The sequence below is a fragment of the Varroa destructor genome, unplaced genomic scaffold, assembly GCF_002443255.2.
Source record: "Varroa destructor unplaced genomic scaffold, Vdes_3.0 BEIS01000001.1, whole genome shotgun sequence".
NCBI classification, from domain to species: domain Eukaryota; kingdom Metazoa; phylum Arthropoda; class Arachnida; order Mesostigmata; family Varroidae; genus Varroa; species Varroa destructor.
The window spans coordinates 28,153,428-28,225,516 of record NW_019211454.1 but is presented as its reverse complement, the minus strand read 5'-3'; the positions used below and the strand labels follow the sequence as shown (position 1 = coordinate 28,225,516).

The 72,089-nt window shown below is 39.7% G+C and overlaps 3 protein-coding genes and 1 long non-coding RNA gene across 17 annotated transcripts in view; 2 read left to right on the top strand and 2 right to left on the bottom strand.

Moving 5' to 3' along the window:
* The window catches only part of Ccn (cellular communication network factor protein Ccn), a 14,638-nt gene extending 5,691 nt beyond the window's left edge, over nt 1–8,947 (top strand). The window contains exons 2-4 of one of the 2 annotated variants that reach the window (XM_022810087.2): nt 1,178–1,367; nt 5,228–5,416; nt 5,810–8,947. In XM_022810087.2, coding sequence (XP_022665822.1) covers nt 1,178–1,367; nt 5,228–5,416; nt 5,810–6,066 — 636 coding nt within the window. In that variant the 3' untranslated portion in view covers nt 6,067–8,947. The other variant, XM_086976634.1, reaches the window with a different exon arrangement.
* A 17,392-nt stretch (nt 8,948–26,339) lies between these two features.
* Nucleotides 26,340–51,087, bottom strand: LOC147758472 (uncharacterized). Of its 3 annotated transcripts, none has more exons than XR_015328375.1 (3): nt 31,225–51,087; nt 30,394–30,713; nt 26,340–26,597 (listed from the first exon to the last, which is right to left on the bottom strand). It is a non-coding gene; the product is annotated as an uncharacterized LOC147758472 (long non-coding RNA). The 3 variants fall into 3 exon arrangements; XR_015328374.1 differs by having other exon boundaries at nt 30,394–33,623; nt 33,727–51,087; XR_015328373.1 differs by having other exon boundaries at nt 30,394–35,186; nt 39,633–51,087.
* LOC111251033 (uncharacterized) lies at nt 35,051–63,318 on the top strand. Of its 2 annotated transcripts, none has more exons than XM_022807203.2 (8): nt 35,051–35,148; nt 56,618–56,693; nt 57,308–58,024; nt 59,404–59,871; nt 60,025–60,256; nt 61,358–62,260; nt 62,872–63,050; nt 63,183–63,318. In XM_022807203.2, exons 4-7 carry the CDS (start codon nt 59,513–59,515, stop codon nt 63,010–63,012), a joined length of 1,635 nt encoding a protein of 544 aa, XP_022662938.1. In that variant the 5' UTR covers nt 35,051–35,148; nt 56,618–56,693; nt 57,308–58,024; nt 59,404–59,512; the 3' UTR covers nt 63,013–63,050; nt 63,183–63,318. The 2 variants fall into 2 exon arrangements, with proteins under 2 accessions (XP_022662938.1, XP_086846234.1); XM_086990108.1 differs by having other exon boundaries at nt 35,052–35,148; nt 59,689–59,871.
* A 4,774-nt stretch (nt 63,319–68,092) lies between these two features.
* LOC111242948 (uncharacterized) overlaps nt 68,093–72,089 on the bottom strand; it is a 24,185-nt gene continuing 20,188 nt past the window's right edge. For 8 of the 10 annotated variants that reach the window (XM_086987456.1, XM_086987449.1, XM_086987425.1 and 5 more), the window contains one exon: nt 68,093–71,703. The gene's annotated coding sequence lies outside the window, so the exon portion shown is untranslated. The remainder of the gene's footprint in view (nt 71,704–72,089) is intronic. The other 2 variants (XM_086987441.1, XM_086987446.1) reach the window with 2 other exon arrangements.

The following is a 72,089-nucleotide window of genomic DNA, read 5'->3' as shown; positions in this document are numbered from 1 at the left end:
TAGCGAACTTATTATAGCGGGTGACAGTACGCCGTTTTTGTAATATGGGCAAAAACCAGCTATTATAAATCTCTTCTCGCTGGATAAACCCTCCACCAAGATCAAGACCGTAGTTTTTGGCCGTCTACGTCACTGTCGGCTTTTAAAAGGCTTCTTGTTCACGAGAAAAAATGTTCACGAGACAAGCCAGAAGACCTTTAGCAGGGTTTAAGAAGCTCGAAAATTTATCAGAATTATTTAAAAAGCCATTTTTAATATACTTGGATTTTTTCTACAAAAATTAACGTCCGTGTTGAAACACAAACAATAACTGCGAGACATAATGTCCCGATAAGCCATAACGTTTAGTCTTTTCAAAAGTTTTGGGCGCCTTTTAACCTTTTGGCCATTTCGACTACTTGCACTTTTTGAGTTTTTCCAACTGCTGCCAGTCCAGCCTTTAAATCTACGGGAGTTTTTTTTTTACATGTAGTGTACTCGAGCCTTTTCGCACGGGTTTATACTTACCAATATCGTTCAACGCACAATTACTCTTAAAAGTTTTTTGTGTATTTTAAGAATGACTATTGAGCGGTTTAGATTGTTGGAGCTGCAATTTCGGTCGATCGGGCGATACTGAATGAACATCAATGCTAGGCATGAAACAATAGTCAATAGTCGTCGGCCTCGGCCTTGACCTTCGTATAGACCTTGTTGCCGGACCAAAACGTGAACTGGCAAGTTATCAATTGCCCCTTCGGAAATTTTTCGTAAATTCAGTCGGCTTGCGATAGTTGTGGTTCAAGTCGACCATAGGCTGAAATCTAACAAACGCATCTCAGTTTTGATCGGTATTTACTAAATCTACGTTAGTTAAGTCTGTTTTTTGCCTACGTCTAATGAATCTATATAGACTTGCGACCAATCTCAACGGCATTTAGAATTCGACGTACAGGAAGATGCTGTTAAGCATTTTTCTGTAAGTCAGCATGCTAAGAGCGCCTGTATGCCTTGTAATGTTTGTTTGACTCGATAGTTCGAAGTAGGTAATAATAGGAGTAGGAATAATAGGAAATGGAATAATAGGAGTATAGTAGGAGATAGGTAAAAATATTATAATTGTAGAGCGTATTTGGAAGGGCATTCTTATACAATTTATTGATGCCGTTTATCCGTTCGTGTCATGTTTGTTTTACAGCGCCCTCCTGGTTGCCGCTACCCATGTAACTGTCCCGAACGGAGTGTTACGTGTCAGCATGGAGTTACCAAAGCCAAAGACGGCTGTCGTTGCTGCGATATGTGTACTCGTCAACACGGTGAACAATGCGATGACGTGTACGTTTGCGATCCTCGAAGAAAGCTCGTATGTGACCACGGTATATGTCGCGGTACGTACCTTAAGGAAACTGTCTGGTCCTAGAAACTTGCTCTTACTCTTGAGTGCGCAAAGTATCGAAATATTTCTGACCAACAATATTGAAATCTAATTTCTCCTGTTGTCCAAAATACGGCGTGCAACTCCCTGTGTGTAACTAAGTCTTTCCAGATGCAGTAAATTTCTGATCGGTGTGTGGCATACAATGGCGAAGCCGATGGGAAATAGGTAAAAGAATCCGGTGAGGAATTAGTCAGGCAGATAGAGCAGAATATAGAAAACAGGTAATTATTAACCTTGCTAGAGATCTAACTCAAGAATGCGAAAGAGTATTGGGCAGAGTAACGTCCATTAGAACGGTACAATTTTTTTGACTTTTTTTTTTTTTTTCCTGATCTTGTAATTACTTCGATAGTATAGTACCAAGTAGCCTGGAGCGATAGAGTAGGATTTTTAGTCTTTAAAGCCCGGCACTTAACCCCTTCAAACTCTCGGCGTCCATGAAGTTCAAGCCCAAATACGCAAGTCTTATATGATAATAGCAATACTGGTTACAATTTGTCTGGTTTGATAGTTATGCCATGCGCCACCGAAATTAGAGAAGCGATTCATTTAGTGGATGTTCGAAGCGATGTAAAGGAGACGCTGGGCGTTGCTAGCGACTGAGGTTGGATGCCATAGTTTAGGAAGCTCCAGCGTTGTTACTGTTTGCGTAGCCTTTTTCAAGATAAATAGTTAAAACACTAAACGTTGAGTTTATCGGTCTTTCCCTCATGTCGAATCTCGTATTTTATATTATATCTAACCTAATATATATATATATATATATATTAGTCGAAAAATGTTCATCGTTTTTTTTAACTATAAGGCTTCAGAGTCACATACAGGTAATATGAGTTGTATTGGGTCGGCATTAATATGATTTGAAAGCTCAGATTTGATCATAGAAGATGTACTGTTAGCATGTTTATATTCAGACCTATAGCGTCCTTAAGGTGAGTGAAATTTCAACGAAAATTCGCTGTATCTTACAACTTTGTTTCGATAAAAGCACAGATGTCGCCCCGGCCCACAAAAATGTGTTCTCTGTGGTCGAGATGTGTTACGGAAGAACGGTCCAAGGAAATCTCGTTGTGAGGCATACAACTTCCACAACCAATTACAAAAAAAAAAGTTAAAATCATTGCGAAAACTGAAGAAAGCATGTTGCATTGCCGAGGAAATAGACACCCACCACTAAGCGTTTAAACAAAGCTGGCTGCAAAAGGATGCTGTGTATTTGGATACGATACGGGTGACGCACAAGAATTTCTCAGGTCGTATTTCCATTTGCAACCCTACAGAAAATTAACAAAATCCAACCATTTCCTAAGCAGTTGCTCATGGGTGATAAAAAATTATATTTACTACAAGAATAATACGCAAGTAAGAAAAAATTTGTGTGTCTCACGATCTGCGGCAAAGCTAGATTGACACAAAGGAAAGAGAGGCTAGGGTAGTTGTCGGGAATAAAAGGGAATGGTGCGTTGAATTACTGTTGCAGGACAAAACGATTCCCTCGGACCTCTGCTGTCAGCAACTAAAAGGATTACTACAGGCCATTGACTAAAGGCGACTGAAACCAATGGATAGAAAAGGCGTCGTCTTCCACCATGACAACGCCAGACCACACTTCTGTCTACCTAGCAGACTTAGGTGGGAAATGCATCCGCCTTATAGCCCATATTTTCCACTATTTAATTATCACCTGCTTTGGTCTCTTCAAAACTCCCTAACACACATTCATTCGTGTCAGACGCGTTCATTTAGTTTAAATGGAGGGATGCAGAAATCGCTTGTTTCTTTCGTGCAGAAATGACAGAAATGCTACAATGATGAGGGATTACAATGCTAGTGGAAAATTAGCGGAAGGTCATCGATCAAAACGGCGCATGTTTAGTCTAGCAATATTTCTTTGCAATATAAAAAAAATACGTACTTTCATTTTGAGCTAAAGATAGTCAATATATTTTTCAAATATCGGGGTGCATTAGCAGATAGGCGAAAGAGATATGAAGAGGACAACAGGATTAAATAAGAAAATAGTCGGAATTGTGGTCGTTCGTTGGGTTAATTTGTAGTTGGCTTGCCTTATAGGATGAAGTTAGGCGGATGTATACCTGCGCTGATCTTGCATCAAAATAAATCTCCAAGTTATAGGCAACAGCTAAATCTCTTAACATATGTATATGTGATTATTTTTTTTTTCTAATTTAGTAGACGGAAGGTTATAACATATTGTGTTTACGGCAATGTCGAATTGGGCATAAAATCAAAATAGGCCTGCACTATTTTTTCGACTATAATGACCAAACTAACGGCACTGCATTTGAATCCCGATATTATGGACATAGACTTGCAGCTGCAAATAAATAGACTGCACATCTTCGTCAAGCAATTTCCACAAACGAGACAATGTTGTATTTCTCTTTGCTTTAGCTGAACCTTTTTTGCTGAAAATGTTTGCCCATGCCCCTATTGATAACTTGTACATTAATAAATACGTTTTTACCTTTATTTGGACCCTAGCTAGAAATGTATAGCGTTATAGGTTCCTTTCTATCGGAAACTGAGGTTTTTTCAAATGTGGGTTATATTTAATGTGTGCATGCCTAATAATTTTCTGATATCCAATTTACAGAAGTAGATTGGCAGTAATAGAACTGACTGGCTCAGAAAATACGGTATGAGGTATGCAATTATCAGCTTCATACATAATGATATAAATTGTAAGGTGCGCAACATCGTCTACGTTCAACTAGTAGTTGTCTAAAAATAGCACAGCTGCAGTGTGGATCTCATTTTATGTGCGTAGATTTATAATCAATCGACAAGCCATCTTGGTCATTTCGAACCTAGAACGATCGAATTAGCTATGGTAGCGTCAATCATCGCGTGCGTATTAAGCGTATCGGTCTTACGAGAACACATAAATATGCTAGAAGAAATGTATAGACTACCTGTGGATAGACTGAGCAAAATAATGAAAATTGTCAGAGGTTGTCCAGTGTTGTTGAAACGTTGACATTGAATATGTCCTAGACACATGTGAGTCAGTTGGCCATTTTTATCGTCGCGTAGATACAAACGAATCCCTGTATTCCTTAGTTCGTATGAAGACTCGCATGCACACTACGACCTGATGGACGAGACCGTGTTGCAGGCTACACGAAGATAGTAGCTTCGATACGAAGTGTACTATTATGAAGTTTATGCAGCGAACCATTATACCTCGAAGTATTAACACCCATATTCGGGCGGTATCATCCGTTCGAGAAGAATTTGTATTGCACAAAACACAACTGCGAATTACTACCGCCGACAGCGATGCGAAAGGCAAGCAATATTACAATTTCCGCTGTAAGTCGTGCACCGAATTTCGGTATTAAGAAAACTTTTTTGATAACACTTTTCGGCCTGGCCTAATTGATCATGTTGAGTGACATTGACGAGTGGCCATCTTTTCACTCTGATCGTATCTAGCCATGGGCAAAGTACGCATGCGCGCGAATACGTACCGTTGCCCAAGCATAGCGAAATGAGATTAACTTTGTAAGATAAAATTTCTATTAGATGATAACTGATAGAGACAAGAGTTTCTTTGTATGCATTTGTACTGCAAATCCATGAAGAGCGAAGCACTTGTTGATTGTCATTAATATCTGTCCACACATTAAATCGAACCATAGTTATATACAAATGTTCGATAATTTTTAGCAGTTAATTCCCGGTAGCGCCGCACCTATAGACTGTATAGCGATACTAATAACCAATTTCTTGGTAGAATAGTTGCTTTCGGCCAATCTGACGAGTTACGATTTACTACTGTTACAGCTGCACAACGTCGTTTAGGCTGTGTGGTACGTGGCCTGACCTTTGAAGACAATTCAGTTTTCAATCCTGACTGCAGGCATCAGTGCTCATGTCAAAACGGAACTATTGCATGTGCGAATCTCTGTGCTCGAGAGCTAACTAGACCTTCAGGGCAATGTCTTAATGCTCGACTTATCTTTCTTACGCCAGGTAAACATAAATATGTTCGATAATAATTCGACACCTGGGTCTTGCCTTTATCCTGCTCAGGTCATGCCTTAACATCGCTACATGTCTCCATGCAACCTATACTCAGTTAGACTATATGTATTTATATGAAACGTACTAACTAACGATGAAACTCGGTCTAGATCTAATAAACAAGATATTTCTGATGCAGCCCTTAATAATTATATAGAAGATAGATTCGTATAGATATTGTGGCATTAACATTTTGAATGATAATATTGTTTTTTGCGGTTCATTTCACAGTTATCACGCTTACCAGCCTTCTTATCTATATCTAGCTAAACGTTGCCTGCCTAATATGTCTACATAAACAGGGATATTCAGCTGAAGTATTTACTCGTTGGTTTCCACTAGGTGACTGTTGTCGCGAGTGGATATGCGATAACCCCAACCTGAAGATGATTGGTATTCCGGGTTGCGTCCGTCAGGCCACTGAATGGACCGAATGTTCGTCTCCATGTGGGCAGGGTGTATCGTGGCGGATGTCTAACCACAACGCACAATGTGTTATGCGAAACGAGACGCGGCTGTGTATTGTAAAAACGTGCAAATCCTTCCATACAGGAACTGCCGACAGCGGTGCTAATGATGGACACTTGGTAGACGATTGAGGTCTACATAGACACTTCACGCTTCTACTGAGACGATCATAAAAACGTAGGCATGCCAGACGCATGAATCGTATTTATTAACTCATATAATATCTGTGGTACACCAAACGTAGCCGAAACTGTTATTAACAATGATCATTTTCTCTTCGTGAGGTTGACGAAATTTTATATTTTGTGTCGCATTCGTATCGTCTTATTTATAAATATACATTTTTCATCTTATTCTACTTGTTTCAACTATCATCTGTTAACTTCGAATTTGATCTAGATGCTTCATCGTTGACTTTGTTAATTCATAGATGTTCTTTGGTCATGTCATGGACGACAGGATGTAAAAAAATATTGTAGACGTTCGTTTGTAAACGGTGTAGACGTTGGGGACGCTTTATTTCAACTGTAAGTCACTTAGACAAATTGAGTTTATTGTGAGACGATACTCCTGAAATAGGGATGCTCTTGTTATGTAGTCTAGATACGATGATAAACGATTCATATCAGATTGCCTAAGTAGCCTGCGACGTTTTATTACTTGATCATTGAATTCAAAATGTTCAAACAAGCCAAAACTATCCATCTTTAATTACTTATATTCTGTGTCTATATCTAGCAAGACGACATTATGCATTTATGTTAACCATTTAAACCGTGTACAAATACAACATTCTTGTAAGATAAGACTCAAATAATAATAGTAGTATGTTAAACACGTTAGAAACTTCGGGCATTTTTCCTTCCGGACTACGCTTTATCGTTTAGCGCTTGCATCCGGTCTCCTTCTAGAAATGGCTATATAAGTATAATACATTCATCGTTTTAAAGCTAGACATGTTCTACGATTTGGTTGGAATGAAATTGGCGCTGCGTAGAACACTGCCGATAGCTTGAGGCATCTGCAATAGGTACTTGCCCTTAAGCTCTTATCGTGTTCCCTATCCCTGTCCTGTGATGAGACGTTTACATTGTTGTGATTGATATATGCAATTGTCCGATGTAATTGTTAGGTACGAAGCTATCTCCTCCGTCCAGGAATCAGTAGATATGCTGTGCCTAGACAGTTCTTTCGCGGTCACACACACTTAACTGTCGTTCATGCTTTGGATTACCCATATTTCAGTTTGTTACAGCTTCTAATTTCGGAACAATTTTCTTGTAAAATTGCTAATCTTAGTGATTTACGCGAATCAACTTCATCGAACTAAAACATTGATTGAATTAACTTATGAAAAGTATGACAAGAATTGTATTTTCCTACTTCCAGGAGATTCAATTGCTGCAGACAAATATATGATTGCGTTTTAGGATTCTATCCTGATCAGAATTTTGCTTGTAAGCTAGAATAGTTTACAAATCGGCTCGAACGCCGCCCTGTAACAACAAGCCGTAAATAGATGACGTAAATTTCCACATTATGTTCCACAAGCTGCTTAAACGAAAACTGACCAGCAAGAAACGTGAAGTATATAACATATAATCTTGTAATATATTGTACCCTATTAGAGTATTTGTCTGAGACACCGAACATATTCGATATATAACGAACCATAAAAAAGTCATTTTTTCTATACTCTTCTATATGATAAATAGAATTTTATCCGTGTATAGCATAGCAGAATTCCTGATTATTTTGCAGTTTTCAACATATTTTCGTCCACCTGCGTTTCGGCTCAGCAGATATATAATATAAAGTGCATCTATAATAAACACAAACACAAGGTGCTTCAGGCCAAAACTGAAATGTTTGCATATTCTATCTCCTGGCCTTACCAGCTAATTAGTAGGCATGGCTAGCTGGCAGGTAATCAGAAGCGAAATCCATTTGTGGGAGAATTATAATTCATCAAAACTCAATCCCCGTTTGAATAAGGGCAGCTGTTTTCAGGCCGTTTGTTTGCATTCTGTCATCATAAGATTGTATCTAATCTAACCCATCGTTGACTTGCGTGCACCAAGTTCATTAAAAGAACCTTTGAAAGAAATCTGAGGTGCAAAGCGCGCTCTGACATATCTGCTTGCTGCTAAAGCCTTCACAGATCGCCCAGCTGATAAAAGAGCCGTAGAAGCTGTTAGAATCAAAGCACTATAGCTCGCGTTCTTCATGAAGCTCGCAATTTTCATTATTATATCGGGTTGTGACTGGTGGCAGTCCCTGCGTCACCTGCAGACATTGTCGCTTAGCAAAATGTATTAATCTTATATAGTATAATTGCCGTTTGCAGCTGGAGCTATAGTCTCTCATGGATTAGGTGACTCTTGAAGACACGGCAAAGTACCTATAAGAACCTCTGCAAGACTGGAAAGAAAGCAAAGGTTTTTGCTTAATCTATTGGTTTTAGGCGATATAAGCTGGTAAAACGAATTATATGCTTGAATAGAATTGCTAATAATCTTGCGTAAAGAAGGTAACAGGTTACCTGAAATTATGTCTGAGAAGCATCGTAGGCAAGCTCGTTAGCTTCAATGGGTTATTAATCTTATGCTAGTGCGTTAGTTGTTTTAAATTGCATCTCTGATGTTGGTGTTTCAAACTGTCCATGGCCTGAATGCATACAAGAGTGTTTAGAAAATGGCTAGAAAATGTCCGATTGTATAAAACATTACGATGCTAGCTACAGGTTAATCAAATGAGATCCCCCGGATCCTATACGCTAAGGCATATATGAGCCGGTGAAGTTATTCCACCTAGGGAATGACTATTAAAGTTGGTTAGTGAGCTTTAATTATTTCTAAATGATGCTTGTAAACCGTATTCAGTGTGATCTATAAATCTTGTTCGAGGCTCGCAACTTTAATAAAAAGTTACAAGAACCTATGCGACATCGACCGCTACCGCTGCTTTGAGGACTATCCTGTAATAAATCTCTTGCTATTTACTTTGAAACAACTTAATTTGTTTATATCCTAATTTATTACAAGGATCGCATTTCGTTATAGATAATAAAACTCTTCTAATTACGCTAAAGTAGTTAGCAAATATAAGCGTTACTTAGTTTAGTTCAATATGAGCACAGCGCGTCCACTGGTTAGCTACTAGTAACACTAATAATTCTAATGCACCATTAATAATTCTATGTATCAGTTGTTTAATAACCAATGCCTGTTTAACATTATTTCAGTAAAGTGTCATAAAAAATACGTACAATTATAAATTGAAAAACAGATGTTACAATCGAATCATTGTACTCCCGAATCGAAATATGCACTTTTACATATGTTCGCCGCGGAAGCAGTATTGTATATCGCTCGTTTCTCCTATTTCTTATACCATAGCGTAGTTTCTTATGAAGTAGGGAAAAGTCGTCCGAACTCCGTAGATTCATGCACCCTTTGAATAGAAATTACGTCTATCAATTGTTTTAAGTTAAATCAAGTCACATTCAAGTTGAATGTGTTATCCATGGTTTCCCGTACAGGTCGTTCCTGTTCCAGTTAATACTAACCTCGTTAAGATAACATATATATATATATATATATATATATATAAGCATATATATATATATATAAGCTCGTTTATTTTGGTCCTATTGACAATATTGCTGTACTTTAGATTATTGCTCTATGTCTTCAGTTAGTTAAGTCGAACGGATCTATAGGAACTTCGTCGTCTTTCACGATAGTGACCGCTATTGAAGATTTGATCATTTCCAATTAAATGTTCGCTTCCGCCGATTCTTGTATTTATTACCTCATATTTTAAAATAGTTTAACTTACCTAATACCTTCACTATTTAATCTATGCTACTTCTTTCGTAGTTCCCATTTTTATGAAAGTCATACAAGTTATGAGTAATAGAACAATAAGGGATCTTCTAAAATGTTACAATGTCCTTTACAGTATTGGAAAAAACCGTACTAATACAATGCTTATATGGTTGTTTAATATAATATTCCAGCGATATATAAAAATGGCTAATCCCGTCTGAATTAATTCATTGCCGACAACTTACGGTCGCACTCTCACTTATTTCTTTACGTTTTTTTAAGTGGTCTACCGTTTTGCCTACATTTTCAAATTAGTTCTTCGCGTTTTTTATTTTTTCACGAACTCTCTCGGATTTGCGTTTTACTTCCTCATAGTTTTATCACTTTACATTATTATTATTTCCCGTTTCATGCATGGATTTTTTTCTATACATATGTACTACTGCAGTTTTTACAAATTATTTTGTTTTCAAATTTACATTTGCCACACACATTTTCCAAACTGCTTAAGGACTACAATGCAAGCATACGAAGCGTAGTAAGTCGTTGGCCTTAAACAATATTGACTTGGCATTAACAATTATAAGAAAAATACTTTTAAAGTGGGCAAGTCTCCGCTGTTCTGCCGTATTCATTATGTTCACAGCTGACAAATATTATACAAACAAAACGAATCTTTCCAGGCGGCCGACATTCAACATCGTCCCAATGAGTCTATTGCTGATCGTTTAAGTTATTCTCCGAGAACTTCCATAATACGTCCAATGACTGCCTTGTAAACAAATCCAGTTTTGCAGGGATTTTTACCGGTTCAAACAACTGTTGGATCGGTTTACTGCGGCCGCCCAACTAACTATAATTTCTTCTCTTGCTGGCGGCATCGTAATGTGGGACTTCCCGTCAAAAGCGCCCCGACTGTCTGTCGGGATACTTGGGCCGACCGCTCAGTGCGAGTACTTGCGATTGTTGTCTTAACCTCAGAATGCACACACATGTGCCTTAAGAAGGCAATCCTCATAAACGGCTCGCTATTCATTGCTCGAGATCGGTTTCTGGCCTTTAATAGAGCGCAAACGTTTCTAATACTTTAATTGATCGATATTACGAAGCTATTGTTGCTAGGGCAATACCCGCAGATGCCATCACCGATACAGCACGAGTCTAGCCAAAATAGTATCGATCTTCTCTGCATGCAAGGCACGTTGAGTGCACTCAATAATGACTCAGTGACGCCCCCTTGTTGTACTCGGGTATTCTGAGGGACTGTGCTCCACATATCTAAATGCATGTATCTAAACGGAGTGACCAGACTGCCCATGCCGTTAACTTCTCGTTGACGTCAAGCAAGCCGAGTCTAGCTCTGTTATCACCTAATCACCAAATGCACGAATTTGACCATCTCAAATAATCTCGAATCAGAAAACTGGTTTTCTTTGGCATGAGACAGCGGCTTACTCGACCATACCATCGTACGCTAGTCTCCTATAAGCAGTACTCACACACAAGATCCTCATGTCACTAAGCTGGTTAGCAAAGTGCTGCAAACAGCTCGACCATCACAACATGTGTGACGGCCCAAAATATACTTCTTATTGACCGTACGAGGGCCTCTGAGCACTGCTTACGTGCCAAAATGGTTTCTGTGCCGAGAACCTCAGGCCGTGTCCGGCAAAACACTCGAATACAGGTGGTCTTGAGTATTTAGATTCTCGGCAACACAACGGAACGCCGCTTTCAGCACCCCGTGGCGATCCTGTAACATTTAACGAAACTTGTTGAAACAAGTTGTGTAAGCTGTTTGTACAAAAAACTACTGACTATCCGACGTGACCTGCTCAGTTGTCAATTCCGATGGTGGCGACCTATGTTCCGGTCCTGGAACTAAGCTTGCGGCGGGAACAGGTTGATGTGGCAGATCAGTCCTGCTGATAACGCTAACTTCTGGAAAAATTATTGCCGTCAGGTTAGCTCCGATTGCTAATCAATTAGAGGTTCATAACCCAAAAGAATATTTACTGTTATAAGTCCGCATAGTTGACAGTTTAGAGGTGTCTCGAAAACAATTCCAGCACCCAAATGTCTCCGCTCCTTTGGTAGGTGGTATGACATACGTGCCTTCCCTGAGCTACCAAAACCGTCCTGAAGAGTTTATGGATCGCCCATGACTTTCACTAATTACGGCACACCAATGGCACACATCCTTCTTACATTGGGTACGAAGGAAACGGCAACACGATCCGATGGCGTGTCTACATAGCAAACGGTAAACATCTGTTAACTTTCACCTTTGCCTCCATTTTAAAACGTAATGAGCACCCAATGAGAATTTGTATTCATCTAAAAGATTTCTAGTTTGTCGAAATGAGTCTGAATATAACACGATTGCATATGTATCGAATGGTGGTAATCTGTCGTCTATTCCCGGATAGACTTCGGGCATCGACGGTGACAAAAAAGGCGAAAATCCGAGGTGCCGCGAGCGCCATGGCTGCTATTCGTGCCGATGCTGCTTCAACCCCCATCTAAGCCTACCACGCTGGTGGATACCACTTTTAAGAATTGTCATGACCAAATAGTGCATGTGCCCGATGATTCTAGCCGCCTTCAATCTCAGACCGAAATCTGCTGTTTTGCATATAAATCGACTTATGTGGGTAGGCTCAACAGATCTATGTCAGTATTCGATCGCGTTATTGAACCATCAGCGACAAAAACAGGGAAGCCAATGGTTGTCCCTTGAATTCGTCCGGTCAACAATAATGGGCAGGATTCTGCCCGTTGCGAAATTATTAGATATTCTGCATATGCTGCTCCAGTGATCTTAGACTTTTGGCAAAGACAAAATCGGCAAGCTCGCCAGCGCGTCTGGCTAATACCTACAGAAACTGCGCAATGGGCTATAACGAGGAACGACAGATAATAACACATGGTCCCTTGAAACAGTGCTTGATAGCACTATTGGGCATATACCTTGAAACATTTTATTCTTAGGTAGTGCATGTATAGTTTTTGCATTCAGACTAATCATATTAGTTCGGCTACCGAAGCGTTGCTTGAGCACGTATATCTAAATATCATAGCTACTGTAGAATAGAATACGAGCAGCTGAGTGTAACACAAGTTATTTAACAACAAAATTCGGATATATGACACAATAGCTGCGAAAGTGCAAACTGGTCATGAACTCGAAATCGGATGTCGTAACGGTGATTGAATACATGATTTTCCTTTATTAGCAAGTTGACTCATCAGCAATAGTTTCAGCCAAAACATAAATACATCGTCGAAGTCAGAGTTTCTTAATCCCTATTTTTAAACGATGACTGTTGCGCTAGCGAATGTTTTCCTTACAAACACCAAACCCCAGTCTGTGTACAACCAGAAGCCCATTAAAAGCTCAGCGAATTATCCCGAGCCCTTCTTGCGGTGAAATCAACGCGCGAAAAAATCTCGTAAACATTGACGTTGCCTATTGTCCACCGCGGTCTAGCTAGAGCAACAGCACTTTTCATTGACGCAATATGGCAAGCTTCTAGCTCTTGCCTAATCAATGTGAAACATACAAATTAAAACAACAGTCTCTCGACATCGTGACATCGACTTGAATTGGAAAAACTTTCGTTTGAACTATGTTATGAAACGTTCATGCCCTTAATTGCAGTGCTGTGTATCTATGTTAGAAATGAATCATCTGTGGCCAAAACACATGACTACAACAAACGAAAGGGTTCACACATGTACTAACAGTTCGTACTTGACAACATTTACTTGGATACGATGATCCTCGAAGAGTACGGTAGCAGAACATTTCATTTACTCGTTGTCGAACAAGAACAATTTGACATAGCTACACATATCAACTACGTGACGCACCACACTAAACGAAAAAAATGCGTATTTGTTTGATCTCAACAAATATTAGATACATTGGTGTGTACACTAAACGTATATGAAATGTCCGTCCCCCTGTGCACCGTATCGATAATAGTCTCAGCTAATAAAGCAATCAATAACTTCTCCGTATTCTAGTGAAAAGCTTGCGTTTCTTCAGGCTCCGTTCGATTTAGATATGTCGCAAAAACCGAAACGCGACGGTTGACGTGAGAAGCCACTCTAGTACGTAGGCTTCTACAGGATCTCGTTTGTCACCGATTTTGTCAAATTTCTTCTCAAGATTCGCATGGCCTTCTGGGACTCATCCATATTTGTCTTTATTTTTTTACTGTCCACTGCTTTAATGAAAACATCAATATATAGAAGTTAATAAATATTTTTTCACTGATTTCCGCGCTCTTTAAATATTCAAGTGTGTAAGGAAATGCTCATACAGTTGTATCTTCCTCTACGACTATATAATAACAATGTCAACGTATGGGGGTATTCTATGTCTAGGTCTAACGTATGAGAGCGCGCTAAACGTATTATTTCTCCTGTCGCAATCGCCGAAGAAACTGAGCAAGCAAATTAAATATTACGTATGTGACAACTTATTTAACGGCCTCGAATGCCTCCGCACCTAGAGCATTTCCCTTATGGCATGTTCTTCCGATTAGTATCCTATAGAAGAGCTTTTCCTCTAGCTAAAGAAAAAGCTTTAAAACGTCTGCTCTGTTTTATATGAAACTCATTGAGTCGGATTTTAAAGTAAGGACTACCAGACTACTAAAAGTTGCTAAGTCAAATGTTCAGTAGATCTATTAGGTCATGTATTAACACTTCGTAGATGCTTTTTAGATATCTGCAGCTATCGCTTCAAGGTGCATTTGCTCGTTCTGGTACATCAGTTTTCGCCATGGTTAGTAATTGTGATGCGACAACACCGCCTGGAACTTTGATTATGATAATTTCGCGCAGCCTAAACAAGATTTCTTCAAGTCTTCCCAGCAGATAGAAGAAATTTCGTTATGGCAGCCGGAATTCGTCTTCTCTGAACTTACTCAACGTTCGCAAAGCTGTTCTACGACGGCAACGAGGTAGCTCTACCAAGGGCTTGTGCTCCACGCAGCTCATTCTCCGAAACAGGATGTTTCAAAACAAAAAAAATCACTTGATATATTCTGCTCGTTAATTGCTAGTGATAATGTTATAACTAATAACATTGAACTAATATGGTCTTTGATCGTAATTTTCACCGAGTAAATTTTCTTGATACACAAACACGCATTCGCATATAATCGAGCATTTCAATTCAGTAGATAATAACGCTTACTCCAAGGACCGAGTCAAGAAACAAGTGCAGTAAACTTATGTCATGCCATTGATGGGAAGTGCTACATCACGGTTTATAGCATATCACTTCACAAACACGACTTAAGAGGACTTTTGACCTCCGTTTTATAACGTTTAGTCGATCAACAATGAATAGCTTAGCTATATCAACCAATTAAACTCACTTATTCATCTTTGTCAGGTAGCGTTCTAAACACTTTACGTTTAAAATAACTTTGTATATTATGCTATTCTATATCATGCATATGATGGCCTGACAAGCCTGATTAAACTAGATCGATCAATCCAGTATTGATAACGTTATTCAAGACCTACGAATGCTTGCATTACACATCATGTTACTGTTGTCCTGCGACTGCCCCGCAAGAAATAGCCAAAAACATAATACGAGTGCCTACACCAAGTGCAAGCACAATCTGCATAAGGGAAATGTTTGGCGGTGTTTGTAATTACGTTCTCCATTCTACTCTGCAGAGTATTTCAGAGGTAAAAATATTCTAAAAGTTAATATTCGTTAACTCTCGCCAAGTTGCCAGCAATCTGAATCAACTGAGAGAGAGAATGATATTCGTTCCGTACGTGATATCCATGGACAGGCCTATCTCTACTTCTTTGCCAGTGCCAATCCATTGTCCGTTGTTTTAGATAAATAAAGGCGTACCGTCAGTTGCGAAAAACAAGCATTTTTCTCCAAGGATTTTTTTTAAGAAGATAAATCCACATCGTAGAATTGGATGATTACAGGCATAGTTCAACGAAAGCTAAGCCTGTGTTAAGGGGACGAAATGTTGCAAACCAACACAACAGCAATCACTTGTCTCCCTAAAAGTTAACTTGATTTCGCAATAATTAGGCTGATAAGGAATAACGTCCTACACCTACCAAAGATTTAGCTGATATGTTGACATTTAAGCAACACCTGTACACTAGAACAATACTACAGTCCTCTAAAATTGCGAGGTCCAGCGTCGAGATTCATGTGGATCCGCATTGTTCTTGTCCGCCACTCACGAACTAACCTGCCTCGTGGAGCGGCTGGACGATAGCTCTTTAGATGTAAAGTCAGAATATGTCTGGATATATTACTAAAATGAAAAATAAAAAAAGACTAGATGATGTTACTAAAATCATCGACTTCGCGCACGTATCAGGCCTTGATCTCACAAGTACCAAATGTGAGCTTTTTATAATAGGGAATGAGGAGTTTGGAGCTTTCTAGTTCGACGAATAAATTCTTCCTGGTTACCTGTTAGCTTTCGTAACAAACTACCCATAGGCCCAACTGCGCCTTGGCGTACTCTATCGAAACCTCTGATGGACTGCTTCACAAAAATCTCAAAGAACTGCCTAGGCGCCGAACGGGTTTGCGGATCCATGCGAGAAGCTTAGGAGGTTAGAAAACGCCGGACCTGGTGGAAAGCGTCTATCAAGCGTCTGTCACCAACTTTAGCAGCCTGGTTGGTTCAATCTACCAGCTCGATGCCAGAGCCCACTTTCAGTTCATCACAGACAATATAGGCAAAAGATTTAGTTCTCTTCAGAACGCTTTTCTTGAAGCGGTCACGCAATCTTCCTCGGACAAAATTCTGGAAAACTGTGTAGCCAATTTTCCATACAATCCTCAATAGAACCCCAAACAAGTTCAACCGAAATCCTAGATCGAAAAGGGCCTTCAATAAGTTAACTGAGAGTTGGCTGGAGGCTATGCCTTCGTCGTAGTTAGAAACTGTGCCACACAACAACCTCTGAATTACGTTTGGGGCCCCATGTAATGCACTTATCTTTTGGTGTCTGATGCAATCACTGAAACGGCCAAACTGATTAAATAGAGTACGAGAAATGCTTGGTGGCGAACTGTGTTGTTTTCAGAGTTCCGCGGTCAGCACATGTTCCTGCAGGAAAGAACATTTTTAAGGCCAGAGTTACCGTCCTGATTTGGAAATTTGGAAGGGCCCTTAAAAACGACCACTCCCACGTTCCTATAGGATCGTTCAGAGCAAATACAGTTGCTGACACTAATAAAGAGGAGGGCAAGAAATACGGAAAGCTAGAGCCAGAGTTTATTTCTCACGACAGAGGCATTGTGAACTGCTGAAAAGGATTCCATATTTCTTCCAAAAAAAACTCGAAAGGACCCTTGTGAATGTATCGAAAAAAAAAAATAACGACGTCCAGAAAATTATCTATTCCAAAGGCTCTTACCTGAAATGTCAAAGTGCAACGCAGCCACGACCTACTAGCATGGAATATATCCATATACATATATGAACGTAATCAGAAACGAAAGTTGGATATGGTATTTACTTCCCTACTAGCTGATCAAATAGATGCTTTTCGAAAGTCTCATTCATCAACTTAATCAGTCGGCATGAACCACACAAATCGACTATCAGATCTAAAAACTACTTTATCCCCCTAGAATTGGCTTGAAGAGATCTTCTACGAGTCGGCTCCCGCAGACTTATTGAACAAGGTGCTGTACCTCTACGCTTTTTATGATAGCAATATTGAAAATTTTACAACCTCCAAACAAAACATCACCCCAGTAGTAAAGATTTTTTTAAGACTTCTTTCTGTACCTAGACGCTCATATGAAAATCACAAAGAGCTTGAATCGCCATCCCCTACAACATCAGTTCGGAAGGTAACATGGTACATATAACGATTGATTTAATGGGAACTTTACATTATTATACTCTGTACCCAATCTGATCCAGATTAGCAATGACTGATAACAATGATTCTCAATAATGGAGCTTTAATTTTATTGAACAAAAAATAATTTATTTCACTTAAGGTAAAAATTGACTTTGTGATCACTTGTCGTAACTATTTTAGAAGCTAATTCACAAAATTTTAATTTTTTAATGAAGCATACTGCAACGCTGCGTATTCTGTATGAAATTAAATAATCTTTTTTAGCGTCACGTAAGGTCCCAATTAAAATAGTTAAAGAACGTGTAAAGGTAATACCAACAATTAATGCATTGTATTGTGAAATACATTGGTGGCAAATAAGTCTGGCACTGACATCACGCCCGGAGGGCTAATTCTAATGCCGAATTTACAAAGTGCCTTTTTCAGCAGTCCTCTGGGGCCTGATTAAAAGATTAAGTATTTGTCCTAACAGATTTCAAATATCTGCTAAGCAGCTGTGATTACTGCTTGAGATTTTCTCTTGTGAAACCGTAGGTCGGGTGTATCAATAAGAGTGAAGATAGATTAAGTCTCTCTTCTTGTTTACTTTAACAGGCCACTTTTTTTTCTAACATTTTGTAATCATTTTCCATTTATGGACTTTATATGTTTATTGTATAATACTAAAGAAAAGCAATCTGGCAATCGTATTAGCAAGATGAAGTGTTACGCGGTCGGACATATTTACATAATTCGTCTGATAAATATAGTGATAGTTAAATTAAAGGTAGCCGCTTAGTAAAACTGAGTAAAGAATCTTACAGAAAGTGGAAGCTTATAACTTCATCATCATTTCAAACGTTTTGCCTAAACTTAACCTATAAATTTGACATAGTTCTTTACCTAAGAAGAGATTGATCAATGCATCATACAGCGAAAGCACCATCATACATGTCAAAACGCCTCGTCACAGAAACTCAAACGATTTTTAAGGCCGCATCATATTATTTGAAAGAGAAGGTCATCATAAGTTTTTTTTAGAGAGCTTGAAGTATTTTTTCATCTTTAAGTGCCTCTTATGTAGTAATTCAGTGACTCAATGGCGTTAGAGACTTGCTGCTTCTTTTTCCTTTGTTGCGTATAGCTTTCCTTGACTATTCGCGATTGTGTGATTGGTTTAATACCCAGCTTGCATTGAATGAATCCCGTTTGTGGCAGCAAAATGAGGTTGATTACGGTAATAACCATTGCTGGGATGGTAGAAGTAATAAGAAACTTGCCAATTTTTCAACACAACGAACTCCGACAGAAACCTTCCAACTGCCCCTGTTAATGCACTACCGGCAGGTCAACATGCAGCGAAGATCTGTTTCTTCGAAAAGGAACCGAAAGCTTTTTAGTTTTAAACGTATCGTGTACAGTTTAAGAGACAAGCTAAATCCAGTAATACGAACATGTAAGGATGTGCTCTCGCTTCAAAAAATTCCGCGCAAACTACGGTTCCGCTAGTTCTGATTTAAGCAGTTGTCTATCTTGAAATGGATTTCACGGCTATCTTACATGAGACTGAGGATATGCATGCTGCTTTTAAAGAGCGCAATTAACCAGTTAAGTCCTCTTCCTAGTTGTTAAACCGTAATGCCCAATGCTGCAGTTCCATGTCAGGTTCGAGACCTCTGGGTGCGCATTATTTCGCAATCTAAATGACGCTACGGCTCACCATAAGATCGTAATTTTATAGCTGTAAATAATTTGCGTGGAATTTCGCTTGTATATATACATTCCTACACTCGAGGAGTATTTGCGTTCTATTCAATATCTACGCGACCGAAGTTGAAAAATTATTTCGCCGATGAGGAACTGAAACTGAAATGGCTGAAATATCGTTTCTCAGGGTCCGCTCTGAGGCCTTGAGTGATTATACCACTTTACACTTAAGGCTTCCGTTGGGAGCATCTGGATTCGGAATCGCAGAGTACGTCCAAAAAATACGAAACTAGTTGTGCTTGCGATCGGAACAGATATGCCACTATTATGTCGCGAAAATGTAATGTGTCGGTCTATAACTACACAAAAGGAAGGGCAATAGGGGTTTGCCATTTTGAATAAAGTAAGTAATGGGAGATAAATAAGCCTTAACTAATTCAACTGCAGACTCACATACAGTTAAGATCCTGCATTATATCGGTGACTATTCATTGTTGTGAAAATATGTGCTCACGCATAATACTGACTTGCTTGCTCCTACTCTTACTTTCTAATATGGTTTTTTTTATCCGTACTTGCCAGTTTCTATTTGATTTCGAAGCACTTGAACCACAGTACAGATTTACGTACAAATTTATGTACAAAAAATGCGTAGCAAATTCGTGTTTAAATTGCTTTATATCTGTGTCTTTTAGCATAGCCGGTTCATATTTATTGTCGATTCCATCGTTCAGCTGCACGTAAAGACTGCTAAGAGTTATGTCTGCGGAAGGATCCTCTATATTTTTTCTCTTAATAAAAACATATAAATTTTACAATGGCTCACAGAAGCCACGAGCAAATCATACATGCTTTATTTGGTAAGTCGAACGTTGTATATTAAATAATTTAATTAAATTCACTTAATTCCGCGGCCTGATATTAAATGCATATACATCATAACCGTAAACCTTAACTGCAACTACCACATGCAGGATATTGACTCTGCTTAGTGGAACTGATCTATGCTTAAATAAGTTATGGAAATAGATGAACAAGATTGTCAGAGGATTCATAATTGGCATTGTGTCTTCGCTCATATGGAACAACGGCATTGACCGTAACCAGAATACTCGTCTAGGGACATAAAATGTAATGCCTATATGACTATCCCCCACGTTAGCATCAACTGTAAGAGGATTTTTTTAAGCTATAAGCCATATTTTTTTCTTCGACATATCTTTCTTTATTTAGTAGGACTTCCTGGTTCTGAGACCAGCTCCCACCTGCTATTTAGTACTATTAACACTATACTAGACGGAGGGTGGACCAACAGTGTCCAGCCGACTTTATTGCTTGCCGAATGAAAAGCAAAAACGAATTTCTGTGTATGCCTTTATTCCTACATTAGCGCAACCTAGGAACTTAATCTTCATTGTACATTTAAAACCATATTCTCTGAGGATCCTCCCAAGGGCCGCTTAAATAATTCGATCTGATTCGCGTAATTTTAAATCACAGCTCTGCATAATTGGTTCAGCATCGATTTCACGAACACAGTGTCCTAAGTCAATGTTTCCTTCGACGCTGTTTGATAAACTCGGTCCTTAAAAAATCATAAGATCAACGCGACCATTTGCTGCCATGGCCGTACATCAAGACTAGCCGCTCTACAGACAACGGTTCATGGAAGGACTGTCTTCCGCGGGATAGGGAAATTTGTTCCATCTTGCGTAAATTAAAAGTTGTTTACATCCAATTTCCTATCTCGTTTCATGCAAAAGTTTGTAGCGTTCACGACAGAGCTTGCTATTACTGAGTGGTGCGTCTATCGTCATTTTAGAATTTAGGAATTTTCGTACCATATGCTATACCGCACGTCGACTTTTTGTGAATACTGCGGTCGCTCGAGACATATTCTTCAGTTCTCAGAGCCGCAGATCTGATTACTTTATATAGCTTAAAATGAATCTCATCAGAAGAGTATCACCGCAATCAACTCCCCACTTCGATACTAAGTTTGAACAAAATATATAATGTAGGGTGCGGATATGTAAGATACAGGTTCTTCACTCATCTTCTCTATCCCAAGTCTCAATGCTGCTACAGCCAATTCCTATCACTTAAGAAACTTGACAAAGAATTTGTCAGCGAAATGTCATATGAAGTTGTTAAATTAATACTTTTAATAAACTATATTGCCATCTTATAGCCTGTTTATATCTATAGCCTGTTTTAGTGGCGTTATTGCTCCATATCACATGAGACGAAATTGTTTGTTCCGTTGTAAAGGTTTTCAAAGATTGGAAATCCATTTGGCACAAGGTTGTTCTTAGATGTGAGGAGGCTACTTCGAAAAATAACCAACAGGTTTGCTGTTTCCAGCATTTATAAGATTCTTGAACATCATTTTTGAAAAAGCCAATATTGAATGAGAATTGCGTATTACTAACTAAATATTGTTTCGCAAAACGGGTTCACCTTTTTAGTAAATCAAAGTAGTCAAGTCAATGTAGGACCCATATTTTACATATACGTGTATTATGTTTCGTGGAGGAAAACTAAAGCCACACTGACTATGAGGTATCGAAGTTATCTTTCGGCATTCGATTATCCGACTCTGTTTTTGTTAGCAAGTGTTCAACGACGGTGTTTAAAGATTTTCGCAATGGTGCGTTGGGGGGGGTCTCTCTCGTAAATGAAATGTTTGTTTCGCCAGCATACCTTCCCCATCTGAAGCTCAACATGTTTAATTTGCCTGTCATATGATAGTATTATGACACTACGCGAGGAATACGCGTAATATTTGATAGCTCTAATTTTCTAGAGCTAGATAAGAAAACTAACTCATAATTTTAGAAAATTCAAATTTCTAGGGGCAGGATCCCTTTTTATGGTAGAGCGCACAAGCGTAACTCTCTAAGCCGTCGGTAACCACAGTCTCATGAATAAAAATGAAAAGCATAGTTTACGTGCTAAGAGTGGATCCAAATTAGAAGCTTGGGTGATTGATTGTTAAGTTTCCAACCTCAACTTTAATCAGCGATTTTGTAGGTGCTAAGCCTATGATACAATTTGCACAGCCAAATCTAGTGGTTCATTATAGTGAACCATTAGAGGCGCGATGAGTTGGTGGTTTTGGCCTTTAAAAAACACTTAGAGCTTTTAGAAAGGGTTTAAAAACAAAAACGTTAACACACGTTACAGTTTCGCTATTCGGTACACAAATCCTATTTCGTCAAAAGTCTACCATGCGGACGTCTATCACTCATCCGTTTGGCGTTTGCGGCTGCGATCAGTGGCAGTCTCGACCCCGTGTGTGTCGGACGCATAGACACAATGGGAGAGATTAACGTAATAAACGTCACTAGATAATAGGTATCGGCGTTTTCAATGCGTAAATCGATAGAAAAAATTATAATGTGAAGCATAGCGCACGAGTTACAAGCTGATAGCCGATCTACATTCATATTAAAATGATATATTTGCCCCATATGCTGGATGGGGTGTCAATACGATACAACATAAATGGCAACTACTCGCATTGTGCACGTTATGCAAACTTATATGAGTCTATGTTAATGTTCTATACTGTTGTAGAATAGGGACATAATCTAGTTAGGTGCAGCTGTCAGTTAACATATTTGTTCTTATACACCTCTGAATCCGTAAGTTTGTTTGGTAAAAATCACCTCACAGTGATGGATCGCGTGCTCGATTTGTTTGAGGTTGCTATCACAAGGACTCTCAACATTTAAAACCGGAAAGTTTCAAGCTAAAATCAGTAAATCTGAGTACTGAGACTTCCTTTGTAGCAGACTGGTGCGCAAGTAATCGCCTCTTTTTTTTAACGGGTTTTCTTTCTGCATGCCTCGTTTCTCAAGTATGCGTATAGTGCTGGAAAGTCTTCTTTGTTTATGAAAAGACTCTCTCGACAGGACTTCCTTTTTCCCTACGGTCATTTTGTTTAAGTCACAAGATTTTTTGCCCCGAGTTCGGACTTCAAATGTGGTTACATCTAATGGCAACAAGTCACCGAAACAATGTGGAATAGATGTGGACCATGCGACAACGATTGTGTAGCTAAAAGTAGTATTTAAAGATGGCTTGCTGAAATTAACTTAGAACTAAAAAACGTACTACATTCTTCTTTTTACATATATCGAGGATCTAATGGAGCCGTTTTTGAAGAAGTATGATTGTTACGTAAGTCCACATTTATCAGCTAAAAAGCTCGCACCGTAATCGGAACAAGCATAACGAGTTGCTTCCATAACTATTTGACGCTGGAAAAAATATGAGATATAATATATACCTAAATCGCTATTTTTGTAATCCGACATATTTATTTTTAGAGTCCAGACTCTAAAAGGTTTGATGGTTTCAACAATGGCAACAACTTTTCAGAGGCAGAAAAACTCCTCGAGTAGTACGAAACCGTCAATTATTGGCAACCGGGTAATTAAAGAAATGAAGCAATTAGCAAGAGCGGACATTATTCATGCATCACCTTAATGCATGTCGGATGTCCTGTGAGAGCATAGTACGTAATGTGTTTTCCTAAAATTAAGGTGATCGAGGTTTGAATCTAGGCATGAACCACCCACCAGTCAGCCGCCTGAAGCAATACCAAACGGCTAAGGCATCGGAAGAAAAAAACCTATCAGACATTGTTAACTAGAAAGCGATTTGAAGTTTATCACGCGTGAAATTCATATATGTTAACAAGTTTTTCAGAAACGCTAGAACGTCATGCAACAACCGGCTGTGCTCCTATTGCTTCCCGTCACTCAACACAATTAGCGCGTCGCACAAGCTTTACTGAACGAGTTTAATCCCGAACCCTTAGGTCTGTCAATTGGGCATCTAGTAATTCCCATTTCTGTAAAATAAAAAATATGCCACTACCTTTTTTTAGCGCAGGAAAAAGGACTTTTTGTAGCATTCTATATATAGTAATAGAGCTGGCCGATGTGAAATCGTCTCTCTTCCGCCGCGTTACTATTGTATCTATAGGCAAGAGATGTGTGCGAGATTGTTCAAATCTGTTGATTCTAATTAAATTTATCGATATCCCTTTATCACCTAAAGCGAATAGTATTTTGTTTTTATATACACGCTGGCAATAACCTTGATGATCCTGGTTGGTCCCGTTATGATCCTGGAAAAGAAATTTTTTTCTTCACTGCAAAACGCCACCCAATGCCAATTTATATTATCAAATACAATTTGCTTATAAATGTTTATTGTTTGTCTAAGTGATGATGACAACGATACCCATGACGTGCCTACCAGCCACCTATCCGTAGTCTCATTGCAACTGTTGATGCACTCACTAGTGTAGGTGGTTGACAAAGACGTCTCTCGAGAAACAATTGAAAACAAGGCAAACTATCCCAATACTGAACAATAACACTGTATTAAGGTATTTTTTCTTTCGCAATTCGGCAGTGAAATGGGGATATTAAAAGATAGGACTTGTAAATCGAGTCAGCAGTGCCAGTTTTTTAGTAGGACTGAAGTAGGAAGCAAGCCGTACAAACTTAAATCTCAATGGCAGTAAAAGCTTTACGGGGAAAAGACTTTCTCTTCAGCCACTACCGTGATAAGCTGATGGGTATCGGGGTCTACCAAACAAGCTAGAATTCAGAAATTCAATCTTTCAGAAATATTTTCGTTGTCATATGGGAAACAGTGATCAGTATCATCATGTCTTTGTACGCATCCTGTGAAATAACGAATCAATTAAGTATTTCGCCGATGTTTGTGCAGACGTTGTAAGGAGAATCTGTTGTTAGATCTGTGCGATTCTTTACCTCTTTTTGACCGTCTCAGGTAAAGAGCGAGCGAAAAAGGTACTTGTCGACGACCTGAAAGACGAAGTGCAGGCACGGATCGTGCCCTGGCCTTTTCTGATGTTAGATCAGCGATCTCGAACTCTGTATATACACACACTAATGTTTAGTTGCTATCGGTAAATGAAATCGAAATGTTTTGCATTTGATGGTTAGACGTATTAAGGGAAACGTAGAAACGTAGCAATAACCGATGGTAACATAAGCGGCCAACGAAAACTGATAATGTTATCAGCGTGTGTATCATCGTAAACGGAAAAACGGTAGGAGGACTGTTATTCTTACAGGACAATTCTACCAAACTTCCAGGAGTAAGTCAACTGTCTAGATGCCGGAATATCTCTAAGAAACTTGTTTTTCGCAGACCAATAACGTTTCAATAAACTGAGTGTATCTACTTTATTACAAAAAAACAATACGCAGTCTCGTCCTATTATCACAACATTACTATACATAACATTTATAGTCTCTAGTTTGCCGGCTCGTTTACTATTAAGTAAAGCCGAATCCATAAAATCCACACTATTATCACTTGAACAATTTAATTAAATGTTTGCAACGCTACAACAAAATGCCCCCCTTCTGTTTTCCGCACCATTATCAAATGCCGTAAGGTGAAACAACTATTCGACAATGTACCTTGTACCAACGAATAGCATCTTGCTTTGGCTGATTAGCATTTCGACAACACAGAGGCTCCATACAAGAATGTAAGCAATATCGTTTACGTTTCGTAGGAAAAAATAGCTGACATCTACGCAAGCTGGAGCCTCCCACACTATCGAAAATGGTTTCGCCCTAAAGCTCAAATAATAACAGAGTAACTCGTAATGTACTACAGTAGTCATTTGCCAGACGTGTCCGCTTCGGCCTCTACTTCTTTCGATTCGCGCCTCCTCTCTAACTTGCCCTGGCTGTAACTTATCGGAGAAGAGACTGTTCGTTTCGCCAGACATCAGGAATAAAAATAGAAACAGGAACAATTTCAGGGAATATCTGAGGAACAAGTTTGTTCTCGGACGCTTCCAGAGCTGTCATCATCACTTTCTGGTCACTTATCAAACCCGTGGCGAGGAGATTATGTAATCCAAAGAACTTCCAACTGTTAATTTCGATGTCTCCCTTACTGCATATGCTGCTATATATATATATTTTTAGAAAAAGGAAAATACGTTTATATTTAAGCGGTACATACATATTTATCATACCATTGTCAAGCCTGTTTCGAAAAAAATACATTATTGATTAAAACATGTACATTTCTGTTGCTGTGCTTATTATTATTATTATTAGTATATTATATATATATGTATATATATATATATTATTATAGAATATTCGACTCTCGAGTTGACCGGCGCGTGGCTAACTTATGAAACGAAGTGTTTTCACCGACACAGTTACAGCTTCAACGCTCTGCACAGTCTGAAAACAGAGTGACCAATGATATTATACCTGTAGACAAGTTTTTGCACGACAAAGGACTATAAGAAAATCGTTGTGAGTTTGAAAGAGATGCACACCACGTGGGCCATGGGCAAACTCTAGACCTTTCCCTTGATTCCCATTGACACTCAGATTCATATACACTCAGAAAGGAGGCATGGTCACCTTGTGAAAAACTGCAAAGGGAAACCTGTATTCCGAGAAAGACAACACTTTTCTGCCCACGCCATGTCGCTCTAGGAGAGAATGATGCACTTCGTTCACCGCACGCTGTTGCTAATTCAAGAAACTATCGGTTCTCTTCGGTGACTCAAATGTACGAGATGTTAAGATTGCGAGACACACCACTGCCTAGAGTTAGCTACTGCCCGTTATTTTGTTGTACGCCTTATATTTTAAGTTAAAGGAATTGTTGCCTCCGGATGCTTAACCTATCAGACTCAAGTTTTCATCTAGGGCGCATCTCCTACTCAATAATAACCTGTTCTGCTTCTCGTTTCCTGATTTTCAACGTTGTATCGCATTACAATGTTACTAGATTACTTATTGAATACCAGAAATGTATACAATAGGTATATATAGTCAGGCCGGTTATAAAGATGCCGTATCTATAACCGTCAAATTAGGATACGGGAGCAATTCATCGCAACTGAAGAGTTTAGCCCGACAGTCCTTACGAAATTCAGAGAAACTGACTGAATATTTTGCAGTCTCTTGACCATCACTGGTTATAGTGAAAGACCTCAAATGTATTTTTCTGAACAGAAAAAGCAAGCCCGCGGAGCTTTTGTCCTTGAAGCCTATTTTCAGAATGAAATTGGTTACTACTAAACGACATGCCTGCATTGATTAATCACATTTGGCCTATATATAACACAGTGGCAGATGGCTATAACCACTACCTGATTGAAAGCTACAATTACCCAAAGAAGAAAACCTTTGGAGGTGGCGCTTTATATCAGTGCGCGCAGCCTTGAAGCAGACACAGATTTGTGGAAACCCTCGCCGGTCTTGTTTTTGCTATGAATGCCACTAATCAGATCCCAGAATAGCTGCTTGGCTGTGTTAAATTCCTTTATAAGACGTGCTGTTTTTTCAGACGGGAACCCGACTTTGAGGGATCGCTGGCTTTATTTTGCGGATAACTTCCTAAAGCTTTGGTAAGCCAATAATGAGCCATTCTGCTTAGTACAGTTGCTTATTCTATTTAAAAAAGACCTTTCAGTGCCTACCGTTACTAAACGATGTTTTTGGTTCTACTGGTAACACCATCTTGCTGTTCCGTCTTTTTTTTTTTTGAGTTTGCGTGATTTAAATATGTCTTGTATAAAAGTCACCAGTTGGTTTACTGCTTATTTTTTAAGAGTAAATGATCGAAGGATGGCAATGACACTATTTCATAGGCTGGTCGGAAAGCGCAAGCTGATCTCTTCTACAAGCCGGTCACTCAGGTTGACGCTACCAGATAGAATGCAGCAGCATAATCCCTGACCACCTGTTGAGTTCGAATCAATTCTAGAGATATCGGCTCAGGTGAATGCAATGCTATTGAAAAACAAACTTAGACCTCAGTAATCGTATAATGTGTTAGAGTAATTGCTATTGAATTTGTATTGGTATTCACCTTATGTAGTACGCAAACTTTTTACTTAGTTCATCTTGCCGCTTCTCATTGCTACTTCCTGATTTTTGCTTACCGTGACGAATTTACAACTAGAAAGATACTTTTCCCGTTCTAACCTGAGCAGTCTCGTCTGTTTCTAACGCAACACTATCGTGTAGCTTAACTGTTTTTGTTGTTGTGAAAAGATCAATATTGGGTATTTTTACGCTTCGGCAAACACCGTTGGCTTTTATGTCTCAGCATTTTTTAATCTGTTACCAAAAGTAGTTTTTTTTTTTTCTTTCGGCTGAACCTGTATATAATACAAAAAAAGCTCGTTTTGATTCCTGGCAGAGACAGCAGCGTTTGACAGATACACGACATCGCCAGGAGCCATACAACTTGCTTGAGCTATGCACTTTTTGTTTTTTCTTCTTCCTGCCGCTGCACGACCTCCCAACTGACTGAGTTTATGACGTGTTAGTGCTTCTTGGTCCGCCGTAAAAGTCTATGTAGCTGGCAGGCAGGAAAGGCATGTTTAGTACCTACTTGTTTAAATATCTGCTTCACTATATAGTAAAATTGGTGCGCACAGCAGGATCAAGTTTACACAACAAGCGCAGTAGCGATAAAAAGAAGACAGAGAAAAATGACGTTAGAAATCTACCGTTACCGACGGCTAGAAAGACGAACAGGTCTCCTACTCTGCAGGGCAAAAAGAACGTCGGCATAGGCCAGATGGCAGACAACGTTTTGTTGGCGGCGATAGCACTCCTTCCTCTCAGCTAACATCTGGTGAGTGCCTAATTTGAAACAACAGTCTCTAGCTTTTGCTCTTGAACGTAACAAATCGAGACACTATCGGAAGGCAAACGCTGCAGCCAACGTTTTCTTCAATTGTACCACAACGGTCCCCTAAGATGTCTTATTCTTCCTTCTTCCAAGTCGCGAAAATGTTGCGCGAGGCGAAGTTCCCACTACGGATACCGTTTCTGCGTATTCTGAAACTATGAAAACTAGTCATGGCGAACAAGCTAACGAGACAAAGTAGGCAAAACAACCACAATCAGATCGGTGGCATTAGATCTTGTTGTTTTTCGATCATGTCAAATTCTACAGACTCGTGTCTTTGGAACATTTGGTCGTGCAGAAACCATCACCATCATCGGCTCAGATAACGAAGACAAATTGACTCATTTTCACTGTTAGGGCTTCTAACTCGCAGCGCTGGCAAATTTCCAGCATAAAAAAGAAGGACGGACGAGCAGGAGGAAAGATAGGTGATTGGAAAGAAGAGCCTTCCGCCGAAGCGATGGGCAAAGTTACTCCTGAAGCTCGCAAGTAAGTGAGTCGACTAGCGGGCTTTCTAGCTAGCATTAGCTAGGACATGGGTCCTACTACCAGTTTGAACTAGGGCAAACTATGTTACATTGTCTGCACAAGGTATGGCTGGTACGGAGCTATTGCAGACGAAAGGAGGTGGCGCCGCCGTGACGACAATGGAGTCCGCTGCGTTGCAAACGGTTAACTGACCGTCAGGTATCAAACACCACCCATAAAAGTAGTCTTTACACGATCTTTCTCGAAGCCGTAAAGGACAGTCAGTCCAAGTTGGGGGCTCGCCTCTAGGCAAAATGAAACTGAGACCTCTATCAACCTCCTCTTCCTTTGTATTTTGTACCTTAGGTGGTCTACATGGCCGCAGCTTACCGTACCATAATGAAGCGGGCACATGAAGCACCTGGCAGCCTAGACAGGTGGGCCTCCGCACGCCTCCACAGGACGCTGCCACTGCCGAGAAAAGAGCGTTTCCAGCTGGGAGCGAGCGACTGGCCTACCGACCGACGTCGAGCTGTTATCGGGTTATGAACTTGTAGCAGATTCTGCCTGCGGCTAGAAGTGAAAAATCGTCCTGGAGAATCCGACGGAGTGAAATGGAAAAAGAGAAGACATTGAGAACTGGAGGCAGAGCCGCATGTGCGATGGTTCCACATGAGCGCTATGCTCCCACTCCAGCAGCGCAGCGGTCGACTATGTGGCGATGGCGTGGCCTTAGCTCTTGCCGACTACGTCGCAAGTAGCATTGGTGCATAGCAGCGAACTGCTAGCATTAGTACTGCTAGTAGAAGATAAAACCATTGTAAGTGTGAGGAAACTTCACCAGTAGCTTACGTTGTGTTTGGCTTGTCTTCTCTGGAAGTCTCTGTCTTCTTCTTGATAGGCCCAATAGTCGACGGCAGGGGCGAAGATGCCAGGATAGCGGGGGTAAGCGGAGAAATGGACATTAGAGCCTCTGGGTCAGAATCCGAGCGGGGTTGGTTGGAGTGATGCTGGCCGCGGTAGTTGTACCAGTCGTTGCTGCCATAGAAACAGCTATTCTATGTAACGGAAATGCTTTTTGCCTCTAGGATGTTGTTGCTTCTGTCGCCTAACTCTGTCGCATGCATCGTATCCGGTCTCGACGACCCCAATCTATCGCAGACGTCTGGTTTCTACCGATATAACAAAAACAAAAATAGAAAAATAACGAAGGATATGGGATGAACCGGCAAAGACGAATTAATTCTATGCAACAAATGCGCCCATCTACTCTCCCTCGTCTGCGGAATACTACTCTGTAATTATGTGTGTACGACATATATACGCACAAATGGCCTGCACAAGAAGCATTTGCGTGTGGTTTCCATTGTAGAACAATACCGGCGGCATTATGGCTCAAAATGTCTTTTGGTATAGATGCTTTTGAAATAATCTAAAGATCAAAACACGGTAATATTTCTTCACCGGGTTAAGTGGAAATCATCTAGCGAACAAAGCCACAAAATCTGACTCGGACCAGAAAACAATAATCCAATAGATACCTATTTTATCCTATTCGAATAATAGAAATATTTATCCTATTAGATTTAAGACCAAGCAGCGGCTGTTGGATACGTTGCAAGTTTTTTAATTGACCCTTTCTAACACTCAACAGGTATTTCTTCTATCTTTATAAATACACACCTATCTTTTGAAGCAGATGACAATCATACTGTTTGGTATGGCATTATTTCTTTAATGTCGTAGTATGCAAACTGAGGTGGATATTAGAGAACGGCAGTTAAGAGTGATCTGTTTCGATCTGCACAGAATCCAACGTCAAGATAGTTCATTATAGATAAATGCATGTTTATTCCAGAGGCAGTAGAGAAAATGACTGCCTTATGCACAATAGCTAGCCTTGTGCTGTCTTTTTGATTGACTTGGAGATGTGCTGACTATGTGTACTGTCAATTTCTGTTTTTCTTCCCAACGTTTCCCGAATAAAGTGGCATCACCTTGTCCATACCTATTCACTACAGCGCTCGCACAACACAGTTGCCTGTTTCAGCCGTTTGCTCGATGGAGTAGCATAGCGCCTTATTGTTTGTTCCTCGAACCTTCTGTGTCTAGAGATGTGACGCGTTGGTGGATGTATGGCCAATGGAAAGCGCGACGACGAATTGGGTGCTCCCAGCCTTCTGGTCAGAAGTGCTGTTTCAGCTCCTAATATAGCAGCAACGTCTGCCGTCAGTGACGTTCCAGATCCCCTGAAGTCGACTAGTCTCTTCACGTTCCACAGATAACAGGCAGACTTAGTAGCAGCAGTCATAATGTAGAGCAGAGTCCTTGTAGCGTTGGTTGTGACAGTAACTTAGCGAGAGTCGCGCAGCGGCCAGCGCCCCGTATTCCATAAACTTAGTGTGTGTGAAAAAGGTGATCCTGTGCAGCCTGACAAAGTGACAGTTCCAAACGAATAAGACTATCCGTCTTCTAGTGGAACGAATTGAGCGCGGCAACGACGCTATCCTCAAGCCAGGCTCGTAAATGCTTGAACGTGTTGAGCGAGGGATTTGAGAAGTAAAGATCGGAAGTGAAAGTGGAGGAAAATCTCTAGACGTCAAGAGTACGAGTCGTTCTTTGGTGAACGACCTGAAAATTGTTGAAGTCCCTTTTCAGACCCTGTTGTGCAAGTACCTGACGAGGTTCACCGACAATGAATGCGAAGCCAGGACATAAGACAGGAACTGTGATCGGTAGAAGCTGCGATCCGATGCATGTGATGTACTACATCCTGCATTTTTCGATATATGTGATAAGGCAGTCATTAATAATCGCATTTTTATGAACAGTCAACTACCGATGCTTGCGGTGCGTGACATTTGCATTAGAAAGCATGAATATTCATTAACGGTATAGGTCATAATGTTTAACCGAACAGAACGTTGAGAATATCCTTGATAAGTTAAAAATATGCACTAGAAGTTTTTTTTTTTATCATTCAAATGCGATTTCAATTGTTTAGAGGAAGAGCCTTACCGAGTAGAATATATACATTCAAGCGTTCATCAAAGCAACTGCATTGTATGATAATATCAATGATAACATTAAAAATTTCATTAACTGTCATTGAGCCTCTGCTGGCCGATAAGGTATTAGGTCGACGTGTGGCCTACCCGGAGCATTGATGTCTATATCACCGGCGTGGCCCTCAAATATGTTGCCATATAAATTGTATACGCGTGTATTATTTACTCCAAAACTAATTTACAATCAAGCCTTTCTCAAAAGCAGATTTTCCTCAAGCGGGTTCGTCCACTATAATCGCTAAAATTGAAGGCTGTAGGCCCCATATGAGTTGTATCATATATGTATAGCTTTCTATAACAGTTAGTCGCCAGCTGGCCGTTATCAGATAGAGTATGTGGTTCGTTATACCACTGCTCTGGTTAAAACGGTCAACAAGCACAATATGTAGTTAGCTTGACTTCTATTACGTTACGTGCGCATAGTTTTTGGGCTGGCAGTTTAAACGGTAATACAATTTTCAATGAAGGAACCTGTGAACAAGAACATATCCTTTTAAACGTCAAACGCGATGCAATCAAGAGCGAATAACAATGGAGCCACCTACCTGTTTAAAGTTATAACTTTTCAATACTCATAGTTATACCACTATTGTTGCGGCAAACGCAGCGGACGAAAACTTCCGCATAGTGGTGATTGTGGCTGTCTCATTGACTCAGCAAGACTTAATGCAAAGTCTCACACCCGACATGCATCTCTAACACACCATCTCAATGGGCTTGTTGAAGCATCTGGGTCCGTGTCATTGGTTACGCAATGCTGTAGGTGAACCGGGCTTTGGTGGGCAGCTCTTAATTTTATCAAGACCACGCGTCCTATATAACCTTCCCCTTCCTTGTACTCGTTTCTTCGTCATACCTTTTTCCGGCGAAATCGTCCTCCTGCAAAATAGCACCGCCTGCCTTTTTCTTTCTGGCTTGCTATCGCTGAGATGTCGTTCGCTAGAATTTCGCGCTACTTCTGCAGCTGGCGCAACCTGCTTCGATCTAGCGTTGTTCGACGCATTTGGTCGACACCTGCAAGCCAGACGTATTAGCTTACGAGCAGCCCCCTGCTTTAGCTCGTTCTTTCTTGACGGGACTCAGGCAACAGGCTGCTAAAATATTACGCTTCTCTTACCCTCTCTGCACGACTAGAGAGCCGGTGCAGCGCCGGACTACTCCGACGCTTCATCGTTTTTCTAAAGATACCGCAGGGCCCCGGGGCAGATACGCGTCTGCTAGGCCGGCGGAGCACCGATGTGCCGACCGATCTTCATTCCTACGTAGAATTAGGGTTTCCTATAAGCTGCTCCGAAACGGTAGCGAACATAAAAGAAGGAGTAAAAGAAAAAGTGCAAGACGAAGTGAACAGACAGGGGCACCACCATTTCTCTGTTTCTAGCTCCATCTTTTCTTTCCGTCCTTTGGACATCTTTCCATCCCATTTATTCAGGTGGCTACTCCGCTGCCTCTCGCCGGCTACTGCAGCTCCGATACAGAAAGGAGTCATTTATTTTCGATTCGTGGTTCGCCTTTCAACTTTAGATGGCGACGACGACGACTAGTATCGATTCTGTCTTGTGCGTACGCGGAGCCAATTCGCGTTCTCGAAAGCTTACATATCGGATGCTCTCTTGCTATCGGTTTCTGTCAGCACCCAATATTAAAAAATTTTGAAAACGATTAAGGAAGATAATAATTGGAAGGGTGCACAGAGTACAAGGAGGAAAGGTCAATGAGCTAAGCCTGCCATATTATACATGTATAAATAACTGTAATAACGTATAATAAATAAGACCAGATATCAAAAGTATACAAAGTCATTCTGTAGGAGCCTTGAATGATAGGATTGTCAGACTGTATTCGCTAAGTGCCTGTGAAAGGAGCACAAACATCGGTAACAATGTACGCATTGTCGAGCGTTGTGCATGTACATTCTGTGCAGGTAATTAACTAAGCGCCATTGTTGAGAATTAGACACTGATAATTATCCACTATTGCGTAATGTTTACGGTAAAGAGCCATAACATACATATTGAGTATCGCTGATACTAATGTAACGGCGGTCGGGTTCGAACATAATAACATCTTATTAATAAAGCAAACGTTTCGCATTGGACCCTTCTATTTCTATCTATCTAAGAACTATTCTAAATAGTACCAGTATTGGTTCTATAAAAACGTTTCATAGAATATTAAATTTAATATCCTCTAAAGATATTGAATTTGTGTAACTAGAACAATATAAGTAACTTCTTCTATTTCGCACTTTTCATTGTTCTCTCAATATCTGTATATGCTCTTTATTAATTATAGATAAACAAAAAATAATTGTGTTCTGATGAAGTGTCTTTAAAGGTACCACTCCGAGATCACTTCATATATATATATGTATATATAAAGCATATGGCAATTTACCCGCAGATGGCCATCTTTGGCGACTTCGGCCAAATTTACCCAAAATCATAAGTGATACAGGTGAGTATTTTGTGTTCCATTGCTCCGGAAGCCAGGAAGACGCAGACTGAAGACGACTGAGAAGCTGCGGAATCTGTCAATGGTTAGTAGCCATGTCAATGTGCGAGTCTAGCGAGGTAGCTGAAAATGAGTCGGCGTTTTACTGATCAGTCAAAAAAACGTTCAATTAAATATATCTGTGGTAGGTCAAAGGGTATGTTTACGTTATTTCCGTACTAATAAATACCATCCTACAACCGTAAATACTATTTTTTTCGCATTATTCTGTCGAACATCGATTATAGAAACACGTTCTACTTTAGATCCCCTAAGAAAAGACCTGTATCTTGGATAGAGTTAGAGCTCTTAGGGCCTTTTTGCTAGAATCGAAGGTAGATCTAAAGTGCACTTTCGGACTAAGTTTAACAAATTTTACCTTTGTCATGTTTGTGGTAACAGCATGTCTTGAAATCGATTAAGACCTTCCAAGGATACATCATTTAAGCTACATACCCTGGATAGAAGTGCTAAAACTATCTATATATCTAATATCTTTCAGTACAGGAAATTTTCCTTACTCTGTCTTGCCTACGTTTGGTTGTTCAGCTTTACTATTAAGCAGTACTCTTACAGTTAAATTGAATGCGTTTCATTAGCCATATACCAGGTGTTGCATAATATTTAATCGAAACGTCTCCTCCAGTATAAATAGCATTTTGTGAGTTTAGTGACATGCGAATGAAATATTTCATGTTTCTGCTAGATGAGGCCTTATGCACTGCACTGGTAAAACCATTTTCGGTTCGATGGAAGCCGGTTTTTCAGGCTAGTTTCGTATTTGCCGCCACTGCGACAATGAGAGGAGGAAAATATGAGGGGCAATTTATTCATACCCGGTGGAAAGATATAACTTTAAGATTTATAAGAGTTTCCTAAAGTGGGCGTGCGAAGGCTATCGGTTGCTCGTTTACTTGTCCATTACGATAACCACTGTTTGTATTTAGGTGCAGTCGATTATTATCGTTTTTCAATTTGTTGCTTTTAGACCCATTACAACGACAAATCTGCTCGAAATTTCACTAGCACTTTTGTATCCAAGTACATCTATAAGGCTCATTTTAAATGCATTCCAGCTCGGAACAAGCAATTTACCTGGCACAGCTATAGCTTGCAAGGATGTCTTTGCCTGAGTTTCATCCAAATGTACGTAACATGTCGCCAAAGTCCCAAAATCAGCTTAAACTCTTCAACTACTTGACTTGGAACTGTTACATGGAACGCAAGCGAACACCTCATCTTGTTGCGCGATGACGATCTCAGAAAATCCAATTAGTTGACTTACTTACGTAAAAGCGAAGTACTCAGATGTCAATCAAATTCACGGAGCTTTCCGTTCAGATCGTATTTATTCGTCGTCTGAATTAGGCTTTGGAAGGCAGCCGTTAGCCGCTATCAAGTTCGAACCAATTTGTCAAATTCCCAAATTTAGGTATACAAGATCTATGCCATACTAGAGACGTAGGCGTAATCAAAATTAAACTATTCTGATCTCTTTGCAGTACGTATTACCGCTGGCGATGTTTTTTCCGTCTAGCGGTAACAATAATTTATATTTTCCCAGCATTAGTCTAGAAGTCGATGAGAAATGTCTATGGGAAAGTCTTACATTAGGCAACGTACATTTTCTGAGAAATACCTTTGAATTTTCTTTGTCTAATCGAGTGGCGAGAAGAAGTTTACATGGAGCTTTGGCCTTCGTTGATACTGATTTATATGGGGTGGTCGAAGAAAAATTCACAGTTTATGTGGCTTTAAGGGCGCATATATTAGGTAGTATGAGGCGCGTTAGGTCGGTTGGTGCACTTGAAAGCTAAAATTTTGCTCCTATAGTAGACAGCAGATATGTTAAAATTGTTGGATTGCCTTTGTTCAGACTTAAGATGGAGCAATTTGAAGGTAGACGAAAAAATTTGTTATGTGATAAAGATACAAATACTGTCTAAGTCTACAAAAAATTAATGCTAGTTACTGACAAGATGCACTATCGGAAGAAATGGCTCAAAGATAATTCTGTAGCACTTGTTCTGAAAGCTTCTTCTAAGTAAAAGATGCTGTTGATAGCGATCGACCAATTACGGAAAACGTTGATAAAATAATTGCTAAAGATCGACACGTAAGTGGCCTTGGTATGAAATGTACGTCTGCTACCAAAAAAGTTGGCTACAGAAACAAGCTTGACGTATGGGTGCCACACGACTTCATGTAACTGAGATCTACGCGATCCGTCAGCGAAGTTCTACACAAACGCGCCGAAATCGAACCATTTATATAATAGCAGATCACGAGTAACCGTGTAAATGAAAAACCCACAATGTGTTACTAAGCTGAGATCAACGTCGAAGAATATATGGCGAGGTTTGAAGGGAATCGTACATTACGAGTCCCTGCCGCCCAACAAAATGATTGACTCGTACTTCTACTGTTAACAAGATCTTGAAAGAACCTAGTGACCAGAACTAGTAAGCGAACACATACCTGCCAAAAATTCGTATGAGAAAATTGAAATCGAAAAAAGAGCAAATGGTCTTTGCGCTATCAGACCATCAGCTATTTTCGTTTCTGCAAAACTTCCTTAACGGTTTTCATAGATTTTGAATGGAGGGAGGCAAAAATCACTTGCCATAGTTTTTCCTCCGGAAATCTAGTGATAGGGTTATAGCTTTATCAAAAAATGGCAAAAGGTCATCGATTAAAATGCCATATAATTAGCTTAGATATAATATATTCAGCTTTTTGGCCAATATTTCTTCGATGAGTCGACCTGGCGAACGCTGTCGGTGTTGCGTCTCTATATAAACGTATTAAGATCGGCCGTCCTCCTCAAACACGACGTTGCCACGCGGTTTGTTTACAGGTAGACTACAATGGATATGCATAAAGCGAATCGATTTCTATCGCTACTGTTAATAACAGACGTTATTAATTTGTTAATAATAGAATAAATATCACCAGAGACAACGTATACGCTAGACTGATTAGTCCTGTAAAAACATCCAAATATAAAATGTATCGGACTTCAGTGGACGTATTTTGGTACGTCTTCATAAAGGCAATAGCTTTTTCCTTATCCAACTTGTTGATTTTACTTTTAGGAATCTATATGACACCCGTTGGCTTAGGGTTATAGGGTCTCAGTTCTCGACTTTTGCACCCAAAAAGATAGCATATATAAGACTTCTGCTCAGAACGTCAGGTGATCAAAAAGTATTGACGTCAATGACTTTCGAACCGAACTTGAAACAAACACTTTTATATAGTTATTTTAAAATAATACATACACAATAAAACCGATACGTGCTGTTTTGCTCGATGACTTCCTGCTATTTGTAGTTTCTAAAACTCAATTAACACTTTCAGAGGAGTTCTGCAGGGGCCGAGATAGATAGAAGTCTGACAACGCAAGATGCGGGCTATACGGTAGATACATCGTAATTTTCCATCCAACTTCTCGCCATTTTGCCGGCTAGCTAAACGCATATGTCGTCCGGTATTACTATAGCTGAAGCTAACACATTTGGCTTTTACTAATTCTAGTCGATCTTCTTTAATGGGTCGTCCCAATTTTGATCATGGTTGACGTTAGGAGCCCAAATCATCGGTTTTGCCATACGATAGCAACTCATAATCGATAATTCTGATATAGCATTACTCTCATGTCAGTCTGGGTTTTATCCCAGACTATAAAAGGCATTTTTTTATTGTGTGATATTTGCATATTGTTAACGTATGTTGTCCACTCTTCATCATCCATAATCGATCTCTAGAAATAGCTTAGTTTCGTTGCTTTTTTTTTTTATCTAAAATTTTACAGATGCAAATAGGGTCGAGCAGCATCAGAATACGTCACTTCGTACGGCGCTAAACATAGCCAGCTGTTTTTAAGTGGTTTAAACCTGTTTGGTAAAAGATGTATACTTCATTAACGATGATATCATGGCTATCCACGTATCAGTCATAACCAGCTTAGATTTCGCGACTATTTAATGAACTTTCTCCATAACTGAGCGACTACCTATAACGACAAAAGTATCTTTAAGCTGTCTCTTTTGAAAGCACTTCCTGAGCGTAAACGAGACAATTTTTTATGAGTTTAAGCCATATTTTGTTTTCTGATAGTAATAAAATTGCAGGATTTTACAGAAATTTCAATACGCTGTAACATAAGTCTAAGTAAAGGCACTCCTAGAATTTTTACACGTTCACTGCTGCCATATATCAGCTTTCAAGTGCCTTCACATATCTCAGGTCGAGACGGTCTGGCCAGAAAAACCGCCAATACATTTTCAATCACCCAATATTATTGTATTACGTCAATGAATTAGACGGAACTGCGAAATGGAAGGGCATATAGAAAATTATCGATAGTTGAACATTACGTAGCGGTTCTGGCTGTTCTATATCTTTTCGCAGTTCCGTCCAGATTAGAGCGATTTTTTTCATTTGAAGGTTGAATGACAAACTACGTTTACTCATGTACGAAGCAGTGCCTCTTTGTTTGGTAACTGCTGCCACTAAGCAATCACTTACATTATGTTGTCACCTCGAAGTGTTATCCGCTATTATTGGAACGTCCAATTAGCAAATGCTACCCGCACTTAGTACAGCAGACGTACCCGTGTGAACTATCTCACTTCAGTGTTCCCTTCAGAATGTCTCTACCAGGACTTCATTACGGTACTGTCATCACTGAAGAATCGAGTATAAAAACTATATTTTCATCTTCGTCTTTTTATCGCTCCCTCGTGCATTGGTCAATTTCTATCTGGAAACAGAAGAGGCAATGGGCGACCGGAAGCGGGAGGAAGCACCGTAGTAAAGAGAAGAAAGCCTCTGGCAGCACGTGCTGCAACCATTAGCTCTCTTGTTTCACCTCCTTGTGCGACGGCTACTCCTGCGAAGAGGATTACTGACGCGCTGTACACTGCGCTAGCGGAGCGCTAAACGTGAACGGCTTCATTCTCAGATTCCACACTCTCATTTCTGTCCCCCGTTTTGCATCCTCCCTCTCTGTTTCGGTCTCTCCGCCTCGCTCATTCTATCTTTTTCCTTTGACTTTAAACTATCTGCCCTTCCTGCCTCGCCCTCGTTGGCCATCGTCTCGCTTGGTCGCATTCGCCTGAACGCTTGTTGGGACGAGCGGTCGGCAGTGAGCCGTGGTCCGGCAGCAAGCACTCTCGTTTGGAAGTAGTGGAGCACATGATGCAGAGCACATAAGTTTCCAACCTTTGGTTGCCATTTTCGGCTGCTATTCCCCCTCTCACTGTGAGCCCCTGCTGCTAAGCGACAACCAAGCAACCGACCGAAGTTCCCGAGAATCGCTTTCCAAGGCAGCACGTTTGGTTTCCCATTCCTCGCTACTGCTCGCTGTCCCTATTCGTCCTCTCTTCCTCCGTTTCGCCACAGACCCGTATGGTCGGCCCAGCACCGCAGGTTTCTCTGTAAAGTGATTGCTACCATTGCTCTTGATGCTACGAGCGAAGCGATGCCGGTCGGCCGATGCAAGAGACATGTTCGCGGAGAATTCTACGAAACTGCGGCTGACTTCGGTGGGCGTTATCTTTTACTGCTTCTCACGTTGCCTCCATTGTCTCTCCTTAGTTTTAGTCTGCCGTTGCCGGTCATGCTAGTCTCTTCGGCACTAATGCTCCTATTTCTGTTCTCACTGGCAAAACAGGCAGCCATTCTCTCTATGCGTAGCAATGACAAAACAGACTCGTATGTATTTTTCTGTGTGGAATTGTCTTGAATGTGGAATAAAAAGCCCTGTGCATATATATATCCTTGCAGTACCATACGTCTTATTTAAGCGGCTCAACGTAGCGATAGTGCTGTCGAAGCAGCGGTGATAGTTGCAGTTTTAGTAGCCAACTCTTCGTTTGACAGACTTGTTTCGTTCCCCTTGGTTTGCAGCCTCCCCTATACAGTCACTCCTCGAAGCTTCATCTATTCGGTCTTGAGCTGTGACACGGGGTCCGGTATGTGTCTCGAAAATAGACGCTACGCTTTCTGTCGGAAACTTCTCATTAAGTTTCCTATTGCCCACCCCGTAATTTTCGTGCTTCTTTCTCTGTCGAACGAGGCGTTTCGGAGGCCTACCGCATACAACTGTACGCATGCAAAAGTTTGGAGCGTGTCATTTAAAACGTTGCAGAGGATCTAATTCCTGTTCGATTTGTTAGTAGACCTTAAAGTGAAGCCAATCAGTCACCTACTAATGGATATACCATTGTCGTCGTTGTTGTTCTCGTTGTCACAGGCATGAGCGTCTTCATCGTTTCGTGTTGCTGCTGCTGTTGTTGTTATCGTAATGCTGGTGATGATGATGGTGTACTAAAATAAATCGGAAACATCTAGGAATAATTTATCATGAAACGTCATCGGTGGCTCACTATTTTTGGCCACTTACGCGTACCTATCCCGTCTTCCTGCTGCACTCACAAGAGCTTTTAATAAGCATGGTTGCTATTGTACAAAACGGTTGCCGATTGAAAAGTGTTTAGCCGAAGTTAACTTTAATTTTTATGAATTGCTCCTCTGAAGACGAGTGTATGCGGGTACTCTCCTACGGGTTCCAAGCAGACGTCGACTAGATCTCAAGTGTTAACGCCGCCTTCTACGTACTGTTTTTATATTGAACAAATTCTTGCTTCGTTCCTTTTTCTTCTTCTGAGCATATGGATTGGAAGACTTTGGACGACGTCGACTAGACGTAAAGCAACCAACATACGGACCTGCACTCAGCACAGATACACCACACAATACCTTTCCACTATACCGGTACATATAGTACATAGCTAACATAACACTGATTCGTGAAATTCATCTGTCACGTTGACGAAGTGGGTGCAAACGTTAACACAATCGATTTAATTAGGTGCTCGCATATAGTAGAGTGAGTTGACAGCATTATTTAGAAAGCAAATATCCTAACTATTTTCTCATCGGTTCAAACATTTATTTGCGGTTTGAAAAAAGTTTCCACGTGTACGTTCTGTTCTTGTAGTTGGTGCGTAGTTGATGTAAAGCTCAGGTAAGCCTATCGTAGGCCTCGTCAATAGATATTGAAAGTTTGCTTAAAGGCTGCTCTTGGCAAAGACTCAAAGGCAATTTTCGAAATTGTTACTCCGGCATCTTTTGTCTTCTCCATTTTCGAACAGAATAACACTACGGCTTGCCTGTTCAGAGCGGCATTGACTTTTTCAAAAATCTTTCGAAGAAGTAGCGCGCTTGTTCTAGAGCTTGTTCCGCTTTTTACCGCTACGGTCGTTGCTGCCGTCGTAGCGATGCCAAAGTGGCCGGGGAACAGCAGCTACATTTGTCCTTAGACGCCGACACGGAAATGTCTCCAATAACTCGCTTTCTTAGAAACAGTTGTAAAAACAACAGCTGTTGTATCGCTTATGGCCGTTCTAATAGCCATACGCAGGTGTATAACTTAGGCTCAATCGCAAGTCAGTGACTTGAATCAATGCAGGGAAAATATCACACATCTTCGTAATGGACAAAATACGCAAAAAAACAAGGCGAAATGGAGCATAGCATTTACAGTAACGCAACGGTTGTCAGAGTATGACGAAACACGATGAAGCAGATCGACGTATTGGGATCGTCTAAAGGCCAGTTTGGCATTTAACGAGATCGTCATCGTACAGATGCATTGTAAGTTCTATTCTCTCTAAAGCACGATTATGATATAATGGAATTACAACATTGCTCCAACAAGTTTTCGTGCTAGTTGAGAAATTAGTTGTTTGATAGGATTATTATGTAGTGTTTTTTAAAGGTGATGCCAAGTGTAGCCCTCCGTAGTTAATTTCAAAGGGGCGGACTAATTAGCTGTACGTTCGTTAGATACATGGTTGACTTCTAGACACATAGCTAGATCCAGGTAGTTCTTGAAGCGATTTGAGCGTGGCAAAGTAAAGCCAAATATGCTGTAAATGGGAGCTTCTGGCAACGCATACAGCAGAATCACTACTGCCATAATAAATGACGGCAGGAAATGATTGCTCATCGGAACCTCGTTCATGGTAGACGTGCTCTTTTCATCATCGAATGTTTAATTATGAAAAATTGAAGCAATGCAGACTGATAGCCATTATCAGATCTAGTCGATTCATTTAGCGTCACGCTACAGACACTACCATAGCCTTAAATTCGTATTTTTGTTACTGACAGTGAAGTTTACATGGTCAATGCTTTTGCCGCAGATCGAGGTTATACCGTTAAGTCAAGTCCTAGAAATAAATAGCAACAGCTTTTTAAAGATCTGTCTCTCAAGCAAAACATTGTAACGCAACACCATATTATAGGTAAGGCATTGTTGACGTTTCTCTCAAGTAGAGATATTATTAACGTCAACGCTGCCCGTAAAACAGCGTGTCGAGTAAGCCAGTTCCTGCAAAGCGATACAACTCAATAGCAACTTTTTTGGGTTATCGTATAGTGCCATTTTAGCTGCACTAGGCGGCCAAAAAGGATACTGAAAATTTGGCTTTGTAATAACTGGACGTAATTCAATGGTCAAAATTCCGGCTCTTCTCTGCAAATTCACTTCTGTCATCATAAGTACCTATATGCCCCTGCTTCTTCAGTTTTTCAGTACAGCTTTCGCATTCCTCGATACGAATATAGTTTAATTTTGCTCTTCTTTTTCCTGGATGTTTCTCGGTCGCTTTAAAGCGTTCTCCGTTAAAATGTTTCTGAGCTTTCGGAAGAGGAAAAAGCTACACCTACGTTAGAAGGTAAGGTTGATGAATACTAGAATCATGACACAGTTAGCGATGTGTGAGCCGGTGGGCTATTGAGGCGGAGTCAGCCTGACTTGTCCTTCAAGAGTTCAAGCTTATTTTGGGGGGCAGCGTTTTGTAAATTTTGAGAACTTTTTAGTTATATGTCTCAATGACAATAGAACCCCTTGGAATAAATTTAAAACGTGCAACCCTCTAGTAGTTGAAAAAGTCGATGACAAGAAGCTTCCTTCTTGTTACCTAGACCTTGAAATTTTCTTTAGTAGAAGGTCACCGTTGAAATGATTTTCTGGAAATGATGCTCCTACCTTCGTTGTGTTCATACTCTTACGGTTCACCATGTGTAATGATGCGTTGTAATAAGTTCGGTTCCTTTCTGAATATGTTAAAACTCTCATTAGATGGTTATTGGCGAATCTGCATTTTCTTTGAATTCAGATTCTTCACAATATTTGCTGTAAGCTTTCTGCTCATAAATATTCTTTTAAAATCATCTAACATTACTTGTATAAAATGTTTAGTTCCTCTGCAAGTTTTTTGAGGTGCCCAATCTTCTTCTTAACGTTCCATTTTCCTTTTCGAAGAGGACGAGACACGACCGAAAATCACTCGCTTAAAAGTGCTCGCTTTGTCCTAATATGAAGTAGTTATTTTTTAACAGGAATATCAACCATCCGAATGTTCTGTGATGTGGTGGGGAATAGTAGACAGATAAGTAAATGGGTTGCCGCAAGCCTGGTTCAAAATCGGCCTTTAGCATATAAAAATCAAACATTTTACCAGTGCCTCTTGAACCAGAAATACTCATTCACTAGATTCTTATATTACATGGTGTTTTCATGGAGAAATTTTATGATGAAGATTTAGAGCTAATGTATACTAAAAACCGACAATTACAAACGGATCTAGACCAGTTCGTACATCGCTACGGAAAAGCAATGTTGAATATAGTTGGCTATCATTCACTGGGATAAAACGTATATCCCTAAAAAAATACCTGGAATCGTGCTGATGTCGTTTTCCTAACAGTATATTCTACAAGCAAAAGCAATAGATCTTATGTAAATGTGTAATGCTTTTTATCTCGTTCTACCGCTTAGTACTCAGATCGTTCGTACTGAAGTACTAGGTAATACAGAACGCAGTCAAAATCCCGTCACGTCAGGTATCGTCACGTCGCATAGACAAATCTGTAGAGGCGCAAGCAGACTAAGATTGATTAAGGTAATTATGTAACGAGTGATGGTACTCCTACAGTGGATTAAGTACTGCTATTTTTTTTAAACTATTACGTAAGTCCTGTATCTGTAGAATTGGAAAATCCGGCTTTATTTTCATTGGCTGTTTTATTATCTGAAATAATCCTATAATTAGAAAAAATACACAAGGATAGATTTGAGCTTTTCTTCTAATGGAAAAAGTACATTACGCATTTGAGCTTTACTGCTAAGCAGCTTATCCAAGAAGCTGGGGGCAACGAATATTTTTAGCCTAAGCGCTGAAATTAACTACAAATAATACGTTCAACTATTGTTCTAACTTAAAACAGAGCAAGCCCCTTTTCGGCCGAATCAGTAAACAAATTCAAGAGTTTTTAGATAGAGAATCCTCTGGTGCGAGAGCCGATGGCTTGAATCAGCGCGTAGGATAAAGACCTCCTAGTTTTAGTGGTCGTCGGCCTAGGGTTTCTTTGAGAAGGCAACAATGAACGGGATGTCACGAAATAAGGCCGGCCATCTGGTAAAAAGCAGCTCCAGAGTGACGCCAACAAAAGGCAACTGAATATCTTTACATACTCTTTATTTATTACAAATATAATATAGTTAAGGTTTTACCGAATTGAAACGTCAATAAGGTGGCCTTTCTTGACATCCTTCATGGTAGTTATTCGTTTCACCTAGTATGTGTTGACTTTTCGCATACCTCTAGCCTTATCTCTGAAATGGCGGTGCAGCGGACGTAGAAAGAAGCTGAGCGGAGCTATATCGGATGGACGACTCGACGCCATTCCTCCTGAAGATCAACCGCTTATCAAAGGGATATTTTAATATCGCCATCACGTTATTAGTTAGCCGAAAAGATGAACCATCCTGCTAAAGCGTGCTTCCAAACCTTCAACGATTTAAGGTTCAACATAAGCCTCAGATCAGATAATAGTTGCAAACGAAGCTTACAGTTCCGTTAGAAAAAAGGCTAACAATGCCTCCAGCCAGTAAGTCGCACTATACAGTGATTTCTTTGAGCTGTACATCATTTTAAGGATAGATTGGGAACTTCTACGACGAATTTGAAGCATGATGATAACCATTTTAGAAAAATGGGCTAGATGTATCTGTAAAAGTAGCCAAAATCTAAGTGAAACGGGTAACTGCCATTACGGAAATTAAGAGAGCCTACTTTCCTGATATTAGATTTAAGTTATATCTTTAATGTGTAAAGTTTGTAATAAGAAAATATTTATGTACATACATTCGATTGTTTTTCATTGGCGTTGTTTTGAAATTGTCCTTGACTATATGGGTATTTTTGTACATATTTTCGTGATACATAATAATCTAGCAAATACCAGCTTACCTAGGACATATCAATAGCTTATAGTGGATGAATATAATCTTATAACAGGACTGTAATCGGTCTTTAGGCTAGTTTTCGGTTTCGAAATGGTACCCATCATATTCAGGGACGCCATTGTAGAGGCAGCCTTAGTAAAAAAAGAAATCATTTCGTGGCAGAAAAATACTCATCCTACGAAAAAGAACCCTTGGCCACCTAAAAGTTTTAACCAATGAAAAAACACGAAGAGAAAATATAGAAGTTATTTCATTAATGTATACATTAGAAACATCGATTTACATGCGTTGGCGGATTTTGAGCAAAGTTTTGCGGCCCCAAAACCCAGGTCGCTATCTCTCCGTCATCTGCGTAATGGAAGTGCCATTCTTTATGTAAACCTCCAATGACCATCCGTTCTTTCCCAGTCTGATCGGTTATGCTGCTTAAAACGGACAAAAGACTTCTGTAATGGATGAAGTGCGACATCTTGAAAAAACTTAAGATAGCATGTCTAACTTCCCGACTGTAACAAATCCCTTTTAGCGGCTTTAATAGAAAATCATTGATGAAATTTTAAACGCAATATATTACACTGTAGAGTCGTCCACATAGCCTGCTCATTCAGTCTATCTAGAAACATTTCAAGATACTATTTAGTACGCGCAACATGATAAAATAATTTAACACAATGACGTCCTACAGAATGAGCCTACCATGTACCTATAATGCCAGAACAATTAGCCCAGATAGCAGACGACCATCGAACGACAAGTGAGAGAGTTAAGGCATGTTCGTCATGCCGCTATGAAACGCGAGAAACGTTTTTGTTAAACAGAGAATGCGGTAGGCGATAATATCTAGCGATATGGTCGAAAAGTACATAAGGCACTTCACATGAGTTAGCACCCCAGCTTTGCTTCTATAGAAGTTTGTCAAGCACAAAGAAACCCAAGCTCTGAAACCGAAGTATGCCACAAGCTTCGCCTCAACAAAAGAACGCCTTAACTCAATTGTTATTTATGTTAGGCTTGCCTCTTCATCGTGTTCAGCGAAATTATCAATCTCCTAGGCCCTGCCCTATTTTGTTGTGAGAACTATGCCATACTAGCGTCGCACGCCGTGTAGAATACCTTCCGAGGGGCAAAAATTAGAAGTATTTTCGTTTATACACTCTCAGGATTAACTTTGTCATACTTTCAAGATGCGGTAATCACATATACAATACAGAACATTATTTTCTTATGGGACAATTGGCTAGTGCAACCATTAACGAGCAATACTCATACGGTTATCGCTGATTCAGATATTCAGAATACAAATAAGTTGTAAACAGCAGGTATAATACGGACGAGACCAATAGGTATGTTGCTTGTCAAGTTACATTACCATTTTATAGGTGTGTTGGAAAAACTCGAAGAGTCTAGTCACTCCAATCAATGATGTTAAACTTAGACACTTGTTTACGCAATGCAGATAGCTAGGGGCGTAAAAAAAAGCTTTGATTTACTTAGAAGCTTGCAAAGTGTACAGATTAAGATTAGATGACTTCATTTAATATTATCTACCTTTATATGTTTATTTGAGCAGAATATTTAGCACTTCCATGCCAATGCGACTCACGAGGTGTTAGATTTATGGAAAACTAGAGTTACTATTTGCATATATTACGTGAATATTTGAAGCTCCAACTTGCATATATGAACACTAGTTGTGTTTAGAAATCTATTAAAAACTACAGTGTTTTAATTAAAAACTATTAACACGCGTAAACACTTTTTGCGTATCATGGTCGTTAATCACACAGATGCCAAATACATAACTTGCTTTATACAGAAGAAGCGATTCTATCAAAGACGCTGGAGAAGAAATTGGACGGATTTTGTCATATGCTATTATTAACAAACATGGGCCACTGACTACGGAACCAGCGTGCGCAAGGTTACTCTAATTGACATGAGACTCCAACAACAGTAAAACAAGGCGCAGAATTGAATTTTCCCGTGCTGATTTAAAAAAAAAACCATCAAAATTCAGTGAATTTTTTTGGACGATAGTATTAGTATCGATCGAAATCGCTCCTGCCATAATTAATAGATTTATTAAAAACGGTTTTTTCATTACCACCTGGACAGGTAACTGGCAAATTAGAAGAACCTTTTTCTATGCATGACAGCGCGTTGCAGCTCTCAACTACCAATTTAATTTAATGGTTAAAGCAGGATTCAATTGTTTATAAACATCCAGTTTTTTTCTTTACAGCAGACACATTTTAGCGGAAAACCGACTTCCGCTTTGAACTGAAGCTATCTACATCGAATTTAACGTCTAGAACGAACGCGGGCTTGCTTCACCGGGACCAATATTTCTGTGCCAAGAAGTCGACAAAGGGCTTTCAATTGCGAACTTTAGTCTAACTTACCTTGGTACGAACGCCTTTATTTACACTACTTTCCGAAACAACAACAGTTACCGATATATTCTAAATGCTAACTGACAAACTCAAATTATCGTTCGTTTATGTCTTTAGCATTATGCTTATGGTGGAAAATATAATTTCAACTAACTCAGCCTACAGAAAAGCTGTTTCCCCATCTCCCATCAAATACTACCGTGGCTAAGATTAGCGAAAGACGTAAACCAGGATCTAGGACAGCTAACGAAGTGGCTATGATGACAACATAATAATGAATCTTGCTGAGGCCGCGAACCGAATTGTCCCGGCTGAAGTGCACTCTAGACAGCACGTGTATGAAGTATCTTATGCGCCATCTACCATGTCGTCAAAGTAAGAAAGTCAAAGTTCTTTTAAGGAGCCGTTACACTCTCATCGAGAATGCCTCCTAGTCATATTACATAGGTACATCTGCCTGGTTAACAATCGAATGGCCCGCATACGATGGGTGACCTTTGCGCGAAACGCTTTGCGCGTAAAGACTAGTATCTCTAGATAGAAAAACGATACAAATAAATAATAAACGTCAAGCAACGTCTGCTAGTAAAAAAATACTGTATCTAGAGGGCCATCTGTCCGAAGTCGAATTCCTTCATCATCTGCGGATGCCAGATGGCTTTTTCCTCGTAACTTTTTTTCAAGACCTTGTGTATACGCATACGATAGCTCCTCTTTCTATTAGAGGTGACCTATGGTAGCTTGACGACTAGTAGCATTTGTTGTCTTTCCTGGTGTTGATTTAGGGTCGTTTAGTTTGGCAAGTATGCTACTTTTAGCTTGGCTCATCCTGTTTCACCTTATAGTTCACCTTTCTCTTCTTAAAGGTGACTTCAATTGATTCATTCAAAGACAAATTGTTTCGTCGAAAACTCTAAATGCACACGCTTTCTCTATCAAAAACTGTTTTGATTTGATTAAAATCAGCCTTACTCATCCCTAATTGCCCGCAGTGTTTTCCCGGTGCTCGGGCTCGGGCTTGGAATTAGTTCGGACTACCAAAAGAAGTCCTGCAGGGACAACTCCGTTTGTGATAGGCGTAGTGGTAGGTAGACATAGTTAGTCAACTTAGGCCTTCTTTTTCACATAGGTACTTCAAGATATCCCTAAAGAGTTCGATTGGTTCGTTTGACTATGCGGTCTTGAGCACATCTAAGACGAAGTATTTGACATTGCCCGTAACAACCATTTTGTAGCTATCGGATCTGGCTAAAACGTTCTCTAGCACGAGTTCTGTCCTCGTCGTGTTCGGAATCTGTGTTAGGCACACCCCTGGTCATTTTGAATAGAGATCGATATTATGAACCAGAAATCTAAAATATTTTACCATCGAAAGAAGTCTTGCATGACCTAAAATGGTTTTCTTTTTTTTTTATGTACATGACATTGATGACATTTAAACGGAGGAATGGAAATCCGTGCTTGCGTTCTGGACAGTTCCGTTTTTAATTATTAACGTCGGTATCGATTTGTGTATAGAAGATATAGTTATGGGCTAATATTTTCGTCCGAGCCCATACCGTTATGTCCGAAATATAATGTGTAGAATTAAACGAGATGATACATATCCTCTATGCATGTGCAGAAACAACTATTTCGTAGTTATGTGCTACTACTATTGCATACAAGAACCGGGTCATTTTTTCATTGCGAAATTTAGTGAAGATGAAGAAGAATCATTGTCTGGATGTTAAAGAAGAACCCGGAGGCTTATGTCACATTGATAAAATTGTGTCAAACTTCCAGTGCTGAACATTACCATTAGGTTATATCATATTCAATCAGTTTATACATGTGCACTATATTAGCTTTGAATCACTTGATATATTGGAAAACTTGTCTGGCTATAATTCTTAGGCAACAAGCGTAAAATATTTGTTAGTGTGTAATGGAATGAAAGTTCTTATCTTTGGAGCTCGTCAGGTTTGATTACACAGAGCGGAGCTCCTTCTGATTCTGCTTTCCATTTGACTTCCTTTCGCTGAAGAGGTCTGTCTTCGTCTCTGTTCTCGCTACTTCTCTTTCACACAAATTGCTTCATTCCGCCAATTAACACTTGCATGATAGAAGATGATTCCTAGATATGTTGAAGTCTACGTCGAGCAAGTCTACTGGCCATCGCGTTTTTCCAGACACCGATGTACAAGGGCATTAATTGGAAGTGAATCGAGAAGTTCACGGGCTGGGTAGCTGCCACTCAAAACTGATTAGGCAACACCGGTATTGTCACACAAAGATTCGACTGCAGATAAAACCCGGGCAACTTTTGAGTCCTTACCACATTAGTACGTCGTCGTTTTTGTGATCTTTGATTAGCCACGCGATACTTTGATGAATAACAGGAAGCTCTGTCATTATTGAGCTCTGGTAGTTATCGGAAATGATTGTTTTGTTTCTATTAAGTCTGCACGTGATACCTCTGTTCTTTTTTTTACTTTGCTCTATCCGGACTATTGGTGAACAAGACCCTTATGGAATGCGTGACTAACTCGTGTAAATGTCAGCAGCCGCCTCCACCTTTTCATTGGCGTATCTGAAATGTTGGTCACAATTACCAATGTATAACCGGTCTGAGAACTTATCCGAGTAGAGCAGGCCATTTTGCTGTGTTGACTTACTTATTGAAAGTTTTGTCAGGACCACTTTATGCACCTGCTACCGTAACCGCACTATTCGGTTTTATCTGATTGAAGAGGGCGCACGATTTCGATGAAAGATGATCATCGACATTTCTTGTGCTATCCGCACTTCTTAAACGCCCAGATCTACCTGTCGTTAGCCCAGTTACGCATTGTTTACAGAACTCACAGCGGCTATTGTCTTTCAAGAGAGAGCGACTCTAGTGAACACTGTGAGGACACGCAATTTTTTATTCGAATGATCTCTGCTTACTCTAGACACTTGCGAGCGTTATTCAGTTGTGCTCAAGTAGAGTTTCAATATTTTTTTTTTACGTCTGTATTCTATTGCTTCATATCTCTGTGTCTTCACGTAATCACTAAACGGTTTTACCATTAGAAAATGCATTAAATTTTTTCTATTTGCTTAATAAATCTGACAAGCAAAGCACGCACTTGTGATAGCACCTGAATCTTTCTCGTCGTTTCCTGACCAAAGTAACTAAACGAAAATTGATGTTCAGTCCATTAGTTGCGATCATCGATGCCATCATCAGCTAGGGACTGAAATCACAGTAACAAATCTATTATCTCAAAATGAGACTCAGCTGTTTCGTTCCGTGCTTGTCCGAGATACAAGTGCGCCTTTGACGGACAATAAATCCGTCAAAGCCTTCGCTAGAGCTATGCCTCGATTGTCTATTGGGTGGCATCCCTGAAGCGAACTTTCGGAATTCCATCATTATCATATTGGGTCTCTCCTTTAACGTTACAGCAGGTTTCGGATCTATACTTTTTGGTGATTAGTACATTTAAACTAGCTAGAGGGTTTGCCTGTATACGTTTACTTTAATCCCCATCATAGACACGCCTTCATCCTTGGGAAAGTCAAAAATGTTTGGCATTGTTTTTTTACAACACATAGAATAATGCTTAACGGTAATAGTAAGCCATTGTCCGTATAGCATACGGGTACGTCTTTCTAAACCCCTGGAAAAGCAACTCCCCCGTTTTAGGCGTAATCTAGGAATATTAGCCTCATAGACTTTTTTTCTAAGTCGAAAGCTATTTTGATGCCTCCAGCCAGAATTTCAATGCGCCCTGAAGTTAGATATTTCACAATCTTACTATAGTCTAGCCCGTAATGTGCACTTCGAGCTCACTTGTGTCAGCGAATTTTAGCTTCTATTTGTGCTCTTTTCGATGTATTGATTCAGGCATTAGCGCCTATTCTACCAATTATGTGAAACCCTATGATTATTTGTTGCCGCTTTTACTAACTGTCATCATTTCAACACAAAGCTTGTCCAATCTTCAATAGAGGTTCTTTGATCTTCTTTTGTGCTTGCTGAACCTTCACATATTTCTGTTGGTACGGACGATACCACTTCGCATGATCACATCAAATCGTTCATCGTACTTGTCCCGTCTAGTATTTTTCTCTGGCGTTTGTTTCCCATCACGTGTAGATTGTCGATATCTATGACGTTTTCATTGTCTGTGTGAATGACATGATTGCTTGGGACAAACCGGCATCGTATGTTTTCATTCGCTGCATGTTCTACTATGAAGCGGAGGAGCCTGATGTCTTTCCATAGCGATCCAGTTTTGCCTCTGGCGGAGACTTTTCTTGTTTTTGGACAGTTTGTTGTCTAAGATGACACAAACGTCTCATATCCGTCAGTATTTCTCGATTCTGTTTACTAGTCTGGGCATCGTCAGTACCAGACTTCATCGTGCTTTATTTACTGAGCCATAATAGAGCTAGACGTTTGTCCAACAATGGGTAAATCTGAATATGACTATGCACTTGTCTGAATTTAAGACAGCTTTTTAGACTGTGAATGCCCGTGACATTGGCGCTGAACAAAAATAGAAAACTTGATTATGTAGTTACTTTAGACTACGTTATAAAACCTCAAGGAAGATTAATTTTAATATACATTTAGAACGAATGTGTACCACGTATTTTTATGTCATATGAGCTGAGGCATAGTGCATAACAAATTACAATTATCGCTGACACGATGCAGGTTTTAACGTATATTAAAAAAAAAACGCCGCATTACGTATGTTTAAAAAAAAAAAAGCCATATTACGATTTCTCACACGCGCTAGTGTATCGTTTATCACTAAGAACGCATTCTGGATTTAGCTTTAATTAAAACTTCGTTTACTCATCGTTGTTGACTGCTTATTCAAACTTTTTTCAGAGAGAAGAATCAAACGATTCTTAATTTCATGCGAGACATCTAACGACCTTAAGCAACTAAAATTGGCGCATGTAATCCACACAACTCTGTCATTTTAGCTAAAGATAGTATCTTTTTTTTTAATAAATGAAGGACGAGGTATTCAACCTAAAAGCCGTGTATGTACTATACGTAGACGATGTAAACATGAGGGGGGGGGACAGGGCAACTGTACATCCCCATGATGAGGCCACGCAAGAACGTGACCCCATTTGAAAGCATCATCAATACCAACCAAGTGATGACGATCAAAGTAGACCCATTGGAAAATTACCTCCACCTCTCTCTCTAGTGATAGGGTAGTCTCTGTCTGATGACATAAACATTGTGTTCTACACCTGTTGACAAACAAAACATGTTTGTTTATTCACATAAATTTCTGGCAATCTATATATATATATGTATATATATATATATATATATATATATATATATATATATATATATATATATATACATTACCGTCAATTTGGCCTCCCTTCACGATTTTTCGATTGGAATTCTACATAGACCAGCCGCAATATTTAGGAAGGAAATACATACGATCAGGCTCTAACTGTTGCAAAACCTAAAAGGTGCAATAACCAGTAAGGTTTATCTGCATTCACTATATTAGTGTGAACTCTACCTATGGCCCTTGAAGCCGCCCTTCACGCTTCTAGGCTCTACACAAGATAAGCTATCAGTTTTCGGACGAAGATGCATCATTACAAATAAAAATTTCGGAGGATTTGAAGATGAAGCTCGCAAATATAAATCTTTCAAATATGAATAGATCTTCACTGCGGTAATTTTGTTTGTCATAAGATTCTAGCGATGCATACGTAGACTTATGAAATTTATCCGATCCTATAATAGTTTGAAGAAACTATAAACAAATGATGGTAGTAGCTAGTCAATAAGTATGCTTAAGGTGGAAATGGAATAGCAACTCATCTGGCCAACAATCGAAATAAATAACGGGCAAAGTTTCGCAGAGCATATTTTGGAACGAGATTTCCAACTTCAGATTGCACTTTAGTTTTACTACTAAATTAAGTTGAAAAACTTCTCGTATAACACGGCATAGGTGTAATTATTCAAAAATTGAAAAGGACAATCTTACTTGCGAGCATTTGCCCCCTGCTGTAATGCAGAATAATTAATTCTAGATTCGATTTACTTGCAAGATACGCGGGCAGTTCATGCGCGTAAACTTTAGTCTACGTTGACAATGGTGAACTACTGTATAGGGGTTAAATGGGATACATTTTGTCGGATTGTTTGTGAGCCATCGAATTTAGTCACACACATAGGTTTATCGGATCATATCGATAGTTAGAAAAACCCCGCTCAAAATGGATGCTTCGCATTACTAGCACCACAGGTGCGGCTTGTGACAACTCTGAGAAAGTTTCCAGAAGGCAAAATGGAATATCTATAATAGCGATTAGATCTGGAATATGAGAGTTTCATCAAAATTAGCTGCAGCTTTTAAAAGGGAAGGACTCCCTAAAAAATTCATACAAAAAGATCGTTTTAATCATGATTGCTATTCCCCGCAAATCTAAAAAGGGCATTTTTCAAGAGTGCCTAGTGAGCCTAGAATCAAAGTGTATTTGAATAGGTGTCTTTATTTAAGTGCAGCTTATAAACAAGCAACATCAGTTGTGTCGCAATTAACCTCAACCAATATTTCATCACTTAAGTCATGCTATATTTTTTATATTTTTTGAATAATAAACTGTAGTTTACAAAATAGCTTTTATTTTAAGATCAAAATTTGTCTAGAAATATTTGATGTTGTGTCCCCAGGCGTTCAAATAGTGTTTTTTCTGTGGCTGTACAGGAAGTCGTCCTGGCCTCTGCCCTCACGTAGGTAAAATTACCTATCTGCGGGACAAAATCACTACTTGACTTTACGAGGGCTTGGTAATCTTCGACTGCATCGTATATATAACTACTTACTAAATTCATTCAAGCATATAATTGGGGATGCTTCCCGCGAGAAAAATAGATCCCCCCAATACTAATCAGGTTTGTCGCAAAAACAACTGTTAGGGAATATAAACGGGGAAAATTGCTAAAACTTGAGAAAATTAACTTTGAAAATAGCAGCGGACTCGAATGAGAAGGGCACAAAAGCAGAAGGACGAATCAAGTTTACAGTCTTAAGTAAATGCTAAAAGCTATTAATCAGAAACTATTAACCCAAAGTGGGGGCAGCCTCATGTCAGGTATCATCACTCGTCACGTAGAGGTGCATCACTGACACGCATAGAATAATTCTGTACCTGAAAAACTTCAGGATAGCTTCTACAGCTGGCCCGTATCCTTTCACTAACCATAGCGTAGGACTCAATTGATACAAGTACTCTAGAAAATTTCTAGTACATGTACTGTTGCGTGTGATTTTGCGCGTACGTTAGGATAGCTCTATCGGATATCTATAGGACAACTCTATCTCTCAACGCGTCAAAATACTAAACTAAAAATCGCCCGCTCGACGATCTGCGGTAAGTTTATTGGTACCATGTCACATTTCCGACATTAAACGGATCATCATTGCTACTAATACACTTTGTCCGTATAGACTAAAATGAAAACGAAGCTGATGACATCGCCCGCGCTGTCATTCAGGCAAGCCTATATATAGGCATTTCGAAAATAGGAGACCTAAAGTCAATTTAATAACATTTCGCTTGAGCATCCGCTAGCCGCTTTAACTTTGACTGTTTTTTTGCCTAGTGAATACTTACACAGAGGTATTACGCTAGAAAGAGTAAACTTCGCACGCTGTCTTGGTTGAGCACCCCGTCGTTGACATCTATACACATAATAGCATTATTATATGTTTAGCTTTTCGCAAATTTTGCGTATCTCATTAGTAATGTCATAACAATTTTTTCAGACAACAGCATCAGACACTACGTTGCATGTACAAGCTTACAAGATCCGTGATGGTGATACCTGGATTAACGGCAAAAGTAAGCAGATTAGAACGACAGGCGTCTTACAAAAACACGTTTGACGTCTTCGAGCTAGGCAAGATAAAAACAAGCACCATTGATAAAAACTGAACAAACAAAGCTTTTCATTTTTTACTCTTATAATCTTTTTCTTACTGTTTGCTACTGATGTCACTTTCCAAACCTCATAGGAGATAGATGAAAAAGGAATACCCCCTTGCCCTCTGTCAATACATGGAAAACGAGAAAATTGATGACGATCCTCGTTGGTCTATGGAAATAGAGGAAGTTAATTAAACTTAAGTGTCTACGTATCTTTTCCAGATCATTACCTATTAGCAGGCCTGTAAGTGTCAAATATATATGGTAAATTAAAATCTTTTTAAGCTACCGTCAAGGCAATTCGAGCTGGAACCAATCGTAAATCATTTATAAATAACAATAATAATGCAAACGAATACTAGATCAGAGAATATTTTGGTAATTAGTACTGACCGTTTTTGTTTTGCATGCATCTGACTTCCTTCATAAGAAACGTCTTTCCCTATAGCCTTATCAGGTTGAGTGTAAGGCCCAGATTTATCTCTATCATGTTTAAAAAACAAAGCTAAACTTCGGCTGCCTGTTTCCAGATGGAGACCCATTGAAGCCGGGTACATCAGGAACACGTCAGAGGTCAACAGGCTAGTGCCGAGCGTTAACAGATTTGGCCAACAACAACAACAACAATTCGCGTATTGTTATAGGAGATAAGCCTTGCAAGACCTATGCCATATAATCCCATAGCAAATTGAATTACAGCTCAGGCAATTGTGAGAACAAGAGCTTTCACAGGAAATAAACCAAATACCAGTTGAAAAATCTGCAAGTCAAGCCTCTAGATCAAAGTCAAGGTGTCTTTTGGTGTATCTTTTGAGTCTTGGGATTTGCAGTGCTTCTGAAGAATATTCTTCCTACAAAAAATGCTGACCAAAGCAAGTCAAATGAGTTATTCTGAGAAATTGTTTGTTATGTAAATAATTATAGGCATGCTTACCTTTTACACTTATCGGCGCATGAACTAGTTAAGGTTCCGAATCGCATGTGGATATATTTTGTTTCGTAGTGGGAGCCAGCTGTCTGGAAAACGCTTAAAATTTACATCCCCATAAATGCACGATAACGTGAGAGAATACGTATGAGTCAAGCCAGAATCTTTTGGTTTAGACAAGCAATATAATAGTCATCATCCTAACGTCAATATGAAGAGATCGCTGTGGGGATGTTTTCGAACGCTTCAATGAAAATAACGAAGCTTCATAAGCTGTCTTTGACTGACTGCTACATAAAGGATCGACGCTCATCCAAAGGTGATTTATGCGTGGGGTTAGCTTACCTTATCGACCGTGCTCCAATATTACAGACGTACTTAAACTAACCAGCTTTAGTTACAACGGAAGATGCGAAACGAAGGGCTATTTGCTAGGAATTGCAACTCCGGGTACTCCGGCGTGTGATGTATACGTGAATATGTATAGAGAAAGGGGATATGAAAAATTAATGTTTCCCTACTCGTAGACAGGTTGTATTAGAAATAACAAAAATCTCAATTTGAATTAGATTTTCAATTAACTACCCATGCAATTTTTAAATGTGTCATTTTTAAGAGCTGGTGCTATTATTTACAGATTTAATAATCGGTAAGATATTCGTAATGTTATTTCAGTAAAATTTCCTTCTAGTGTATAGTGAGAGATATTGCTGCTGATTAGCTACGACCTTTTTCCAAAACCCTGTATAAAAAACTTGTAGAAAAAAATACACCCGCAAAAATTTGCTTTACTCTTAAGACTACAACAAAGCAAATAAAGCATTTTGCATTTCTGTGTGCCCTTATCACTCCCACGTTGTAGGGGCAATCATATTCACGCGTGTTTAGCATGATTTAGCCTATCGGACCTTGGCACTTGGCATTTGCATCGTAATTGTCTGGATGACGGAGTTAAGTTGAAAATATAACCATGTTACCGTTACTAGGTATAGCGGGTTTTTACCAAATTTACGGCATATTGATATATATAATTGACAATCCATTTATCAAGTCCAATAAAATCTACACGTGCAAACCTCGTCTGGTTCGTTATGTTATTTTGACCTGCACGGGTCAGATGGTAGGGTCCGACAAGTACTACTCGCGGGAGGTAGGTTACGCCCTAGAAAGCCCACCTCCTACAGAACATACGTTACACCAATAGTACGTATTGATGTTTTATAAAACGCCCTCTTGCATATCATTTTACATCATTGACATTTACACAGTGACTTTTTTAGAGATACAGGAGAAGCAGTAGCGAGCCTGATTGGGCAATAGGATAAATCGTACTTTTCGGGCCATGAGTTGATCTGTAATAGTTCTGAACCGAAAAAAATGTACTCAGAAATATCGATTAATAAGTACTTAAGAGATCTCGGGGGTCCCTAGCTATATCCAAGAGGAGGAAGCGGGTAAACATAAGTTTACCTTCGGCGTCTCAGAATATATGTTTCTCGTTGACAAAAATGAGCTTATAGTTGAAGCAGATGTTTGTGAACTTTCTGCCTAAATGTAAATCTATCTCTAAGATCTAGTCAAAAATGTATTGTAGTCTTACGTTTTAATAAACTGGGTTTCGTCCCATTCCAGCATAGGTTCACCTGTATGTACGCGTACTTATCGTTTAATACCTAATGACGGGTGATTTGTCTTTAGTTCTTGAAACATCTACGATCGCATTTAGGGGGTCGTTATCTAGCCGTTTTGGTGACAGCAGTGACGAGTGTGAGTTCGCAGTGCAAACAGTAGTACAATACTTAGAAGTATGCTGACTGCTGAAGAAGTCTCAACTGGTTCGGAGGTCTTCGAACCGCGGACCGTGAACAGCACATCCATGAACGGCATTGTAGTAGTACAGGTCGACGAGCATCTACGCTGGGAGGGCATGTTATACACACTCTGTACAACACTATCATTCATCATGTTTATTTTGATAACCAGTTTTGCATTCCTCGAGGCTAACCGATCGCTGCTTGATTCGTCGGAATGTATTCGAGTTGTCAACGTTCAACCATCTCTCAAAAACGCTGGCACGATGGAAAAGATCACTACCGCCTCAGTATCTGCCGCAAAAGTTGGAGATGTTCCTTCATTTGCTGGAAGGCGACGCAATTGCGGAAAAGGGTATTCTATTCATTTTTTTCGAAACACTCCCTATGAAGTTGTCTCCCACTATTTAACACATCTCAAATTTTTCGACCACGCTTATCGAGTCAGTCTTTTTTTTCTTTTTTTTTTTTTTTTTTCATAACTAAGTTAGTGACATTTTGATTTCAGTTTAGAGGTTTCAAGAATAATATTATCAATGATAAGCTTCATGCATTGGATAAATCGTCAGTCATTATTGCATTCAGTACGTCTGCTAGAAACTATACGTGTTACGCCATACCTGCGTAGTTTTCACAGTACGAAAGTGACTCAGCCCAAATTAAATCCGGAATTATCGCAAAGTAGAAAGCCGTGCCAAAATCTAGAAGTCACACCAGTAAGGAAAAAGCCATTGGGTAAGGTAGGTGAGACAACAATAAAGGATAAGCAACAAATTCCAAGACGTTTTCCTTCACCAACTAAAGGCTTGCGTATCTCAATATTATTGTTGAAAACAAATGTTTCCCTTAAAGACGCTCGAAACCTATTCCTTTGATCTCCCGTGTAGTACTTTAGCAGTTGCGTAAAATTTTTCTTTAAAGTACTACAGGAAGGCAACCTGCGCTTGTAAAAAAAACAGTACTAAATTCTCGAGCTTGTGTTAAATTTTTTTTAACCAAAGATTTCCAGATTCACTAGGCTTTGTCATATGGGAATAGCCTTTTCTGGCACTGAATGGGGTCGACCCAAGAGGTAATTACTTTCACCTATGACTAGTTAGTGCGACCTGTGTTAGCAATGTACGTGCTTATTGCGATGTTAGCACTCGATAAACTACAATCTGTATTGTTGTAATAGGTCGTTTTTCTAATTGACTATCAGGCCACTGTCAGGCAGCACTTATTGCATGACTACACAGGGATGCTTAAGCCTCTAATATTAGTTTTCTTCAATGCGAAAAACAAGTTAGATCAGCTCATACAGAAGGTCCCGAAAAAATAAAAAGGCAAGGAGTTCATTATTCTTATGGGTGCTTTGTCCAAAACAGAAGTAGAACTACTACCAGACGATGAAGTTATTGTGGATAAGAAGTTGTGGGTTTGGTTAGTGTAAATGGATTAGCACGTTGGATCCACACGTGCCATAATTACAGACTTGATATGATATTCTACTGCTCACGAAATTAATTACTGCAACAGAAAGATCTGCTAAATAGGGGTATATATATATATATATAGGGTAAATATGTGTCATAGGGGTCCAGATGCCCTAGGTTGTGCTGCTCCAGTTAGCTGTCTATATTAGGGCGAGAAATTATTTAGCCCTCAAGCGAGCTCGGCAGATGCATCCTCAAATTGCCCATGTAAGCACGAACAATGTGATTTTGATAAGTTGATTGTTCGATCAAACTTTTCAGTGTATAAACTTCAGGAACATCGCTACGCTCTTTGTCTAGTTCAAGATTCAGTGTTAAATATCTAATAAAAAGGAAAATAAGTATTATAATGCATTTTTTCCTCAGAGGAAGCAAGGCGCCGCTGGTAACAGTAAAACCTCATACCCCTTTAGGCGCCATCGTGATGACCGAGAGTCCGCCGTAAGAGTCATGGAGTCCAGTACGCAGCCCACAGACACTATACGACTGCGCGCGCGTTGTTACAATGAGAGATTATGTAGCCTATCGAGTTGGCGAACGACTCTGACCGAGTACAAACGAAAAAGTTTATCGCTTCAATCGAAATTCTGTAAGCATTCAACTTCGTTAAGTAACGATCTCGAAAATTCGCGTCTCAGTGAAAGCTGTGTTTATTTCGAAACGCAAAATATTGTTTGTGGCACACCCACCATAGAAAGCACCTGTTCAAGCCACTCGGACGATTCTTGGAGAGAGTTAGGTGAACTTATTGATCAGGCAGTCAATAGGAGACAGTGGTCTTCAGCACTGTGTGCCTGCTGTGCTAGTCATCACACGGAGTCGTCCCGATCTTTTGCATCGTTCCAGTCACAAACGGACGATACTAGATTTACAAGCTCGACACAAGCAGGATTTCGACAGATAGAAATGCCCCCGCCATCGAACGTCCTTGGCACTTTGCTGAGCTGGAACGACATCTGGTCCGAGGCCCAGAATGACGCTTTACCCAACTCGGTCTCCAGCGCTAAAACTGGCACGTTTTTTTCTAGTGCAAAAACGAGTACTGCGTTTACACCAGCGGACAATGCATCATCGCAGCTTTATATTAATGACTGCTCGACAACAGCGACTAGCCGCATCATATGGCCACTTCATAAAGCGGGAAAAAATCATGAAATTACATCGAGCCGCAATTTATCCCAAACAAACGTTCCTTTGAGAATATCCTCAACACAAACGCCGATTGGAAATCTGAGGAACAGACGAATTTTTGATGGTGTCGTCCCATCCGTAAGTAATTCTTTGACCAGCGAAGCAGCCGGTCGATGATGATCAAATGAATACCAATGCTATCACCTGTTAGATTCAATCGGTTCTTTCCTTTTATCACAGTTATTATATTTCTAATTTGAAGTAACTCAACGAAATCTTGGGCGTCATCTCTTCAACAGTTTAAGCCATGCTCATGTATTAGTATGTAAATATCGAAAAATTAAAACGAAAATGTTATCAGTTGTTTAACGAGGTAGCCCTGAGACGCTTAGTAGATTTATGTATAGTTTATCGTGTGAGTGACATGTTTAATGTACCAAACCGCTGTCACGTTTTGTAGAAAAAAAAAAAGCTTGACTTTTCATGTAAACTCTCGTGTTGTACAACTGGAATCCGTATTTTGTGTGTTTTACACAAGTTTTAGTAAAGAGGTAACCTGCTAAAATTTGTTTTGTTTTAAAGGATTTTGCACACATTTTCAGCAATCAAAGGCTATTATACTGGACGTAAATTTATATAAAAAAGAAAAAATGGCAAATCTCTTTTTTCGCTATAACTATTATAACTAACCAATATGTACCCGAAACATTTTCACAGCGGCCACTCTTCTCTCTATTTTTATGGTCTAGATTTGGAGCCCGACATGGCAACCTTCTTCTGGTGACCCCGAATTTACTATGACTTCTCCACTAATGTTACACTCCAATACGGAATATCAAAGCAATGAAAGACCTTTTTCAACATTTTTAGGGCTTTTCAAGAGAAGATGATGGCGCCTGAATGAATTTACCCTTTCGTCAAAATCGAGGTATGGTTCGTATATTGGCTAAAATAACGGCATAACTCTAAAGTAAATGCCAACAACTGAATTTGATCTCTACTCATTTGACAACACCAACAGTAATGTAACACGCTGTTTTTATCTATTCGTTTGTTACAGAGCGAAGTTATGTTTGGCCACCAGACGGATGCGCTCCCATATCACCCGTGCCGGAGAGCCCTGATCCCACACTAGAGCAATCAGTACAGATCGAAACGCAGTTGACAAAGATAACTGTTTTTGTTCGATAAAGTTATCGTATAAAATGCTCATAGTTTACTGCTTATGCACCTAAAGTTGGTTTTATACTACGGCTTATAGTTGTGATCTCTGTGTCCACGATAGATTTACTATCTCTGGTCAAAGCAATACTTGGTAGACTTGAGGTAAACATTTTATGTGCAAGAATCGCAGTAACAAATTAACAAAACACAGCAAATTGAATGCGAACCAATCTAGCTACATGAAATTTCAGTCGAACGATTGAACTCAATTACGAAACCCTTTTGCTTCTAAAAGGACAAAAATCCTTTTTCATTTCTAAGCAATTTGATCAAGAAGACGCCCTTTAGCGGAGCAAGTAAATGCCTTTTGACACAGCTACTACTACACATCTAAGGCTAATAGGAGGATCGTCTCGTAAACATTCAAGCTGATTTTTCATGATCGGTTAACATGAGCAGCACTTTCTCTAGAGGATATAGACCGATATATTTTAACGCTGTTAGATCAACCAGTAGAATGCAAGGAGTCAGATCCACCTATCCGTCTCTGCGATGGTGCAGTAGTAACGTTTTTACGTACTGAATTTAAAGATGTGTTAATCTGAATTCGAAGTTAAACGGTTTTCGGCCTTGGAACAGGAACACATTCGTTTCCTATTGAAAGCCAGGCTTTTAAAGCTTAGCAGCAGTAGCGGACGGAAAACTCAAAACATTTAGTATCTGTCCAGGTTACGTGATAATCCCCTCTCCTTAAAAACAAGCCAATCTGGTTAAATTGTATATCGTAGAAATTATATTTGTCCATTAACCGGCCACTACCCGCAGCTACGGACGAGCTCCTTGTCGGGTTTTTATATATCTACAGATGTGCGGGCCACCCGCATTGCAGCATTAGACGGCAGAGGGTCAAACTTTGGACTTTTAGCATCTGCACGTAATGGCTACGGTAGCGGCCAGAAGAAAACAGTACCTTTTGAGAGTCGAGCGCTCCAGAGAAATGGTCAGAAAGGAAGGCTATTCGTTTTACTTCCATCGGGTCCTTAGTTTGGTGCTCTACCTCAAATTTTGCGTCTCGACAAAGGTGCAAAAAAACTCAACGCTCGTTTAACCTTTTTAGGCGCTTGGAGGGCTAGTGGCATTTTAGCCACCTCCTGAATTTTTGCGTTACCTAAGCTCGGCCTTCATTTTGCCTTGCGCAAGCACATGTCTTCGCTCTCCTCCGGTGTCTGCATATTCAGTTGGTACGGTATTATGCGTCTGTTGTAGCTTGCTCGACGCCTCAGATCATTTGCCGCCTTAACCCTGTCTACTAAGTTGTGAAGATGGCAAGGAAACAAGGAGCTTCGGAGCAAGTTGTGAGGGTAGTGAGGGAATAGGGGGCTTCAGAGCAGGTTGTGAGGATGGTGAGGGAGCAAGGGGCTTCGGGGCAAGCTGTAATGATCGTTTGCATATTTCGTGTGTTTTTGCCATTGTGCTAGATAGTAGATAAGGCTTTTAAGGGTACCATCTATTGTAGCTACTTCTGTCAAGATTTGTATAGATGTTTGCTGCACAGTAAGCCCTAGCTGAAAATGTCGCACATGCAAAAGAGTCATTCTTTTAGGGGCAGTGACAGTTCTAGCTATTATAGTGACAGACGCAGGTAACTTCGTTTTGCTCAGACTCAATCTTTTTTCTAAGGAATATGCGAAAAAGGCTTTTTCCATAGCTGAATAATATATACGTATATTCATCATTCCATATCAAATTAGAATGTCATTGCCTTGATGCTGCCCGCTAAACTATTTCAATCGGAAGTTGGGTGACGAATAGGCAAGGTGGGTTCGTGCCCGTGATAGGTTAGTGGGCGACATATCTGCCTGCCAGCCTTACGGGCACGTTGTTATGTAAGTTCGAATTCGGGCATAGACAGAATTCCTTTCGTGATGGGAGACAGCCAGCCATGTGGATGATGGAATGCCGGACGGCGATAAGTCGAAACGTAGAGGAAGCTTGGGTGAAATCATGGGTGTTTTAAAAGAGGTGTTTTAAATGGCTAGTTTATGTAGTATTATTATTGTTTGTTGCTTGACACGACATAAAACTGAAAAGTGACTCAGTTTATTGAAGTATTAAGTAGCCTAAGTAGTAGAAAAACAAGTACTAACGTAGTAATAAGGATAAAAATGGTATAAATCTATGGGATTGGAGAAACACTAGCTAAAATTCGACATTAATTACCGTGATAACCTACCGTGATTACATACCTGAAACCTGGAACTTTAAACTGACAAAGAACCTTTATAGAAGATCAGTTTGAAAGTTTTATTTGGCCTAGTTTTAAGTCCATTTTAGTGTTCACACAGTGCTTCTAAGGCTAGATCTCTGCTGATAATCTAAAATCTAGATACGCGTCGTTATTGGAGATAGATCTGCACGATGGATGTGGTACACGTCATGTCTCATAATCGCAGGCATTACATGCTTACCACATGGCCTGTATTACGTTTTTACATCACCGGTTCCTTGCTTTCTAGGTCCGTCTCACACTTGACACAGAGCTAATGGAAATGTGAATTCTACAGTTTGTTATAAACTGTAGAATTAATACATAGAATAAATACATGCAGTAGCTCAAAGTAACATTGTGATACCTTGCAAGCTTCACTTTTTATTTAGTCTACTCTGATTATTTTTTGGTTTTAGCGTTATTTAAAAGTGCTTCTTGCATTGTAATTCGTTGTTTTGAAAGTCGGGTGCGACAGGATATCGTAATATTATCGGAACCTGCGTCATCGTGTTTCTTTGAACTTTTTCTATAGTTCTTCAGGTTTGTTACAGTGTTTCCGTATGCTAAATCGAGTATCGCTGTCTGGAGTAATACGCTATCGCCTTCCAATAGATTTCAGATATATCAAACCTATTATACGTCCGCAAGGCCTGGGCATATGAAAGCCATGGCCAACTTTTGGACTTAGAGTTCCTGTTCTTCGAATGGGTACTTGTAGTTTTGACCCATCTATATACTTAAAATGAGCTATGTTAAACATAGATACCAGATAGTGATTTTATACTGACTTATGTACATTTTATGTAGAAAAAGATAACGACAATGCGTCTGTGTTCTGTGGCTTTCAAATATCTACTAGCAAAAAAATGCCCCTAGACAGTTTGACGGATTAGCAGTAGATAATACCAGACGTGTTGTGCTTGCCAATCGTGACGAACGTCACAAAAATTTAAACGGCATTTTTTCAAGTTTTTCAGCTATGGCAGCTCATTTCGTATTGGCCATAAGTAACGTAATGTGTCAGTTAGATGTTGTTGATGTTTTCTCTGTTAAAAATTTCTTTTAATATAATTAACTTCCACAACTCACGAGGACTAACTTCAGCACTTTCGTGCTTCGAAACTGTTTCATGCCGAAATTATATTGACAGCATATTTCGTACAAACACGGCCACTCGGTTGTTTCTGAAGAGCAGCTATCGTCAGTTGATTCAGTTGTCCTTAAAGAAAAAGTACTAGGTCTTATTTTTTGACAGTGTTGGGTTCGTATCTCCTTCCAAACGAGTTAGCACCAAACGTGGACATATTATTTTGCCACCGCCCTCTTAGCTAGTCGTGTTTTTTGGAACAACTTGATATTCCTTGCACGAGCTTACATTTTGAAAATAGCCAATTTTACTAATCAATAAACAATTCCCATCTTCGATTTACTTCGAAGTACTCTAGTTCTCAATACCAACAGGCCGGGGGGCTGCAGGATGTCGTCACGTACCGCAAAAAAACATCAGAGCAATAGAATAAAGACAAGTAAAACCGAGTGCACAGTAGCCATTGTATCGCTGGGAGGAAATGTTGGCCTTCAAGGGCGAAGGGAGTTTCGATGCGTTAGCTAGCTTGCTAGCTACTGCAAGAAGAAGCACTGAAAAACTTCAGAAAGGCCAACGCTACCCCATCGGGTGCAATCTCTTACCCTTCATACTCACTTTCCTGTAAGTGCTCCTTCTCAGCGTCATTCACGTTCAAAGGGGCATCGTAATGGCTACACTTTGTGGTCCATAGGCGTCAAATCGGTTGTGCCAACCACCTACTGCGATTACTACTACTACGTCACAGATACGGACTACCAATTCCACAAGTGCATCAAATGAACCGTTCTTCTCACAGAGAGATAAAGAAAAAGACGCGTAGGGCTAAGCCAGCGATGGAAATGGCGCAGCCGATAACCCCGAGGACATCCTCTGTGCTTTCAGTGCACATTTCTGTGGCTAGCGTCGATGTTGCCTTCGTCCACCACACTAACCCTGCGAGTAAAAGGATCCCTCGAGGACTACACGAATTTCGTGCGTGGAAGCTCACCGCTGTAACCATCGCTTGGTCTCGCAAAGAAGTACTGCAAAAAATACGAAGATGAAAAAAGCTCTCAAGGAAAAATGGTACAGGAGTGAATTGCCAAGGGCCACAAAAACTACTGCCGCGCTAATTTGCCCAATCATTTACTAGGCTTTATATTTTGTTGGATAAGCGTTAAATGCAGCCAAAATAGATACATCTGCTCTGCTTCATGTACGAAGTTCTATTGGTTCTTGAACGCTAGCAAGGGCCGAGGATAAACGCGGGAACGATTCAATTATTTGTCAAAAGGAGGCAAATGGTTCAAAAAAATTCAAGTATATTGGAAAATAGATCAGTCTGTTATGAGACTTTGCAACTAGACGCTGCAAGTTCTAATGTTGCTACCATAGCTTTTACTACGTTGAATCTATTAAACTTGTTTTTTGCTTCCTGCTGGACCGATGCAAAATAAGTTATAACAATCCGTTCCAACTAACATCGATTACTTTATTAATAGAAGATCGACTGCAACTAAAGTGGTCCTATGAATTTTGCTTGTCGCTATTGACATATTGGTTCTATGCGATAAGTTCAGTTGCAGGCCATGAATAAGAACTTTAATTAATTTACGTACACAAGATATATTTAACTAAATACAATAAAGATACGACTGAGTAATAGTAATTATTCGATCTTATTCAGGATGTATGCATAAACTAATAAACCTATGATCTAACCATAAGAGACATGACATGGATTTGGAACATTTATACTTGAAATCAATAGTGCTATAGGGTAGGATTTGCTAACGGGGACCTGCGACCGACCTTCCTCGGATCGATCATCTGTTTGACACCTCACGAGAGAACGATTATCAAGCTGACAAATTTCTAACCATAATAATCAGTGGAACATGACGGATCGAGATCAACTGATGAACATTCTTGATTACCATTCTATGACAGATTAAGCTCGATTCCAAATTGCAATAACAATACGCCATGTTCTTACTAAACGTATTTGTTTAACGAAGCCCTGACGACACATGTTTGATTCTAACGCACTTGTCAATATAAAAAAAAAAAAACTGTATGATCGTTGATTTAGCGAAAGTTGTACTATCTCTAATATTTGTCACACATGATTCAAAATGAAAGACATCTATTACTTTGTCCGAACGGCAAGTTGTGTCGTCTGTAAGTAAATACTTCCTATATTATAAAATCGGCTGTTAAAAATGTTGTATATTTTATTGAATCTATATTTTTATTGAACAATTATCCAAACGTGAACGGAAATTCAAAATGCACCATTTCAATACAGACAGCTGGACTACATATGATACCGAAAAACTTTAGAAAAAAAGGCCGATGTGATTTATTCGAAGTACTAAAGATACTTTTATCTTAAAAGTAATTCTTGTGACTACTAGTAACGCCACATTATCATTCTTCTTGACGATGTATAAAAGATCTACGACAGCAACTTTCATATACAATGACATAAACATCTTTACACATTTTTCCCGTGCTCGTTTTGAGCGGTTCATTTGGTCTCCATGTTTATCATCTTCTGACTCAAAATGCTGTGCCGTATCTATCACGTGAATTCAGTGAACGATATCAAATCTCCTGATAACAGTCGCTCAGCAGTCCCGTAATGCGATAAGAGAATACAACGTCATGGACGCGCCTACATAATACGCGATTTGGGAACATTTCATCTGCTGTGGTTCCCTTAGAGTACGTATTCAAATATATTTTCTTATTAGGCTATTGAAGTCCTGGGCCAAAATCAATCTGCAGTGATTATTTTTCATTTTTGCCCCTTACTCAGTTGTTGATCGTCTAATAATACCTCCATAGTGTCATCACATTAAACGTATGCTATTATACATTGTTTCTGCCTGAGGAGAGTTACGGTAGTTGTGGCGCTAGCATGCATATTCTATGCGGTTTTGCATTTAAAAATATATAAATGTTTTAATTATATGAGCATTTGTGAGCTGTCATGCCGCTCGAGGCCAGCCACGTAGGCCCGAACATATACGTGATAGACCTATTTGCTAATGGATGCACTCAATAAATCCTACTCGAATCTTGAAAAAGCATTGCGCAGTACTTTTCTGCTCCACAACTTCGCAATGCTGCCCAATTAGACAATTTCATAACTGCATGCAGAGCAGTTCACCATCTGAATGGTGCTTCAGAATATGTGACGAATATAAGACGAAACCTCGCCGTAACGGATGCTTCGAGAGCTCTTAGATGATTCAGCCGAGCTCTGAAGTCTCGAGGTCAGCAATCTTCCACTTGGACTTGGCACATAATATCTCGTCTTTTAGAAAAATCAATAATGAACGCTGCCCCGCAGGATGTACTTTGTTTGGGTATCATTGGTTCGTTCCAGTTTCCATGAAACGACCCTTAACGAGGAAATCCGCAACAGCAAATTTGTAACTCGATGGGCTGCCCCATAGGAATATACGAGAAATTAAATCATGCTAATCAGCTACTTCCAAATATGGGATGATCTGCGGCGGCAGTAGCAAGAAATTTGCGTTTGACCTCGAATGATTATCATGTTTAGACAAGCAGGGAACTATCTTAAATCTACATTACTGCGGTTCGCGTTGAGAATATGTGGATGTAGAGATTGACAGATACGAAAAAAGTCTCTGGGTCCGAAACCCAGGAAAAGAAAAAGAGAATTAATTAGAATTATACATCATCAACTAGCTGAGCTTTAAATTTATGCACGTTCTTGTATTATAATATATATAAATGCACTTCTTCGGTTTTCTGAATATTCAGTTCGACAGTTGAATCTACGCTCAATGCAATGTGCCTAATTGGAAGGACTATTCAATGGTGGCCATAACCGCTATGACCTATTTCACTGTTAGAGAGATTAGCTGATTTCTTGACAGTAACTTAACAGCTTTATTCAGTCAGGGATGGGCTGCGTGTATCAATATGGCTAGCAACAGCTGCGTATTTCACGCAGAAATTAAAGGGAACAATTAGAAGAGAAAAGCATTGAAGGCATCGTGTTGTTTTCTTCCAGTTGAAACCAACAATGTATAATGTCATAGATAAATTCTTAATATCACGTAAAGTAAATAACATCACGGTTGGGCTTCATTGGTCCGCTTAGCCGACCGATTGCAGACGCATATTTTGGCGGGAGCAGCCGCTCCACAGGAGGATACATCTTACAATCTGAATTGAATCAATGATATTTATTTTCGTGTATAATTCGTCGAAATGCTGATGCTTTCATGTTTAAATAGTAAAATATTTTGAATTGTAACTGCTCTTTAATACTACATTCCTATTTATTCATCCATTTATTTATACAAATTCAATTGTATAGATGAGCGCCGAGTTCATCTAAAAAACACACACGGACGAGTGCAACTGTCGATACCCGTGACCTTATTTCACGAAACGATGTTACATGGAAAATTCGTTTTTAGGACAAACTTGCCTTTCATAATTTGGAACAGTTTAGGTACATTTTCAAGGGCCTGATCAGAAAGGAGCTCGTGGATTAGATTTGCGTGTGATCTGAGCCTGCAATACGCATGCTCTAGATCGACCCGCAAGCGTACTTGTAACAGCTGTTAGTTACATAGCCTTATATTGCACTCTTTTCACGGATTTTATCCATTGACGCGCCATTTTATCGTTGTTACCTTCTCGTTCGGCCTGCATTCGAAAGACGTTACAGTTTTCATTAGCTTTGTTAGTTAGAGACATTGACGATTCAATTAGTTAAAGAACGGTATTTTTTATTGCTGAACGAGCTAAATCGTCAATGCTATGCAAAAACACTGATAGGTTCTAAAAAAAGTACGCAGTGACAGAGATCCGCGGGTCGCGTATCGAGCTACAAAAACGTCCCTTGGCCGGTCCAGTACTTTTAAGGTTCAGTCGTTTTTCTACCTTTTTGATAAAGCACTGGATTAATTTTGGTCACATCCTTCTCGTGCTCGTGCTCGTGCACGGGGTAACGATGTACTTCCATTTCTTGCACGAAAATCAAGAAATCTCGTACACTTGCTCCTCGATGAATAGCAGGGCTAGCGGGCTAACCTGTTTTGGATAATATGTGAAACTGTTAACTGATCCTAACACAAAATAACTGTTACAGTTTAAGATCCACTTTCATTTAGTTCTTTGGAAGGCTTCTCTTTCTTGATGGTAATAAATTTTGCGACAGAAGATTACAGAGGCGTACCTTCCTTCTAACTGACTAGACGTATATTTGCAAAAAGATAAAACACACCATGTCTATCTGTAACGCCCAGTGAATACACAGGCATAATTTAGCTTCTATTTTTCTGTATAGCGGTACTATCATATGCTACTAGCCATATGCAAAGCTGAAGTCTACAGTTCCCCTCTGAAATTGAAGTGACTTTCATATTTAAGGGTAGTGCCATTTTTTTCATCCGTCCGTTTTCCGCCCATCCGTTCTT

Bases quoted from the DNA above. Each gene is read 5' to 3' on its own strand.
- LOC111251033 (XM_022807203.2), top strand. From the start codon at position 59,513: ATGCTGACTGCTGAAGAAGTCTCAACTGGTTCGGAGGTCTTCGAACCG. The intron at 59,872-60,024 runs GTATTCTATTCA...TTTTGATTTCAG, and splicing joins CGACGCAATTGCGGAAAAGG to TTTAGAGGTTTCAAGAATAA. The intron at 62,261-62,871 runs GTAAGTAATTCT...TTTATGGTCTAG, and splicing joins TTGATGGTGTCGTCCCATCC to ATTTGGAGCCCGACATGGCA.